Source organism: Urocitellus parryii, chromosome 4 (genome assembly GCF_045843805.1).
Source record: "Urocitellus parryii isolate mUroPar1 chromosome 4, mUroPar1.hap1, whole genome shotgun sequence".
Taxonomy (NCBI): domain Eukaryota; kingdom Metazoa; phylum Chordata; class Mammalia; order Rodentia; family Sciuridae; genus Urocitellus; species Urocitellus parryii.
Genome location: NC_135534.1, coordinates 192,843,876 through 192,915,964, shown reverse-complemented (window position 1 = coordinate 192,915,964; position 72,089 = coordinate 192,843,876).

Here is a 72,089-nt window from a genome sequence, read left to right as displayed (position 1 = left end):
TTACTGAGGTACTTCCCACTGTTGTTTTTTGTTGTTATTTTTCATTTCCTCTTCGTGTAGTGTTTTGCCCAAAATGCTTTGCAGTGCTGGTTTTCTGACTGCGAATTCTTTTAACTTTTGTTTATCATGGAAGATTTTTATTTCATTGTCAAACCCAAAGCTTAGTTTTGCTGGATACAATATTCTTGGTTGGAACCCATTATCTTTCAGCATTTGAAGAACATTGTTCCAGGATCTTCTCGATTTCAGGGTCTGTGATGAGAAATCAGCCTTAGACCTAATTGGTTTACCCCTAAATGTAATCTGCCTCCTTTCTCTTGTAGCTTTTAATACTCTCTCCTTGTTCTGTATGTTGGATATCTTGATAACAATGTGTCTTGGAGATGGTGTATTGTGGTTCCGTATGTTCGGTGTCCTGTAGGCTTCTAGGATTTATAAATCCATTTCATTTTTCATGTCTAGAAAGTTTTCTAAAATTATTTCATTTAACAGATTGCTCATTCCTTTGGTTTGGACCTCTATACCTTCCTCTATCCCAATGACTCTTAAATTCATTTTTTTTTAATGATATCCCATATCTCTTGGATGTTTTGCTCGTGGTTTCTTACCAATCTTTCTAAGTTGACTAGACTATTTTTGAGATGATATATTTTGTCTTCGTTGTCTGATGTTCTGACTTCTACTTGGTCTACTCTACTGGTGATACTTTCATTTGATTTTTAAATTTGGTTTATACTTTCCTTCATTTCTAGGATTTCTTTTTTTTTTAATAAACTCTATATCCATGTATAGTTGTTCATTTGCTTTTTTAATTTGTTTGTGTAATTCATTGTTGAAGTGTTCTTTCATTGCTTGCATTTGCTGTCTAATGATCTCTATAAGATTCCATTCCATCTGAGTCAGGTATGTCTTGAGTTCTTTATTTGACCATTTTTTTCTGATGCATCTAGCATCTCCTGTAGATTTAAGCTGTCCTGCATTGTTTGTGTTCCTTTTCTTCCTTTTTTCATGGTGCTCATGTTTCTTTCCAGCTCTGTTTGACTACTGTATTATTATTTTCTCCTATAAATTTATTTTGGTTTTGTATAGCTCCAAGATCTCTCCTTTGTATTAGGAGACAATGTTTAGCAATGTTGGATTTAATTATGATTTAAAGTAGATTTATTTAGTTTCATTAAAGGCCTACAAATTTTGATGGCATAGAAAGAATTAAGGTTTGAACTTAGGATTTTATGTTAAGGTTAGGAGATGTGATGGTATGGAGGTTAGTATATCTTAGCTTCCTGGGGGGGGGGGTTGCTCAAATGCAGGCGGATATTAACAAGAGAATAGACAGGAGTACTTGGGGGTAGCTATGGGCTTAGGAGGACTATAGACCGTCTGGTAACATTCACCTATTTGCATTTAGTAAATTACATATAATTGGAGTGGTCATGCTTGGGAGGAAAGATAGGGAAAAGGTAAGGAAGAAAACCAAGAAAGAGAAAGGGAGAGAATAAAGAAAAAGAAAAGAAAAGAAAAAGAAGAAACGATAAAAAATAATAATAAAATAAAGTAAAATAAAAATTAAATTTAAAAAAAAAATGCACTGTTAGGCTTCTATTTTCTTCGCTTCCAGTAGGTGGAGCTGTGCTTTCCGGACCAAGATTTTACCCTCAGGCTGTAGGAAGCAATCCATGTGGGGTGGCTCCCCCCTCCCCCACCTGGTGTCTCTCCAATCCTGTTCACTTAGGGTTGTTCCTGGCCTCTAGCCTCCTCGCTTCTCCCACCAGCCTGGCCTTCCCCAGTGTGGTACCCCCCCCCCCAGCAGTTCAAGCTACACTCTAGGCCTGCAGTTTCCTGGATGAGAAGCGCCAGAGTTGGGAACTGGCCCCCTATTCTTTCAATTCCCTCCATAGCCACGCCCCCAAGAACTGGCAAGACAGGTTTCATTTCCCCCTGGTGGGAGGGGGTAGTTGGAGGTCAGGTGCCTTTACCTTTCCTCTCGCCTCTGATATTCACGCCCACGGAGAGCTGGGGAGAGATTTTATGCGATTTCCCCGCTGTATGGGAGAGGGGCTGAGTGTCACATACCTGTTCTATTGCTGAATTTGCATATATATATATATATATATATATATATATATATAGAGAGAGAGAGAGAGAGAGAGAGAGAGAGAGATGTATTCTTATGACATTTATGTTTTATTATTAACTACTGTCATTTTAGCATTATTTTTTAAAAGTACACACAAAGAGAATTGCTGCTTACATGTATTCTTTTAGCATCTGCCCTGTCATTTGTAACAATGTTGCTATTTGGTCAGTGGATGCATTCCTTTATATATTTGATAAATAGCATGGAATAACCCTCCAGAATTTAAACCCTCCCCATGCAGTGTAAGAATGTCTCAGGAATATTCTACTTGAGGCCAGGTGTGTGGCTGAGTGCAGGGCTTCTTCAAGCCCTGATGTCCTGAAGGTTCAGGGGTCCATTCCTTCCTGAGTGTTTGGGCTCAGCTAGAGACCTTGCCAGAATTGGCAGATGTTTAGCCAAGTCAGACTTTTTACCAGATACCTGACTGTAGACAATTTTCATTCTTAAAATTTTGGGTCTCAGTTCCTTTGCTTGTAAAATGGGGATAAAATACACAATGCGGTAAAGAAAAATTTAAAATGTGATATTATAAAGCATATTGTACCTGATTCATCCTAAGCACTTAGTAAATGCATATTTGACTCCTTCATCCTCTTGTAGAGAGCAAGTTTTTATGCCATGTGCCTTGTAAAAAGCAGATGCTTAAGATCTTATTTTAAATATTTTGATTCCTTTTTCCCTGAATATGTATTTGGGGGATAATGGACCAAAAGAGGTATCTATGGGGTTAGCTATCTTTAAAGAGAAGAAAAGAAGGAGAAGGAAATAGAATGAGGCTTCAGAGGGAAAGAAGGAGAAGAAAAAAGGAAAGGAAGAGAAAAAGGGATGGAGGAAGAGGAGGAATAGTGGAGGAGAAGCAGGTTGGGATGGATTTAAAAGACAGGCAGAGAGAGCGTCAAGTATTTTCTTTTACTAGCTGTGTGAATTGCAATTTTGACATAGCTCCCTTGGTCCTCAATCTCTCTTTTTCTTTTCATTATAAGGATTTATTTTAATAAAGTTATCAAAATACTTAAAATGTAGTATCTCCAATTAAAATAATGCAAAAACTCTTCTTAATTTTGTCCCATAAATTACAAATAGGTTTAACCATTCATAAAATAATAAAATCCATCAATAATCTTTATTCCTGTTAAAGAACACCTTTTGTCAGATTTTTCTATATCTCCTGGTACCAGAATCTCACCTCCTGGGAAGGAGTATTCCAAATGAGGTCCATCAAGAGGAAGAGGAGAGAGGGATTCCCAGGGGCACCCCCTGCAACAGTTTGAGCAAGCCTCTGTCTTCAGCTGCTTTGGGCCAATCTGATTTTACTATCCCCAAGGCACTAGCTTCCTTTCAGCCTCTAGAAGAGTCTGTTTTGGAAATTATGTGGGACTCTGCAGTTTGGCTTCTTAAAGACCTGAGAGAGATACCTGCTATACCTGCTAAAGCTCAGGAGGTCCCCACACATCTGCCAGGTAATTACACACCTGGCGGAAAGTTGAGAATTTCAGGGACTGGTTTCCTATCAGTCTGTATGTACACCAAACTGTCCCTGAGCCCACAGTCAGCAGAAATTTGAAACTCCTTGCAAGTGGCTAGATAGCAATCTCTTAGAATAACAATTTATCTCCATTTTTTTAACCTTAAAAATAGGCTAACTTATTTACAGTATACAGATTTAGGTCCAACCTAAATCAACAATTGATCAACAATTTGTAGCTAAAGTCTTCTGTCTCAATGTATGCTTGTGAGGAATTTTTGTGAGAGTGTATTTAAAATTCTTTCAGGCAAACATGTCCAGGAAAAGGTAGCTCCAATCTCTATTGCCATCATCATTTCAACTGTTGACACTTACTATTTTATCCCTATGCTTATCATCGGCAGCCTTCAACATTTACTTCTTGTGATTAACTTCCTCAGAGAGCCTCATGGCTGAGCACAGGGAATTGAGGATGGCTTCCCAGGAGGCACTAAGGCCTCTTTGTGTCTTCTGCATACTGTAGAAAATTTGCCCATCATTGCTTGCTAACAGTATAAGTCTCTATATATCTGCATCTCTAGCTATTATCTGTCTTTCTACATATGTCAGGGTGATACCATATGTATCAGTTTCTGAACCTTTTTTTTCCTCTTTCCTGGATTGTGGTTTTTTTTTTTTCCTTTGATCTTGACACCAGAAGAGACAGAGGCAGATTCACTCCACTGGCTGCAAGAATTGACTATGAAAAGGCATCCTATGGTGCCCACAAAGAGGAAGATGAAAAAAATGACTGTTGCATTTCCTCTAATGACAAATTCATCAGACTAGTTAGAAGAAAAGTGGGAAGTGTGCCAGAGAGACTGGACACGGGTTCACCAGGGGAAGGAACACAATTCTTACAGGATGTGGTCTTCCTGAGCTCCATGCTGTGCACACACCTTGCAAGGAATCCCAGTTAAAGGCTCAAAGAAAACTCACTAGTATCTTCCTATAATTAGAGGTCTTTCTTGGCCCATTTATTGATTGGGTTATTTGTTTTTGTTTTTTTGTTTTGTTTTGTTTTGTTTTGGTGTGAAGGTTTTTGAGTGCTGTATATATCCTAGAGATCAGTGCTCTATCTGATGTGCTTGTGGTAAAGATTTGCTCCCATTCTGTAGGCTCTCTATTCACCTCACTGAATGTTTCTTTTTCTGAGAAAAAAAAAAAAAAGCTTTTTAGTTTGAACTCATCCCATTTATTGTTTCTTGGTTTTAATTCTTGCACTGTAGGAGCCTTATTAAGGAAGTCTGGGATCTAATCTGACATGATGAAGATTTGGGCCTACTTTTTCTTCCATTAGGCACAAGGTCTCTGGTTTAATTCCTAGGTTCCTTGATCCATTTTGGAGTTGAGTTTTTGCATAGTGAGAGAGAGAGAGAGGTTTAATTTTATTTTGTTACATGTGGATTTCCAGTCTTCCCAGCACCATTTGTGGAAGAGACTGCACAGACCCTTCTCAGAAGGTGATACACAATCAGTCAACAAACATGAAAAAGTGTTCAACATCTCTAGCAATTAGAGAAATACAAATTAAAACTACTGTATGATTTCATCTCACTCCTGTCAGAATGGCAGCTATGAATAATGCAAACAACCATAAGTGTTGGTGAGGATGTGTTGGGGAAAAAGGCACACTCATACACTGCTGGTGGGACTGTAAATTGCTGCAGTCAATATGGAAAGCAGTATGGAGATTCCCTGGAAAACATGGAATGGAACTACCATTGGATCCAGTTATCCCACTCCCCAGTTTATACTCAAAGGAATTAAAAACAGCATACTACAGGGACACAGCCACATCAATGTTTATAGCACCACAATTCACAATAACTAAATTGTGGAACCAACCCAGATGTCCTCCCGTAGATGAATGGATAAGGAAACTTTGGTATATATACACAATGGAACATTTCTCAGCATTAGAAAAGAATAAAACCGTGGCATTTGCAGGTAAATGGATGGAGTTGGAGAATATAAAGCTAAGTGAAGTAAGCCAATCCCCAAAAAAACCAAAGGCCAAATGTTTTCTTTAATATGAGGATGCTGATTCATAATGGCGATTGGTGGGGGACCATGGGAGGAACGGAGAAACTTTAGATGGGAGCAAGTGGGTAGGAATGATGGTGGAATAAGTTAGACATTATTACCCTAAGTACACGTATGAAGACACGAATGTTGAGAAAATACTTTGTATACAATCAGTGACTTGAGAAATTGTGCTCTATATGTGTCATATGAATTGAATTGCATTCTGCCATCGTGGATAACAAATTAGAATAAATAAATAATTTAATAAAAAAGAGGTCTTTCTAATACATGACCCCCCCTCAAATCTCTCCCCTGCCCCCTCTCAAAGTGTCATAACTCTATATAAACTTATAGGTCAAAGTCCTCTGGAGCAGTCTGAGCCATAGTTGAGTCTGATGAGTTAAACAGAGGATCCTAAATTGATTTAGTTGAAGGCTCTTGTTGGTTCAACAACCCAGTGCTATATTGTGTGGGAAGTAAACTTTCTTTGTCTTCTTTGCCTTTATTTCTTTTCCTCTTCTATTCTCAAGCTGTCAAGTCTTCTATTGGTGTCTTCACTGTTCCTGACAACTGCTCTTCCTTTTCCAAGTCATTTATATTTAGTCTGCTGGCGGGTGAAAAAAAAAATAAAGGCAAGTAACCAAACTTGCTAAATAAAGTGTGTTTAATAAGATTTTATGAGACTCAGCAGGAGAGTTTGTGCCTTTGAATTCATTAAATTCTATCTGCAAGTACTCACTGAACTTCTTTGTGCAAGGCCTTCTGAAGATCCATGGGTGATGGCTTATCCTAGGCAATAAAGCACCATTTTTGTTTGGGGGCTAGAAACTTTGAAAAGTTTATTTCTATTTTCAGGTGCCTTTTAAACTGTCTGCATTTATGGCTAAGTTGTGGATGGCCAATGCAGTTAATTTCTGAACTATGGAGATTTATTTAATTACTGAACCACCCTGCTTATAAAAATGTGTGGATTTCTGTGTCTCCCGAATCGGTGACACGCATCATCTTTTATTTGGATCTTGCATTGTGGTAAGCAAGATTGGAATGTTTATTAACATGTTAGAACATATTTTTAAAAAGTCTCATGAACTGGCTATTTCAAATTCTTTAAAATCACCTTCTAAAATTGTCCTATTCTATATGATGGATATATGTCATAGCACATTTATCTAATCCACAGAGTATAGTATGAACTTTGAGCAATAATCGTGTGCCAATGTATCAGTGGAGGTTCATCAACTGTGACAAATGTACCACTCTGGTAAAGGATGCTGACATATGCAGGTGTGGGGAATGTGGAAATGCATGAGGGGGAGACATACATAGTGGGTGGTGACATTTGTATCATTCTCTGTTTTATCATTAGACTAAATTTTCTATTAAAAAAAACATGTCTTTTAAAAAATTTTCAAACTATCAGTAAACAAAATATATTTCCAAGCTGTTTGAAATTATAACCCTAACAACAGACAAAACAAGACCCTTCCCTCCCCATAGGAGTCTTGCCTGCTGGTTTACAGACCTACTTTCCTTTAGAAGACATCAGTGAAAGCCAGAAGATAATAGAGACACAAAGAAGCTACCGCCCCTGTAGGCTGCCTCCCTGACTCCAAGGCTCACCTCATTCCTTTCACAACAATGGGGGCTGGCCAGGAGGAATAATTCCGGGAAAGACTATAATCATTCAGAGGCTCCCTGGGAACCTCTGCGTGTATCTCTCTTGCTGGCCGCTGACTGGCCTAAGGTCAGGCACAGGGAAGAACACCAGCTCTGTCCAGACTCCCTGCAGGAATTTCAATGATGCATGCTGAAGACTAACAGATGTGAGCTTTCTCCTTCTGCAGTTTGAGACCAGACACAAACTCCCCTGGATGGGAGGCCTCTCTCAGGGGTTCTGATGCCATGCCCCCAACAGTACTCTCAGCAGGGAGGATGACAAGCTTTAGACATGGCTTTAAATTTGGAGATGTAACAGAGAGGTGGTTAAGCGACTAGCGAAGACAAATCTGAGCAGATGTGTTAGCTTTTAGCAACTGTGAACAAAATACTTGAAAAGAACAACTTAGAAGAGGAAGAGATTATTTTAGCTTATGGTTGCAGAGGTTCGGTTCATGGTCAGCTAACTCTATTGCTCTAGGCCCAAGTGAGGCAGAACTTCATGGCAGAAGGGCATGGGTAAGGAGAGCCACCTCACTTAACGGTAGCCAGCAAGTCACCATGATTAGGCTCCAGCTCTCATAATACAAATCATTTTACTTCTCAACACTCTTGCATCATTTCACATGAGTTTTGGGGGAACATGTCATATCCAAAGCATGACAGTCATTTTTCTAAATTTAGTTATTTTTTTCTCTCTAAAAAGGGGACAACCACCTTTTGAAAGATTTAAAGAAATAATGTATTAGATATTCATTAGTGCATGACACAAAATACCTGCTTAGAATTCATGAGTCCTTCTTTTTCCTACACAGAAGATCCAGTGGAAGCTATTTCATTCCCTGGAAGAGCTGGTGGCAAATGAAATTTTGGGGACGAATGCTTTCTAACAATTGCACCATGAAAAGCACGTAGAGGTGAGGTGAGTGTGGTTTTGTTGCAGTATCAATTTTTGTGCTGCCTATAATGGCAACTCATTGGGCCAGGTAGAATAGGGAACTTATCAATGTCAGTTATGGTCTCTGCTGCCCCCTGACACAGGCTCCTGATTCACACATGCCTGTCTTACCATCTACCCCTCCTTATTTATGGTTAGAGGGGTCCAAGGATGTACCATCTGGACAAGAATGCTGATCTCTCACTCAGAGGATTCCCACTTATGAGAAAGGAGAGAAGCAAGTAGGGTGGCCCCCCTAATCTTCAGAAACCAACCCCATCTTCTCATTCAAGCCTGTGACGAAGCCTCTTGACCTGACTCAGTTCTGACCTTCAGGAAGAAGGCTTCTTGAGAACATTTAGCAGATGCTCAGGTTGTAGGTAAGTGTGATACTCTACAGATCCATCAATGGACCAAATGATGTTCTGAGGATGTGGCTTTCTGAATCAGGAGACTTCTGGGTGGCACCAGAATCATCACAGCGGTGATAAGTTAAGTACTCACTAAGCCAGAGTATTGTGCTAAGTGTGTTATGGAGATTACTGATAGCTAAGGACACCGAGAGTGAGAAAGATTAAATAACACTGTCAAGGACCACATTCATAAAGTGACAGGTACATGATCCACAGCAGTACTGGTTGGTTTCCTAAACCACTTTGCTATTGTGCTTATCTTGAATGGCCTGGGTCAATTTTTCAGTTTTCTCCGCCTCTGGCCTCTCTGGGATAAGAAAGTACTAGCCCCTGCAGCAATGTGGATATTCTTGGTGATGCCTTCTGCCCCACATACCCAGAGACTCCCTTATTATAGTGCAGCAAAGTGACACTCATGCCACCTCTTTGAGTTAACTCACCCATTTGTAGGAGGAAGAAAACTCTGGCTTCCTCCACCTTAGTCACCAATTGGCTGATAATTATGGTAAAGGGATTAATGATATGTTTGAATGGATGTTCCCAGTGTCACATCACAAATAAGAATCCATCTTCCTTTCCCCTTTTCTATGTCCAAGGGGCTGTCTGGGGACAGTTCTATAAGTTTCTTTGTGAAAAGTTTACCTCGTATCTTTAGGCCAATTAGGTTTCTGTCTTTGGGAATTTTGTAATAACAAATATTTGATAGAACATCACAGCAATGATGAAAGATAAAAGGACATGTTCCTTCTTTGAAGTTCAAGTAATTTTCAGAGATTGGTGTAACAAATGAGGACTACTTAAAAAGAATTCCAACAAAAAGTAATAATGCTAAAACCTTCAAGAAAACCTTGCCAAAAGTTCAATATCATTTTTGAAAGAAAGGAAAAATAAAAAAGAAATTTGCTTTCATTTTAATTATCGCTGTTGTTAGGGTGTTTTCTTGTTTTCCACATCAAGTACAGGAATGACTTAGAGGTGCTGCATAATAAATATCTTAGGCCATGCATGCTGTCACGTTCAAAAGCACAGTAGTGTACAAGTGTGATTTTGAGTAGACGCTAGGGTTACGGGGAGAATACGTTTGTTTGATTTGTGCATTGTTCTTGTTTTGGAAAATAAAAATAGGAAGTCAATCTCAACAATGCTGTCTAACAAGTCTGGAAGAATAGGGTAGGGAATTTTAAAAAATGTTTTTTGTTCTTTTCCGTGTTTCCAAATCTACTCAAGTCACCATCTAAAGTGATTGGCATGGAGGAAGAGGCCGTGCTCCTTGTCCTTGAGAATGTAGGTTCTTCCAACTCACAACATTTCCATGGAAGGGCCAGAGTGTATGAGGTCACAGATAAGTGTCAAGTGGCAGTGTCACTTCTAGGCAAAGCTCAGTCACATCATGCTTACCTCTTTTGTTGTTGTTGTTGTTATTCTAATTAGGACATCATGCTTACCTCTTTTGTTGTTGCTGTTATTGTTGTTCTAATTAGGACATTATGCTTACTTCTTTGCATAAAGAGAATAGGAAAGGTCTTGAATACCCAGGACAAACTCAAAGAGCTTTATGAGTGTATTTCATGGTCACCTCTACATCATCTTTGGAATTTTTGCTTCTACCCTTGAACCCTAATTTCAATCCAGGCAATGAAATGTTTGGAAAAAAAATTAGATTCTACCATTTTTGTGCTTAAAACTCAGCAGTGGCTCTATGATTTTTATAAAGTAAAAGCTAAAATCAATCTCAATGACCTCCTGGAACCCTTTACCTTACCAATTTCAACTTCTACCACACTCTTGCCTTGAGTTGTCCTCTGTTTGGAAAGTTCTTAGCCAATGGTTCTCCTGCACCTCCTTCAAATCCAAGTTCACCTTGTCGATGAGTTCAACCATTGTCATTGCATTTAAAATATTGTTTTTCTACCCAACAAGTCCAAGCCCTGCTACCGTATTGTCTTTCTTCCAGATCATTTAGCACCTTTTACCTGGTACTTAAATTGATATTATGATGATTATCTATTGTCCATGTTCCCATTCCAGACAGTAAGCTTCCGCATGAGATGGTGGTGGTAGGCTGTAAGGAGGACATGTCCCACATTTTGTTCTATCTTGGCTACAGGAGCAGAGATTTATGTTTATTTTGTGACAATGGCCTAGATTAATGCTTGCAACATGGCAGACACTCAACTCATATTTATTGCAGGAATGAATGAATTAGAAAAGAAATTATGATGAAAATTATAAAAATAATGTGACTGAATGAAGCCACCAGGACTACCCAAAGGTCCTGAGACATAGATTCACTTCACACTTAACAGTAGTGGAGCTTGGTACACTCACTGCCTTTCAAATGCTCCATTTCCTCTTCTGCAAAATGAGGATTTTTCTCTCTATATATTATATCTACCTCTCAATGTCATCATAATTGTTTAAATATTGAAGAAGATCTCATTTGAAGGGAAATGATTTAATCAACGTTATTTATCTAGGGATATTGGATGCTTATTCTTTTTCATGCTCTGAGAATGTGTGCTTGTCAGATCTGATTTCTGTTTGAAGATTCATAGCAGTACCTGCGACAATCCCCTAAGGGCCTACTGTTCACCCACAGATTGCGTGGTGGCCCTTGATAAAGTCATATTACACCAGTTGATTCCATAGAGAAAGTCGAATAAGGAGGATTCAGAATTTTTTCTGAGACAGCCCAGGCAACCAGAGATGTGCTAGGCCACAGTTATTGTCAATGCACCTGCTGAGATCTTCTGTTGAAAGAGCTATCTCCCCTGTAGTCAGAAACAAAGAATTCTCAGGCTGCATGACATATCCATGCAACCACCTTGAACTGCCAGTCCAAACCCTGTCTGGAATGATAAAAAGAAATGGCAACCCTTAATGTCTTGTTTTGGCTAAGAATCCTCTGCTTTCTTCTCTGTTGGGTTTCAGGTGGGCTCTAGGGGTTGGCATTAGAGATTGAAACTTCTTTGTGCTTAATCTGTATTCTGTGCATCTCTGTCCCCAGAGTAAAACAAACCTACACAAACTCCACCCTGGAACTTGGATGGGACCCTTTCCTTGGTGGATTAAAGGAAAGGATATTATAACAAAGATAGAGCTATTTGCCAGCAATCCATCAGGATGGTTTGCAACTGAACAGATGATCCATGGATGTCCTCCAGAGGTCCCCGTGTGAAAGGCCTGTTGTCCCCTGTGGTGCTGCTGGGAAGTGGTGCATCCTTGAGGAGGTGGAGTCTTGTGGCAGGTCTTTAGAATATTAAAAGCATGACCTCAAAGGAGATTGTGGGACTTTGGTTTCTTCCTCTTTCCCTCTTTTCTGCTTCCTATTGATGAAGTGAGCAGTTTTGCTCTCTCAGGTGCTTCTTGCCATGATGTGCTGCCTTGCTGTGGGCCCAAACAACAGGACCAATTGACCACGGGCTAAAACCTCCGAAACTAGGAACCAAAATAAACCTTATTTTTGTATTTGAGAGAGAGAGAGAGAGAGAGAGAGAGAGAGAGAGACTGAATGAGTGCCTAAAAATGCTTGAAACATGCATTCTTTCAAAGAAGATGAGTTTCTCTAGATAATTCTATGGGTACTACTTATGTTCTGATGTGGAAAGGCACTACCATTATAAGGAGCCAATCTAAACCGCATCCTGTCTGAATGGTCCCTTTCCTTGATGATGAGTAGACCAACCATCTCCAAATGTCCACTTCTATTATAATTATTATCCATCCTTTGTTCCCCTTTCCCAATCCCATTCATAAGAAGCTTTTCTCTTGCACTCTGTCCTTATCAAGGAGCATTCAGAAGTCCTAAGTAAAGGCTGATCAAGGGATTTCCAGAGGCTATTTACAAATCTTAGCTTCTGAACTGTTGATTGAGTAGAAAAAATTGGCATCATGCTCCACACTGGAAGTAAGATAAACATGGGCAAGGTGGAAACTGCCCTGCATGACCATGTTCTAGCCTGAAGATCTCTGAGAACATTCCAAAAGGAAGACTCCCAAAGCAGTAAGTGTTCCCATCTGTGACCGCTTCATTCCTGGCTCCTCTTTGCAAGCCCTGAGCTTGCCATTGACAGCCCTGGGGAAATCTCTTTTGAGCAGTGGACAAACTGATTCAGGGGCTTTCCTTGTTACCACAGTGACATTTGGGCAACAAGATGTAATTTGCTGAAGAACGTGCCCCCTTTTCCTGTTATCTTCACCCCTCTGTTTGGCCAAGCTGAACCGTTGTGTGGGAACTGACAGGCCTGGGTCCCTCCCAAGCTGCTCCCAGCTCTGTCCCACCTCACCCACTCCTCTTCCTGTGCCTGTGCATATGACCCGATGAGACCTTACTACAGCTCCGTGGCTAAGTTCCTACTGTGGACCAGGCCCTGTGTTTGAATCCCTGTGGATAGCATCATTTAATCCTCATATACTCTATGGAATAGATTCTATTATTACCATTTTGCAAAGGAGGAAGTTGAGAGAGTTTAACAGGCTTATCAGAGGCTGTACAGTGAGAAAACGACAGAGATGGCTTCCTAAGACTAAATCTTTCCTTTTTTCTTTATCTCTTCTCTAAGAATTTGCTATATCAGCTCTTTGATTAGTTCTTAGAACACATGACAGACATGCCATATCAAAGATGTGTGACCTTGAGCAACTCCTTCTTCCTCCCTGAAACTCAATCTCCCCTTCTATAAAACAATACAATGGGATTAAACTGTGCACTTCCCCCAACATCCTTAGATGCTGAGGATGTAAATGATGGCAAGTGATGTGGAAAGAACTTAACTTTTAAATCCTGAAGCCACTAAGCCCCCTGAGAAAATACCAGCTGGCCTTGGTACATGGCTCAGAAAGAGAAGTTTGGGGACACAGTATAGAACAGGTATCAGGAGGAATAAGGGAAGATGCAGGACTCGGACACTAGTCTAACTTCTGACAAAATAAAAAGATCATTGGCTGCTCACACTACTCTGGTACAGACTGGAATTCGGGAAATTTTAGTTCACCTTCTGTCTCTATTGCTAGCTTAAGATGTGATCTTGGGAAGTTAACCAAAACACTTGAGAATATGTTTTTTTTTTTTTTTCCATCACTAAAGGGAAAAGGTTAACAACCACACTTCCCTCTCATGGTTGTTCAGAGGAACACCCTGGTTCCACTGATGTGGCTTACCTCTGACCAGCCCATCACATCCTGTGCGTGCAAAAATTCATCACTTGACATCCAACATGCTCCTTTCTTTTCAACCATGGAGAGATGACCTCTTCTGGATGTAACTCAAGATGGCAAAAATAGTCTGAAAAGGTTGGGAGGTGATTAACATTTTCCCCAGCAGCCTGACCATTCATGGAATTAAAGAAGATTGGAATCTCTGATCTCTTGCGCTTACTCTTCTCAGCCAGCAAAACCCAGGAAGCGCCCATTAAAAGCACTAATTTTGTTTTTTTGATGAGGGATTTTAAACAATTATTTTGCTCTTGAGCATCCCTGTTTTGGACTGAACATTGTTTGAAAGCCCTAATTAAATTTACTACTTTCTCCTCTCTTGAAGCAGATTCATCATGTCTTTGGATAACCTTGAATAAGAATGACAAACAAAGACTTATTCAAAAGCCCTGTTTTACTTTCCAAAGCAATGGCCCCTGATGGAGCAGTAGCCTTGACTTTTATTTGAATCCATGTCTCTAGGCACAGAGGGAACATGCACCCAGAAATGTGTTTTCCCAGCATGCTTTGCTCCAAGGTCATACCCTCTCTGGTATTAGTCATTCTTAACTCATAAGATCAAAACTAAAGCGACATAAAAACTAAAAATAGATGATTTGTCACCCAGCAAGCACCAATAAAATGTAACCATGTGGAAACACAAGTTAAACCAAGGGTGTCTTTCTGTGAGAGATAATATCCTGTGATGTCTCACAAGTTACCATGTTTGTTATCCTACAAATTCTTCCTGACCCTGAGAGACAAACTCTGCTCTTCATTCCTTCTTTATGAACCCAAGGGCTCACTCTTCATAGTAAATTGTAGCTGTGGATTCTTTGTGAAAAATTAGCCTGGCTTCCTCCGGGGTTGGGCAGGTGCCATGATTCTGAGGGGACTGAGATTGGCCTCCCCCACCTGCATCTGCCCTTACCCCAGCCAGCTCATTTGCTGGACCCATTTCTAGGCCTCAGCATCTAACAAGGAAGACCACTGTCACTGAATTCTGGGACAACAGCAGACTGAAATCTAGTTTCCTAAAGACTGACCTTCTGGAGAAGAAGGTCATTCTGTTCCATCTTTCCCAAAGACTCTCTCAGCTTGTCCAGAGGTTAGTTTCACCACAGGAACCACAGCATATCAACTGGTATTGGTACTTTTATCTTCTGTGATTAGTCAAAAATGTAAACACAAATGATTAGAACACAAATACAAACACTCAAAACAAAAATAATTTTAACACTAACAACAAATTCACAATCCTATCAATAATAACTCTCATTTACATGCTAATAATAACAATAACTATCATCTACCACATTGAAAATTTACTCTGCATCAAACACTTTGCCATGCATTTTTATTGCACCTTCTCTACATAGCTGTGTGTGATTACATAACCTTCATTTTTCACATAAAGAAATTAAGGTTCCAAGGCCTTAGTTTTGGACCTTGCCTATGTCACGTGGTTAACAAAGGTTGGAGTCTGATGGATGTCCATGTCTGAAAGGGAAACTCACTGTTTCACTTTACTGTTTTTTCCTCCTTTCACTCATGTGGTCAGGGTAATCTTCAATGTGAACAGTGTGGAGATGAGTTCTCTGTCTTGAGGGGAGAATCAGCATAAGGAAAGTTTGGGGTAAGGTCCACAGCCTTTATTTTTACTGAGTCTGACTATCTACCCTCCACCTTCAGCAACACACAACTGTATTATCCTGTTGTGGATAGACCTTGCTGATTAAACCAACATATAGATACTATTTGAACCAAATAGATGATGTGCCATTATTACACATATCAAGACAATGCAAGGCTTTGGGCTGCATGATTTTTCAATTGCATTCTTGTCTGTTAAATTAAGTGTCTATGAATGGAAGGAAGGAAAGAAGGAAAGGAGGAAGGAAGGAAGGAAGGAAGGAAGGAAGGAAGGAAGGAAGGAAGGAAACATTTCTGGGTACATGTTCTGGGAGAGAGGTAGGGGAACAAGGAAGAAAGCATTTATTTGTAATTGTAGTTAATAATTAAACTTTTTAAGTGCAAACACTGCTTTAAGAGCTCCACATATACCATCTAATCCCTAATATAAATGAGCCCTAATGTAATGTAATGTAGCCCTAATGTAAATGAGAAAGAAGACCTCTCCCATAAGGTTAAGAAATTTCTCTGGTTCACAAGGCTAGTAAGTGGCAGAGATGGGATTCAAGACCTAGATCTAGTAATCTGCAAAGCCTGCACATTTACCACAATGCTATGATGTCTTATATGCTTCAGATAATACGCATTGTACTTTACACTGTACTATGTGCATTCCAGCAGCACTTAGTACAGTATGTATTGGATGTTTTCCCACCTCAAACCATTCTTCCCCTTTACCCTTGGGTCCTACCGCCTACTGCTCCCATTCTATAATCTAGCCATGCTGGACTCCGTAGATGCTCTCTCTTCTTAGAGCACTTGTCCCTGCCCATTTCATTGGATAATTCTTTCTGTGCTTTCAAGTTGGACTTGGGAGTCGTCCCATTCAGGAGTATGTCCCTGGGTTGCTCCCCCCTCTTGGTTTTGTTGCTTCTTCTGGATAGTGTCTTCACACCCTGAGCATCTCTCCAGCCTGCTACGCTACACTGCACCTGTGGGTGGATGTCTGTCTTCTCCTTCCCAGGGAAGCCCTTGAGAACAGAAACATATTCTTGTGATGCACCGGCATTCAACACAGCCTCTGAGAAACAGCACACTTCCTCAGGATATTTTTGAAACGCATAAATGAGGGTTGGATTCACTGGAGGAATGGTTGATACAGTGGGTAGAGGAACAACCTTTGAGAATTATTGCAGGTGCTAAGGCTGAGACAGCGTACTAAGCCACAACCCCAGAGAGCCCTACAGACTTCACAGAAGAAAACACAATACTTGGCAAGATCAGTTAGGAAGCAAGAGAAGCATATCCTAGAGGCTCATGAAAGAAACATCGACCCCACAGCTCATCAAGTTCAATCTCTTTTATTACAAATTGGGAAATCAGAGCACAAAGAAGGGAAAGGATCAGACAATGAGCTAAAGCCAAATAGAGAACAGAACCAGGACTCCTGGCTCCCGGCCCATCATTCTCTATCTTTTTCTCATGTATGAAATGGGATGCTGCCCACATAAAATACTTGTTCTAATGAGGAGACTGTGGTTGGAAGAGACTTCTCTTAATGAAAGGAAGTGTACGGAGTGCCAAAGCCAGCAGAGTTGGCCAATAACAGGCAGTAATGAGAGATGCAGCCAGCGTCAGGTTGGGGTAATGGGAAGTGCGTCCAATTCCCTAGGGAAGGGATAAGATGCAGAAGTTCCCCCAAAACATGATAGAACGCTGGGTGACCTCTCTCATGTTTGGGGTGACCTTTGTCATAATTCTTGGTTGTAATACATGCACAATCAGCCCTCCATATCCACAAGTTGTGCAACCACCAATTCAAGCAACTACAGATATAAAAATATATATATATATATATAAAATCACGTTTGTGCTGAACACGTACACTCTTTCTCTTGTCATTATTTACAGTACAGTATGACTCTTTTGGGGACATTTACATTATATTGGCTATTATAAGTAATGCAGAGATGATTTAAAGTGTCAAGAGGATATCTGCAGGTTATTCAAATATGGCAACATTAACATAGGGGACCTGAGCGTCTGTGGATTTGAGTAGCCACAACAAGTCTTAGAAATGGTCTTCTCCAGGGAAGATTGTATAGAATTTCAGATGTACATAACAATATTCGTGGAACTAATAAGGTACCTTTGAGGTCAGAAAGCTTAAAGTTAGGTTTCAAAACAGGAAATCACTGATGCAATGTCTGACAACACTGAGGGTCTTTATAATCCAGACCTGACTCTTACCCAAGGGACTTCACAATCAAAATATTTATTCAGAGCCTTAAATGCTTTGGTTCTCCAATACATTTGCAACAAATAATTCAAAATGACCTCATTAATTCATAAATCATTTCTATAACACTTTGACCTCTAAGATCCTTCATTCATTTCTCTTAGAACAAAATGTGCACTCCTCACATGGTCTGCAAGACCCTTAGTGACCTGACCCTGTCCACCTCCCTATCCTTCTCCTCTCCTCTTTCCTCATTAGTTTCCAGTCACAGTGGTGTGATGCCCCCACCTCCCCCCTCCCTACACCAACCCCATATCTAATTCTTTCTTACCTTGAGGTCTTTGTATTTGCTGTTCCCTCTACAGTCTAGGACTGTTCTTGTACCTAACTATTCATGAGACTCTTTTTCATCTTTCATGTCTAAGATCAAGTGTTGTATCCTCAAAGGGGCTGCCTTGCCAAAGTAGTTCCCCGCTGTCCACCCCCGAAAAGTCACCCTCTGTGTTATTCCTTCATAATATTCTGCGTGATATGAATTCACTGTGACCTTTTGTTCTCTTTTCATTGATTGTCTCCTCTGAGCCGGCGTGAAATCCCTTTCGGCAGAAATTTCGCCTGTCTTGTTCTCCACTGAATACCTTAGTGCTCAGAACAACACTGATCACCTGAAAGTCACATATTTGGTTAATGAATCAATTAACAAATTAACGTAGCAGAGGCCTATTAGGTTGCCACCACTGTCAAACATTGAGATGAGTCCTCTGAGGGATGAAGAAATGAATTGGTCACAGCATCTACCAGGAGGGATTTGATAAACCCGAAGAGAAGGTTCTCTGCTCTAACTGCAGTGCAAGTTGCACACAACTAGTGTTGTATGAGAGAGGTAAGTGTCATGGTTTGGATGTGAGTTGTCCCTCAGAAGCCCATGTGTGAGGCAATACAAAAAGTTTTACAGGAGAAGTGATTGGGTTATCAGAGTCTTAACTCCTGATGGGATTAACTGAGTGGCAATCGAAGGACAGTAGGGTGTGCCTAGAGGAGGTGGGCATTGGGGAGGTGGCTTTGGGATCTATATTTTGTGTCTGGAAAATTGAATCTCTTTCTCTCTCCCTCTCTCTCTCTCTCTCTCTCTCTCTCTCTCTCTCTCTCTCTCTCTCTCTCTCTCTCTCTCCCCTTCCTGCTCCTCATGTGAGCTGCTTCCCTCCACCACACTCTTCTGCCATGAATACTGCCTCATCTCCAGCCCTGAGGATTGGAGCCTGCTGTCTTTGGACTGAGACCTCTGAAAACCTGGGCCCCCAAATAAACTTTCTTCCTTTACGGTTGTTCTGGTTGGGTCATTTAGTCACAGAAACAAAACAGCTGACTAAAACAGTGAGTAAAATGATGTGGGGCAGTAAGGACAGGTTCTCCTTAAGGAAAGTTTGGGGAATAGATAACAATTCACAAAGATGGAAAGAAGAGGTAAGTTTAAGTTCTGGGCTCGGAGTTATAGGAGAAAAGTGTCGATGACTATGTTGTTCATTGTTTTATTTCCAGAGTTGAGAAAGGTACCTGGCACATAACAAGGATTTGATAGATGTATGTTGAATGAATAAACAAATACATAGATGAAATTATTGCAAAATAGAAATATTTCTCAGATACATTAAAATGTGACTGTCCTTCCTTCATGGAAAAACCAGCTCCCTATTCCTGTGATACACCACTTGTCTTAGAAGTCTCTTTTCATTTCTATTAAAGCAATGAAGCATCTTCTTCTTCCACTTGCACCCATTCAAATTCCAGGACTATTGCTTTGGCAATGGATTAGCACTGAGGAATAAGTTAACACTCATTTGTCCATGTTCTATTACCAAAGAAGGAATGGGAGATAAAATCCCTGGGAGAGAAGTGACCTTTGCATGCTCAGATCTGACTGTAACTGTAAAGAGAAATCAGGATGCCCACATGAGGGGAGTAGCTACGAGGATGGATCAAAGGCCTTTCAGTGTCTGCTTGGTGTGCTGAGTCCTTAACAGCATTATTAAGACTTGATCTACATATCATAAAATTCATTTCTCTCAAGTACAAAATGATCAATAATGTTTAGGAAACTTAAAATGGTGTAACCATCATCACAATCCAATTTTAGACCATTCCCAGCAGCCCAAGAACATTCCTCATGGCCCCTGTAGCCCTTCCCACCCCTGGACTCAGGCAACAACTGATCTGGTTTCTATTTCCATAGATGTACCATCTCTGGATAGTTCATCTAAGTGGAATTATGTAAGTCAATGCCATTGATTTTTATGTCAAAATTTTTGATATTTGAAGTAAGAATCTGAGCATGGTTAAATCTTCTTCCTTGGAATCATGATCCTGGTTTGCCTTACTTATCCTCTCTGTGCCATAGTTTTTCCATCTTTAAAATGGGGTTCATAACTTTCCCACACATGACTAAGTCCTTGAGCATCATCCGTGCACGGTTGATAATTCCTAACTGTTCCTGATATTACTCCAGCACAGTTCAGCAAGGCCAGAAAAAGAACTTCATGAAAATCTCCACAACTGACACATTAGAAGGAGAGAAAGATTTCCATTTAGATTGGAGCAGAAGGACACTTGTGCCCCATCCAAGGTTTTCTGTTCCCAGGATTTCCTTGGGGATAGGATGTGGACAGATGTGAGCAGCCACCTCTTTCACTTTAGATTTACTGCCAAAGAAATGATTTTGGAATCTGAGTAGATGTGAGTGGAAGCAGAGGGTTTTTTTCCTGTTTTACAAGGAATGAAAGGAGACTTTTCATGTGAGGGTCCAAATGACAAGGACAAGGGGCTGGTATTGCCATTAAGCAGACACAGCAGCATTTTTACATCTGACTATGGCATATCCATTAAAAGAAAGGTTTAAAAAATACATTTCGACACAAAAATCCTGGTAGGAATAAAGGTGATTTTTTTTTCTGAAGGAAATCATTTCTTCCATCTTTTGAGCAAATAAGAGAAAATGCATAGCCCCTGATTTGGACTCTGAACAGCAAGATTCCAGGGTTGGCTCAGTCCCTGGGGCCAAGGACTTTAAATAAGTCAGCTCTCCTCCCTGGGCTGTGTTTTCCCTTAGTGGTTGGAAGGAGTGATTGGCCTCTTGAGACTTTTCCAAGGTCAGCTCTGGTTCTAAGGTTGAAGGGTTCTTTTTTTGGTACCGGGGATTGAACTCAGGGGCACCCAACCACTGAGCCACATCCCCAGCCCTATTTTGTATTTTATTTAGAGACAGGGTCTCACTGAGTTTCTTAATGCCTCACTTTTGCTGGGGCTGGCTTTGAACTTGCAGTCCTCCTGCCTCAGTCTCCTGAGCTGCTGGGATTACAGGTATGCACCACCATGCCTGGCTATTTGAGGGGTTCTTGAGCTGAAGATAGGACTTACAGCAAGGACTCCGAGCCACCTATACTCCTCTGTACTATATTGAATCTATGGCCCATAGGTTTGTGCTGGGTGAAGCTTTCTCATAAACCACAAGATATTTACAGATTCTTTAGTTTTAAAATAGGACTGAGCAAACTATGTCCTGTGGGCCAAGTCTCAGCTCATCTCTCATTTTCTTTTTGTAAATAAGATTTTATTAGACCACAGTTATACCCATTTGTTTGCATATTATCTATGACAAACCCTAAAATATTTACTGTCTGGCCCTTTGCAGAAATAAATTTGTTGACCTCTGTAGAATTTTGATTGTTTTCAGGAACCTCTCTGTTTTCTTTTAATAGGCACAGTCATGAGCCACATAGCAAGGGTTTAGACAATATGGCCCACATAGAGGATGATGGTCTCATAAGATGACAATGAAAAATTCCTGTTGCCTATTGATGTTGTTGTTATCAGAATATAACAGCACAGTCTTTGTGGTGGTGCTGGAATAAACAAATCTACTGTGCTGCAGTTGTGTGCAAGTGTAACCTGTATGATTATACAGAGTACAGAATAACTGATAAAAAGCCAGTATGCTACTGGTTTATGCATTATCTGTATTTAAGTATTTGTTCTTATTTTAGAATATATTCCTTCAACTTATAAAAAAAATGTAATGGTTAAATAGCATCAGGGAGTTCCTTTGGAAAGTTCCAGAAAGACACAGGCATTGTCATAAGTAAAGACAGCTCCACGTGTATTTCTGCCCTGAAGACCTTTGAGAGGAACAAGATGTGGAGGTGGAAGACAGCAAAACTGACAACTCTAAGTCTAAGGTCTAAGCTGAGGTATGTGTTTGTGTCTTAGTTTTTGACAAAAATTGAAAAAGTAAACAATACAAAAAGTCAGAAAAAGCTTATAAAGAACATAAAGAAATAAAATATTTTTGTACAGTTAGGCAACACGTTTGCATTTTAAGATAAGTGTTTTAAAAGTTTTTGAAACAGGAAACTTACAAAAAAAGTCACTAAGCTAATCTATTTTTAAAGAAAGAAAAAAAATTTTACAAATATAGTACAGCCTGAGTGCACAGTGTTTATAAGTCTACATTGGCACATGGTAATGTCCTAGGCCTTCACATTCACTCACCACTCAGCCATTGACTCACCTAGAGTCACTTCCAGGTCTGCATCTCCATTCATGGTCAGTGCCCATACAGGCTTGACATCTTTTATCTTTGGAACCACATTTCACTGTACCTTTTCTTTGGATATGTTTAGATACTCTGATTGCCTACCCTATTCCGTGCAGCAAAATGTGATGTATAGGTGTGGAGCCCAGGTATGTAGTAGGCAGCACCAACTTGGTTTGTATTAGTGCCCTCTATGATGGTCACACAATGACAAAATCTCCCAACACTGCATTTCCAGAACATAATCTCCAAAGTTATGCAACCTGTGAGTACATAGCGTATATATAGTTGAACTCTTTTAGGAAGTCCCCAGTGCTGGCTAATATGAGTTGGCTAAGATCACAGAAAGTATTGGTGGGTTTAATTTGTTGAAAGAACCATAAGCAAATTCTTGATCTTGGATTCTGATAGAGTATAGATTACCCTTCAATATGTTTTTTTTTAATTATTTCATTTGTACAGGAGGGAGCTTAGATATGGGAAAGAAAGGGCGAATCTGAAAGCAACCCAGGCGTTAGAATGATAATCTCCTGGTCTAGGTCCACATTTCCACAGGCGATAGATGAATATGCTCTACATCATTGCAAAACAAACACGATGTGATGATGCCGGCCATCTTGGAGAAATGAGTACTATTGTCAGCCTTGAGCAATCCCAGGAGCAGAGTGGCTACTGCTGCTAGTGGAACTGGATCCAAGTTCACGATGACAAGTCAAGGTGAAACAAACTGAGTAGGATCTGCTGTTATCTGAGAGGTCCCTCATAGAGGAATGGGGTGCCACTCTACAAGTGTCCCAAGCCATATTGCAGCTCCCATCACTTACCAGCTGGGTTAAGATCCAAGACTCAAATGGACACATTTAACTCACGGTCATCCAAGCCATGACAAAGCTTTTCAAGCTATGGTTTTGCCTCTTTATGATTTATTTTTTCCCTATTTTTATGCTGCATACCATGGAATTTTACCCTCAATGCTTAAGGCATCATCTCACATTTGAACTTAACCTGGTTTGAGGACTCCTATTTGCCTAGAAGTATGATATTTGTATGACTTGGAAGGGAGCAAATAACTATGAGAGAGACATCCAATTCTGGTTTATAGACTGTCTGGGTTGAGAATCACTGAGTAAGCATCTTTAAATGCTAATTTCTGGACCCTTGACCTACTAGGTTCTTGACCTATTAGACTATTTAGGAATGGAGTCTGGAGATTCATAAGCTCACAGAGTTTTGCTGTCTTTGTGATTATAAGAAAGCCACTAGAAGATTAATTTTATGAACAGTTCAGTGTAATGAAGGAAAAATAACCTTCATTAAGATCCAGTTAGTGGTAGTTTCCTCATCTATCTTCATCTGAGGAATTATAGACAGCACAGACCATAAAAGGACATGGCTTCAACAGAAAGCAATGAGTGGTCTTTGCCACATTCCATTTGAAGTGACAGTAAGATGCTTCTTTGAATTTCCATCTCCCCAAGTTGATGAGGTTTCTTTGGCCTAAGGAAGAGAAATGATCCCGGCTAAAAAGCTTACATTGATTATTTGATGAAAATTTTGATTAAAAATCTGAAAACATGGTAACCAAGCATGAAACAATCCTACCATCTTGAATGACTTAGACTCTGCCATCTCTGAAGATATCTAGAAGGTCAGACACATTTTCCAGGGCAAAAGTGGCTGTTACCTTAAGTCCGTAATTTTGAAATTCATGTTAATGGAATTGGAAAAAGCTAGATTTGGGGAAATAGTAACTCACAAGTTACTGAACAGATGGCAATTTCCTCTCTGCCTCCTGCCTAAAACACACACACTGAGTGCGTCACAAGCAAAGCCCAGGCCCAGTTGTAGCTCTATTACTCACTCCTGAAGCATTCGCTTCTGTATTGATCATGCAGCTGAGAGCAAAAAATATAGATCTTAGACATTTTTAGTGAGGTGATTTTAGCATCTTCAGGGGCAGCAAAATCAGTACAGCATCTGGAGAAAGAGCGTTTGTTTTGGAACAGGTCTGATTTATAGGAATGGACACTTTGATCCTTTCCATTAGAGCACCATTTTTGTCTGAACAATTTGTCTCTTGCACTGCCCAGAAAAAAAAAAAAAGTCATTCATTCATTTCTTTTCTTATGCAATCAACAGACAGGAGAACACACTGATTTAGAACAGAGCTTCTCAAATTTTAATGTGCACACAAATCACCTGAGGCCCTTGAAGCAAGGCAAATCACGCATCAGCTGGGCTGAAAGTCTACATTTTTCACAGACTCTCAGCTGCTGGCTTGGCTGCTGGTCTGAGTCTTTGAGCATGGTCAACTGCCCAATCTCACATCTAGGCATTACTAGTCTCTGGCTATGAGTAACAGAAACAATTTCTGAATTTCAGAATCTCTAATTCCTCATTTTAAACATTTGAATATAATACAACTCATGAGATTGCCAAACACAGAGGGCTGTTTCAATGACAGAGTGTACTCATTCATTCAAAGTCAAAAATAATATCTTGTGACATCACATGGTCTTGGTAAAAATTTGCCTTCCTAATAGCCAGGCATTGTCACATGCCTGCTGTATACTAGGGCTCTAGGAAAGAAAATAAATGATGGAGTTCTTGTTTTCTTACATTTAAAAGCTGAGGAGTGGTCCGTAAAGAAAATATAGGTCATAGATAGGTAATGTGTAGCTACCTGAATCTCCCATGACTTAACCCATAGATGAATGTTGTTGCAATGAGGGATACTGCTCATGGAGTCAGCAAGCTGGTTCCTCTGTCCCCTTTGTTCTAAGGGATTTTGTGCAAGCCCCCCCCTTTTTGTTCCTGGATTGTTGTCTTTTCATTTATAACAGATGATTTGTACCAGCCCATAGAGTTCTATATCCTCAGTTGTGACTTATTAGTTGGTGACCTTGATCAACTTTTTAAACTCCAAGCCCTTGTCTTCTTCATGTGTAAAATTAAGGTAATAAGATGACATTTGTGACAAATACCTTTGCATAGACATTTAGTCATCATGCGCCTTCCTTAAGCATTCAGTAAGTGTTCTCATTGTCACCAAGACATAAATAAACATTGTCACCATCACCACCAACACCCTCACTGTTTCCTGGCTTTTTCTGATACTTTCTTAGTAACTCTGAGAACTTAGCCAACTCATATTAGCCAGTACTTGGGACTTTCTAAAAGAGTTCAGCTATATTCCATGTACTCACATGTTGCATAACTTTGGGGATATGTTCTCAAAATGCAGTGTTGGGAGATTTGGGCATAGTGTGAACATGTTAGGAGCCACAGCAAAAATATTGATACAGGCACCTTTGGATTTAGTGATTGCCAGCCAGCAATTCACATTCATATGGTAATTGGACTCCTGCTGTTTATCTGGGCCCGTTTCGGGACTCAGGTTACTCATGTCACTCTTGTAATGGGAGAGTTCCCATTGGTTGGGAAAGGATGGTAGGAGGGTGTTCCGGGGGAAGTGGAGCCCCCCCCCCTCCGCTCAGGTAGAACACACACGTGGTGGACCCACTTGTTAGGGGACGCACACGGCCTCTCACAAAATAAAACTTTGTCTCAGTTTGACTGGCTTGTTTTTTTGTGCCCAACCGGGTTGCAAGATTGCAAGCCCGCGTGCACTGACAGCCCAGCAGGGAAGCGCTCAGCAGGGGTGCGGCAGGCAGGAATGGGGCTCAGCCAGCCCGCTCGACCCGCGGCCAGCGAGCCGCCTGCGGCATGAACATCCTATACAAATAAGCTCCCTCCTGTACAAATGAAATAGAAAACATATTGAAGGGTAATTTATGCTCTATCTGTATCAGGATCTAAGATGAAGAGCTTGATTATAGTTATTTCAACAATTTAAATCCACCAATATATTCTGTGTACTAGATTTCAGATCCTGTCATAATAAGTAAATTTCAATTTTATTAATAATACTCATAGAGTCAATTTTTGAATATCAATAATTATGTTATATAGATTTTACATTATAGAAGTGAATTAGAAAACAGTTTTAGTGAGTAATATGTTATTAATCCCATTCAGAATTAGATCAATTAATTATATTAAGGTCCATCCAAGACCAAGATCGAGTATATCTCAATGGTCTCTCCCACCAACTCAAAGGGGAAGAATGTGATGTCAGAACTTGATGGGACAGTCAACCTCCAGGTGGAATTAGCAGCAGAATGGACTACTAAATCAATGGGTGTTTCCTTTCATTACATGCACTGTTCTTAAAGCCAATAACCCAATGGTTTCAAAACAAACATGAAGATAACAAAACTCTATAAGTTTATCACCCTTAGGCCCCATTCCCAATAGTCTGATTCAGTACATCTAGGTTAAGACCCAGAATCAGATTGTAAAGATAAATATGCTTCGGGATCATCTACTCTACCCGGGATCTGGTTTATTCTGGTTGAGCACCCAACCCCTCAGAGCTGAGTCTAGGGCCACTCCGATGCAAAGAGTATGTAGTTTCAGGTCTTTTAGAAAAGAATCAAGTTCTGTTATGATTAAGAAGCCCATGTATTTTCCCAATTGAGGAAATTTTGAAAACTATTAATGATTGTATCTGAGTATTAGTCAAAAGCCTAATACATTCCTAAAATACAGTCCTAAAATGTATTATAAGCCATGATTCCTAAAATGTATTATAAGCCATAATTATTATTATAATTCCTAAAATGCATTATAAGCCATGATTCCTAAAATGTATTATAGCTACGAAGATCACACACACTAAGAAGTGTGTGTGATCTTTGTAGCTATAATACATTTTTCTCTCTAAATTCAGAACCACTAACAGAATATGTTCAACAACATCAAAAATGAGTCTCTAGAGAAAAGACAGGAATGAAAACAGGGAAAGAGACTATTGGTTGAGACAAAGATACCATTACTGCCTGGCCAAGTGGTAGAGGTGTGTATGAGGAGAGATCCAGGTAGGGGAGTAGAAGAAAATAAACTACCAAATTCCCCGTTGGGTATTAAGGTTGACTCTGAATTGTTAGCCTCTATTCATTATAGTGACACATACTCAGAAGAAGATTTTTCTTTTTGTTATTTATTTATTTATTTTAAGAGTCAGTGAGGCTAACAAATGTATCAGCTGTAAGCAGGTTATATCTTATCTCAGAAATAGAAGGTGACAGCTGACTGTATTCCAAGTCCCTCACATCATGAGGCCATAGAAAACATGCCTCTACCAGATTTGGCAGCTGGTCTTCCATGAGCTTGATCACTTATGAATCTCTACCCCAACCTTCCATATTCAAGGGGATAGTTAAATTTTGTTTTTCTGTTGTTGTCATTGTTGAGAAAATGTGAATTCTTGGGAGAAAGTCTTTATGGATGCCCTGGGCATCTCCTCTGTCTCATCCATCCTTTGGAAGATTAAGCAAACACACAAAGAGGAGAAAGCAAGTCAAGCCCAGTGTTAGGCTGTAGGAATCCCTTGATGAATTAGACACAGTTCTTGCTTTTGAAGAAATTCATCCTTATTTGAAGAAATCAATCCATGTGCTGGAATTTGAATGGACCATTATCATTTTACAGAAATTGATTTCATGCCAGATATGATAAATCTATCTCTGTTAATCTTCCTACCAATCAAATAGAGTTTATTGTTCCAATTCAAAGATGAACAAAAGTTTTGAAACCAAGATCTCAATGAAAGCCTGTTTCTTTTTTCACTCATTCTTCTCTCCACACTGTCTCATGACCTAAACAGCCTATGGTTGTTGGTCAAATTTGCATTTCCCCAAATCACGACATGTGATAAGACTACATTCCTAATTCTTTATTTTACATCAATTCAAGTCATCAGTGCAGTCCAATGAGTTATGCATAGAAACCATGTATCATTTTCAGGATGAGTGTGCATTGCCAAGGGGAGACACAGCAAGATCTTTCCTTATGTTGAGGTCACCAGCAAAATGGTAGACATGGGTTGCTCCACTGTCTGGGACCCGGTAGGAGAAAGATAGTGAAAATGTGGGAGCAGAGCCACTCTGCTATAGTTTAGATATGAGGTTAGACAATGCAAGAAAGTTTAGAGGTGAAGTAATTGGGTTACGAGAGCCAAAACATCAATACATTAATCCAATTGAATGGATTGACTGGGTGGAACTGGAGGCAAGACGGGTGTGACTGGAGAAGGTGCATCCTTGGGGAAATGCCTTTGGGGTATATATTTTGTCTTTGTTGAGGGGAGCGCTCTCTCTCTCTCTCTCTCTCTCTCTCTCTCTCTCTTTCTCTCTACCCTTCCTGGCGGCCATGTCCTGAGCTACTTTCCTCCACCATGCTCTTCTGCCGTCACGTTCCACCACCTCAGGCACAGAGCAATGAAGCTGGCCTTCTATGGACCTCTGAAACCGTGAGACCCAAGTAAACTTTTCATTCTCTAAAATTATTCTTCTCAAGTCTTTTGGCCACCACTACAAAAAAAAAAAAAAAAGTTGACTAAAACTAAAGGCTTCCTGACCTTCAGGGAACACCAGGCTTGTGGAAGAGGTTAAGATTTTGAGTTGTTATTTATTATCCATTGCTTCCTTAGCTCCTCCTGACTGATACAGCTGTGTTATTTATTTTTCCTTTAACCTATTCCTACCCATTGTCACATAGACTTTGCTGATTTATCATAGTAACTTCTATCACCCACACTAAAATGTTCATTTCATGAGGACAAAGAGTTTCCTATGTTTTTTTTTTTTTCATGAATATATTCTCCATGTGAACAGCAGTGCCTGGCTCATTGTAAGCACAGTTACGTCCTCGGAGATGAATGCAGAACAACCTCTCTCATTACCCTTATGAGTGATGGGGCAGAGACACACCAGGGTGCTAAGAGAACACCAAGAAGATTGTTTTTTAACAAATTGAGGCTTGTGCCTTCCCCCTCGGTGACCCTAGGGAATGTTTGCAGCATTGTATATGATTGTGGAGCTGTTTCAACAGAGAGCTTTGACTGTGGTTTTCATAAGCAAGGGGCTCACCCTGGACACAGGCATAAATAATTCCTCCATGTCCTGGTGCCGAGACCTCCATCCATCACCCCAGCGTCTTAGTCATGGCTTCGTCATGCCCTGTGACTCAGCTCCACTGAGTCTTTCCCTCGTGATGTTCCTTGCCTTTTTTAAAAAATATCTATTTATTCTCCTCCTTTCTCTTCAAATTTATGCCCCACTCAGATATGTCTTGGACGTTTAGCCCCAGATGATTCCTGGTTCCCTTTAGAACAAAGCAGCTCTTTTTGCTTCCTATCAGTATAGACATTCCTCCAGACTGCAGCCTCAGGAAACCACTGCAGGCAGACAGGTGCGCTGTCAAACTGTTCCCCAAAACACCCTCTCTCCAAAATGCCTTTGCACCTGGAAACAATGATGACTTCTATTTAACTCTGAGTGAGTGTGCTTCTAATCAACGTCCATTTGGTTGTCCTGCTGACATCCAAAGCGTAAAATTCCACAGGCAAACATTTTCTCCTCCTGAGTTCCTCCCCATTCTGGTCTCCATGCTACCTACGGAGACTTAAGCTTTATGTTTACCCATATTTTTTGCCATCTTCATCTTAAAATAAAGAAGTCAAATGCTGTCATGCTGCTACTACCCCTTGTAATCAGCCTAGGATCTCCAGAGACACAGAACCTACACACACACACATCTTTATAAGAATTTTTTTTTACTAGATTTTGAGGTCTCATGAGTCTAAAATTCCACAGTGCAGAGCAGCAGTGTAGAAATTGATAAGAACTGATGTCACAATCTGAAATCCAAAATCTCTTAAGACCAAACAGCAGACTAGAAACTCAAGTAGATTTTTGTTGCTACTCTCTTTAAGCAGAATTATTTGTTCTTGTAAGCCTCAATTTTGCTCTTCAGAACTTCAACTGGTTGAGATAAGGAAAAGAGAGCCTTTACCAGACAACAACTCTCCTGGCACCTTGATCTTGGACTCCCTAGCTCTCAGAACCTTGAGAAATAAGTATTGTTTAAGCCACCTGAACCATGAAGCTTTGTTATAGCAGCCAGCACCGGGAAACACACCCTTCTTTTCCTATTAGTGACTCCTCATTGCCTAAGATTTTTTATGCAAAGCATGTTTCGCAAGCACTCTTCATATGTGATGTTATATAAAAAAGATACCATGATGTTTAAAAAAAAGGTTTATTAGAATGGATATTTTATGCCTCCCTCCATAAATCTTGAAAATTCCTGTCAAAACCATTAGAATTTGATAACCTATCTTTCCAAAATCTGTTTTTCCACTCACATCATTCTTAACATTCTACTTATTGACATTCAGGAGAATATATTTTTGGAAATGATTGTCATTCAACACTTTTTCATATTGGGTACCAACTATCTAATCAAAGCAATAGCCTTTAAATCAAAGCACCCCTTGAGAGTCCCTCATATGCCTTGCTTCTCCTTCAACTGGTTGAATTAAGTATATATTATTTCAAAATACATTCTATTGCATTTACATCTAAAAATAACTTTTGTATATTTTTTAAAAAACTATTTCATGTAAACAAATAAAATAAACCATTCTGCAAATAAAATAAACCCAAAACAATATGCCTGGTGGCAGAAACAATGCCCTGTGCTCTAGAAGACTCTTTTCCCTTCCTAGGCATAGAGGACAAAGACCTTTCTCAGACTCTTTTGCAGTTATGTTGGGACCATGTTACTGTCCACTGTGATGTAAGTCACTTTCAGGCCTGATCCTCCATCTTGCACCAATTCTCCTGCCTCTCTCTCTTCTGTGTTCTCATGGCTAGAAACATAGGATTCTCATCATAGTGTACAGTCACAGCCTGGGAGAAAGAACTGCCTAGATTCCAGTGAGTGAGGAAGAAGTTCTTGTTATATTAAGCCACTGATATTTGGGGGCTACATGTCACAGTAGCTAATGTTTATCATTGACTATCATACTCTTGTACAAAGCATAATTTTATGCCTTAGCTGGAACAGATTTAATACTTACCACTTTCTACCTCTTGTTAGAATGATTTATGTTGCTACCATGACTCTCTGCCTAGACTTTCCACTTCTTGAGAATAAGAGTTACACATATTTCATCTCTGAATCCCTCCACTTCACTATGGAGAGTGAATGTTACCTGGTAATAATTGCTGAATAAAATAGGGCATTGAAAGCATTCATATTCTAATAGAAAATCCCAACATGGTAAGACAAGGCTATGAGTCTTAGGGGATTTAGGATTCACAGGCAGCAGGAAGGGACTCTATTGCCAGCTTTGATTTGCTGTTTCAATTGAATCATGCTCATTCCTCTATCCTTTTTTGTTACTCCATGTAAAAAGTGAGACTAAAAAGTAGAAAACCCTCAGATTTGAGGATGGGAGAGTAAAATGGCTACAACCCAATTTTCTCACTTGCTCATCTTTGACTTTGGAAAAATGACTTTATACTTTGAAGCCTCAGTTTCCTTGTCTTTACATCAGAGGTTAATTCACATCTCATAGGACCACTAGGTGGTTTAAATAAACCAGAGCGAGACTGGCACATGAGTAAGTACTCCAGAAGTGGCAGCTCCAGCAGCCTGCGCTGGAAAAGCTGTGGCTGCAGACATGTCAGCAGGGGCCATCCTGCCCAGGGAAGCAAGCCAGAGCCCTAAAGGAAATTGGATGGCTTTTAAAGCAGACTTGATTAAATATGATTTTGCAGCTCCTGCTGAGAGACGAGCTGCAAGGGAACAGCTGTGTTGTTTTATTGGGGAACCCAGGATGGAGTGTCACTTGAAGTCCTCTTAAGAAGAAGCTAAAACTAGTTATTGATGCTACTGAGCAGTTTGTTAGGTAAGTGAAGTCCTCTCTCAAAGAGCCACAGTCCAATAGTGAGGCCTGAGCAAAATGTAGATGACAGCTTTCTTCCTCCATTGGTCTTGTGAAACACATGTGTGTCCACGGGCCTGCCTGAGTCAGGCTGAGCTTATGCAACTCTGAGGCCACGCTCATTCTCACTGGAAACTGGCCAATTTGAGCAAAGAGGTTCCTAATAGTTTACACAAATGGGAGCCCCAGAATGGCCATTGAAAATGGAAAGTCATGATGGATTGCTGTAATGACTGTCAATCTTCACTGGGAAGTGGTAGTGGAGAATGGAAGGTTGATTAAATGTGGACATGATGGTTTGGGGCCTGCTTTTTTCTCTCTGAGTTTCTGTGAAATGTGGCAGGAAGTGTGTTAATGAGAGCTGGGTTCAAGTTTTGGCTTTTCTGCTGTATCATAGGAGAAAACCTGCTTCCTCCCTCCAGGTCCCAGTGTCCCGGACACAGCAAAGCACCACTTTGACTTCTAAACCTTCTTCGCATCCCCACCAAGTTTAACATTTTAGGATCCCCTTCAAAACTCTCCTTGGGCTCATGGGACAATGTAAAATAGTTACATATGAGATAGAACTGAGATATTTAGTCTTAAGGAGGAGCATTTAGTCTAGAAGGAAAATAATGAGAACATTTGGCCAATCCTCCATTAAAAGATAATTTTCAAATCTGAAGTAATCAAATGGGACAGAGATGATGGTTTTATGGAATGTGCTCATCATATTATTCATCATTTCCTTTAGGAGCACAAACATAGCAGCAAGGATTTGGAACCCACACATAGCAGTCCTCCGATCAGTAAGAGCCAACAGTTATTGTGTCTTTATGAGGTGCAGGCATGATGACTAGGGATTTATAAACTATTTCACTTTTCCACAACATATTTTTAAGGAAGTGGATATTATGATTTCCATTTTACTATTTACAGACAATGTGTTGACTGGCTTTTGATCACTAAAACAAAATACCTGACATAATCAGTTTATAAAAACAAAAAGTGTATTTTGACTCAGAATTCTGAATTTCCAGTCAATGATGCATTAGCCTCATTGCTTTGGGGCTTATGGTGAGGTAGTACTTCATGGCAGGTATGGATCATGGAAAGAAACTGCTCACTTTATGGCCAGGAAGCAAGGAAGAATGAGGAGTGGACTGGGGTCTCATAATCCCTTTCAAGAGCATACCCTAATGACCTACAGATCTCCCGTTAGTCTCCAGCTTCCAGTACCACCACTTTGGATCAAGCCTTTAATTATAGTACCGTTGAAGGATACTCACAATCCAAACTACAGCAGACAGAAGTTTGTTGCATAGTGGTGAGACTGGGTGAGCACTGGAATGTAAAGATAGTTCCATTGCTCTCAAAGAATAATTATTCTGTTCTGTGCTGCCTCCTTGTGACCTTTATTTATTCCTTCAAAAATTGTTTGCCACTAGGGAAGAATAATGTTCCTTAGATTAGGTAGAAAGAAGTGATGGGAGGGAAGGTGAGGGGGTGTGGGGACAGAAAAGATAATAGAATGAAACAGACATTATCACTATATGTATATATGTGACTACCTGACCAATATAATTCTGCAACATGTACATTCAGAAAAATGAGATATTGTATTCCATCTATGTATGATATATGAAAGTGGGTGAATGCATTCTACTGTCATATATAACTAATTAAAACAAATTTAAGTTTTTTAAATTGTTTGCCAAATGTCTGGAATGTGGTAGGTACTAAAAGTTTTTTTGTGTGAGACACACACAGTGAACTCATATTCTCTCTGAGAGAAAAACTCAAAGAGGGAGATGTGGCTGATTTATACTGAATGATTCGAGAAGGTATCTATCACTAAAGATGTGACATTTAAGCTGAGACCTTGGGAAAAATGTCTGATGTCTCCAAGCTTCAGGTTTTCTATCTATATTAAGATGTACCCAGACAACAGATTTTGGAAAGAAAAAAAATGAGATTTTAAAGATAAAGACCTTGTTATACAGCAAGAATCTTGTAAATAGAAGGACTTAAAACAATGTGCTCAGTTCTTACATGAGACAATTTTACACTTGAAGATTTAGGATTCTTCAACATATGGCTGAGCCAGGGCAATAATAATCATAGCTTAAGTTTAGTGAGGGCTTTACTCTCTGTCAGATAGTATTCTCCATGTTTTTCATGAACTAAATGATTTCATCTTCTCAACATCCCTCTGAAGCAAATATTAGTCTCATTTTATAGATACGAAAACTGAGGCATATGAAGGTGAAGTTAGTTGATTATCTTCAACTAGGTACTCCGAATCTTAAGGCCATGTCACCATCTATTATTCTTTGCTATTTCACATATAGTTCTCTTTGAATGCACATTTCCAGAACCATCTGTCATCCTATCAGGAGTGTAAAAATGCTTAGAAAACCCAGATCACCTTTGCATTGTCTGTTTCTGCACCAGACATTGTGGCCTTAGCATGAAAAATAATGAGTCTATAAGGGAAATACACAGCGCAGTATTTTATCCCAATGATTTGAAGTCTTTCTAGCTCTTAATGGATTCTTTTTTTTTTTATTGGTCGTTCATAACATTACATAGTTCTTAATACATCATATTACACGGTTTGATTCACGTGGGTTATGAACTCCCACTTTTTCCCCGTATACAGATTGCTGTATCACATCAGTTACCCTTCCATTGATTGACATATTGCCTTTCTAGTGTCTGATGTATTCTGATGTCTGTCCTATTCTCTACTATCCCCCCTCCCCTCCCCTCCCCTCCCCTCCTCTCCCCTTTTCTCTCTCTATCCCTTCTACTGTAAATCATTTCTTCCATTTGTATTATCTTGTCTTACCCCTCCTTTCCTCTTGTATGACATTTTGTATATCCCTGAGGATCGCCTTCCATTTCCATGCAATTTCCCTTCTCACTCCCTTTCCCTCCCACCTCTCATCCCTGTTTAATGTAAATCTTCTTCTCAAGCTCTTCGTCCCTACCCTGTCCTTGTTTACTCCCCTTATATCAAAGGAGTCATTTGGTATTTGTTTTTTAAAGATTGACTAGCTTCACTTAGCATAATCTGCTCTAATGCCATCCATTTCCCTCCAAATTCTATGATTTTGTCATTTTTTAATGCAGAATAATACTCCATAGTATATAAATGCCACATTTTTTTTATCCATTCATCTATTGAAGGGCATCTAGGCTGGTTCCACAGTCTTGCTATCGTGAATTGAGCTGCTATGAACATCGATGTAGCAGTGTCCCTGTAGCATGCTCTTGTTAGGGCTTTAGGGAATAGACCGAGAAGGGGAATAGCTGGGTCGAATGGTGGTTCCATTCCCAGCTTTCCGAGAAATCTCCATACTGCTTTCCAAATTGGCTGCACCAATTTGCAGTCCCACCAGCAATGAACAAGAGTGCCCTTTTCCCCGCATCCTCTCCAGCACTTATTGTTGTTTGACTTCCTAATGGCTGCCAGTCTTACTGGAGTGAGATGCTATCTTAGGGTAGTTTTGATTTGCATTTCTCTGACTGCTAGCGATGGTGAGCATTTTTTCATGTACGTGTTGATTGATTGTATGTCCTCCTCTGAGAAGTGTCTGTTCAGGTCCTTGGCCCATTTATTGATTGGGTTATTTGTTATCTTATTGTCTAATTTTTTGAGTTCTTTGTATATTCTGGTTATTAGGGCTCTATCTGAAGTGTGTGGAGTAAAGATTTGTTCCCAGGATGTAGGCTCCCTGTTTATCTCTCTTATTGTTTCTTTTGCTGAGAAAAAACTTTTTAGTTTGAGTAAGTCCCATTTGTTGATTCTATTTGTTAACTCTAGCGCTATGGGTGTCCTATTGAGGAATTTGGAGCCCGATCCCACAGCGTGTAGATCATAACCAACTTTTTCTTCTATCAGATGCCATGTCTCTGATTTAATATCAAGCTCCTTGATCCATTTTGAGTTAACTTTTGTGCACGGCGAGAGATAGGGATTCAGATTCATTTTGGTGCAAATGGATTTCCAGTTTTCCCAGCACCATTTGTTGAAGATGCTATCCTTCCTCCATTGCATGCTTTTAGCCCCTTTATCAAAAATAAGATAGTTGTAGTTTTGTGGATTGGTTACTGTGTCCTCTATTCTGTACCATTGGTCCACCCACCTGTTTTGGTACCAGTACCATGCTGTTTTTGTTACTATTGCTCTGTAGTATAGTTTGAAGTCTGGTATCGCTATACCGCCTGATTCACACTTCCTGCTTAGTATTGTTTTTGCTATTCTGGGTCTTTTATTATTCCATATGAATTTCATGATTCTTTTATCGATTTCTATAAGATATGCTGTTGGGATTTTGATTGGCATTGCATTGAACTTATATAGGACTTTTGGTAATATCGCCATTTTGATGATGTTAGTTCTGCCTATCCATGAGCAGGGTATATTTTTCCATCTTCTAAGGTCTTCTTCTATGTCTTTCTTTAGGGTTCTGTAATTTTCATTGTATAAATCTTTCACCTCTTTTGTTAGGTTGATTCCCAAGTATTTTATTTTTTGGGGGGATATTGTGAATGGAGTAGTTGTCCTCATTTCCGTTTCAGAGGATTTGTCGCTCATACACAGGAATGCCTTTGATTTATGCGTGTTGATCTTATATCCTGCCACTTTGCTGAATTCATTTATTAGCTCTAATAGCTTCTTTGTGGACCCTTTTGGGTCTGCTAGGTATAGAATCATATCATCTGCAAATAGTGATAATTTAAGTTCTTCTTTTCCTATTTTTATGCCTTTAATTTCTTTCGTCTGCCTAATTGCTCTGGCCAGTGTTTCGAGGACTATGTTGAACAGAAGTGGCAAGAGAGGGCATCCCTGTCTTGTACCAGATCTTAGAGGGAATGCCTTCAATTTTTCTCCATTCAGAATGATGCTGGCCTGTGGCTTATCATAGATTGCTTTTACAATGTTGAGTATGATCCAGTTATCCCTAATTTTTCGAGAGTTTTGAACATAAAGGGATGCTGTACTTTGTCGAAAGCTTTTTCTGCATCTATCGAGATGATCATATGGTTCTTGTTTTTAAGTCTATTGATGTGGTGGATAACATTTATTGATTTCCGTATATTGAACCAACCTTGCATACCAGGGATGAATCCTACTTGATCATGGTGTATAATTTTTTTGATATGTATTTGAATCCGATTCGCCAGAATTTTATTGAGGATTTTTGCATCAAGGTTCATTAGAGATATTGGTCTGTAGTTTTCTTTCTTTGAAGTGTCTTTGTCTGGTTTCGGAATCAGGGTGATGTTGGCCTCGTAGAATGAATTTGGAAGTTCTCCCTCTTTTTCTATTTCCTGAAATAGCTTGAAAAGTATTGGTGTTAGTTCCTCTTTAAAGGTTTTGTAAAACTCTGGTGTATACCCATCCGGTCCTGGGCTTTTCTTAGTTGGTAGTCTTTTGATGGTTTCTTCTATTTCCTCTATTGTTATTGGTCTGTTTAGGTTGTCTATATCCTCCTGGCTCAATCTGGGCAGATCATAAGACTCAAGGAATTTATCTATGCCTTCACTATCTTCTATTTTATTGGAGTATAAGGATTCAAAGTACTTTCTTATTATCTTCTGTATTTCTGAAGTGTCTGTTGTGATATTGCCTTTTTCATCCCGTATGCTAGTAATTTGGGTTCTCTCTCTTCTTCTCTTCGTTAGCATGGCTAAGGGTCTGTCAATTTTATTTATTTTTTCAAAGAACCAGCTTTTAGTTTTGTCAATTTTTTCAATTGTTTCTTTTGTTTCAATTTCATTAATTTCAGCTCTGATTTTAATTATTTCTTGCCTTCTACTTCTTTTGCTGTTGTTTTGCTCTTCTTTTTCTAGGATTTTGAGATGAAGTATGAGATCATTTATTTGTTGGTTTTTTCTTTTTTTGAGGAATGAACTCCAAGCAATGAATTTTCCTCTTAGAACTGCTTTCAATGTGTCCCATAGATTCCGATATGTTGTGTCTGTGTTTTCATTTAACTCTAGGAATTTTTTAATTTCCTCCTTGATGTCTTCTAAAACCCATTGATCACTCAGCAACCTATTGTTCATTCTCCAGGTGATGCTTGATTTTTCCTTTCTTCTTTTATCATTGATTTTCAGTTTCATTCCATTATGATCAGACAAGATGCATGGTATTATCTCTACCTCTTTGTATTGTCTAAGAGTTTCCCTGTGACATAGTATATGGTCTATTTTTGAGAAGGTTCCATGTGCTGCTGAGAAAAAAGTGTAGCAACTTGATGTTGGGTGGTATAGTCTATATATGTCAATTAAGTCTAGGTTGTTAATTGTGTTATTGAGTTCTATAGTTTCCTTATTTAACTTTTGTTTGGAAGATCTGTCCAGTGGTGAGAGAGGTGTGTTGAAGTCTCCCATGATTATTGTATGGTGGTCTATTAGACTCTTGAACTTGAGAAGAGTTTGCTTGATGAACACGGCTGCACCATTGTTTGGGGCATATATATTTATGATTGTTATGTCTTGTTGGTGTATGGTTCCCTTGAGCAGTATGAAGTGTCCTTCTTTATCCCTTTTGATTAGCTTTGGCTTGAAATCTATTTTATTAGATATGAGTATGGACACTCCTGCTTGTTTCCGTGGTCCATATGAGTGATATGATTTTTCCCAACCTTTCACCTTCAGTCTATGTACATCTTTTCCTATCAAATGCGTCTCCTGTAGACAGCATATTGTTGGGTCTTGTTTTGTGATCCATTCTACTAGCCTGTGTCTCTTAATTGGTGAGTTTAAGCCATTAACATTTAGGGTTATTATTGAGATATGGTTTGTTCTTCTATCCATATTTGTTTATTGATGTTACTAAACCTGATTTGTTATCCTCTTTGACTACTTTCCCCCCTTTACTGTCCTACCTCCCATTGTTGGTTATCAATGTTATTTTCCATTTCCTCTTCCTGTAATGTTTTGCCAAGGATTTTTTGAAGAGATGGTTTTCTAGCTGCGAATTCTTTTAACTTTTGTTTATCGTGGAAGGTTTTAATTTCATCTTCTAATCTGAAGCTTAATTTCGCCGGATACACGATTCTTGGTTGGAATCCATTTTCTTTAAGCGTTTGAAATATGTTATTCCAGGATCTTCTAGCTTTTAGAGTCTGTGTTGAGAGATCAGCTGTTATCCTGATTGGTTTACCCCTAAATGTAATCTGCTTCCTTTCCCTTGTAGCTTTTAAAATTCTCTCCTTATTCTGTATGTTGGACATCTTCATTATAATGTGTCTAGGTGTGGATCTCTTATGATTTTGCACATTCGGCGTCCTGTAGGCTTCTAGGATTTGGGATTCTGTCTCATTCTTCAAGTCTGGGAAGTTTTCTTGTATTATTTCACTGAATAGATTGCTTAATCCTTTGGTTTGGAGCTCTGTGCCTTCCTGTATCCCAATGACTCTTAAGTTTGGTCTTTTGATATTATCCCATAGCTCTTGAATGTTCTGCTCATGGTTTCTTAGTAGACTTGCTGAGCTATCTATGTTCTTTTCAAGTTGAAATATTCTGTCTTCATTGTCTGATGTTCTATCTTCTAAGTGATCAACTCTGCTGGTAGTATTCTCAATTGAGTTTTTAAGTTGGTTTATTGTTTCCTGCATCTCTAGTATTTCTATTTGTTTGTTTTTTATTACCTCTATCTCCCTGTGAAATTGATCTTTTACTTCCTGGATTTGTTTGTCAATGTGATCTTTCATTGTCTGATTTTGCTGTCTCATGTCTTCCTTGAGACTCCAGATCATCTGAAGCATGTATGTCCTGAGCTCTCTATCTGACATTCCATCTGTTGCAGCTATTACCTCTTCTAAAGTTGAGTTGACCTGCATTGCCTGTGGTCCTTTCTTTCCTTGTCGTTTCATACTGCTGGCGTTTCTTTCTGCTTGGTGAAATTGTTGTGTCTTTGATATTTTCCCCCTCTATTTAATTATATTGCTCTTGTATAGTTGAAAAATCACCCTTTCAGGGCAGGTAGTGGCTGTGATCCTCCTCCAATTAGTGTGATACTGGGGAGGGGAGATATTAGAAGGGGAGGGAAGAAGTCACTAAAGAGAATGAGTGTAGGCAGATAGAATTCAAGGAAGGTGGAATAGGAAAATTGAAAGAAGTGAGAAGACAAAAAAAAAGTGAAAAGAAAGAAAGAAGAAACGAAAAAAAATAAAAATTTAAAACCAAAAAAAAAAAAAGAAAAAATTTTATAATGATAGTAAAAAAATGGAAATTAAAGTTTAAAAAATAATAGTAATACTAATAAAATAAAAAGAATTTAAAAAAATTGAAACCATTAATAGGAACGTTAAAGAACAACAACTACATCAACAGCAAAAAGTGAAAATAAAAAAAAAATACTAATAATAATCATTAAAAAAATAATAATAATAATAAATGCAGTCATATAGCTCGATTAACTTCTCATCCAGTTGGTGGAGCTATGCCCACTGGGCCAGGCTTTTCTTCTTGATAGGTGGGAACCAATCACTGTGCCTCAGCTCTTCTTCCCAGACTGTGTGGGTCTCTAATCCTGAGTGCCTAGGGCCTTCTCTTGTGGTTCCTCAAGCCAGGCCCCGCTCACCTGTGACACTCACCACAATACTGACTACACGCCAGGTCTGCTGCTCCTGGGAGCCCTGTTTTCATGGGTGCCTGGGCACACCCTTTCTGTTTGCCTCCCTCAGACCCTAAGTTTGTAGGGCTTGGTGCTGAGGGCCCCCAGCGAATTTGTTTGCCCTCAGGTAGCAGCAACTCCCCTGATAGCTGGTGCAAGGGACCTGTTGTCAGCACTGGTGATAGCAATAGCTGGGATTTCTGCGCAGCTAGTCCTGAGTCACTCCTGATTCCCTGGGTCTGGCTGTGGTGCTCAGTTGGCTTTTACCTCTTTGAGTTCAGGCGGGCCGACTAGTTATTTCAGCGGGATCATTAGTGCTGAGGCACATGAAGCAGGCGAACCTGAGCTAGAATGCAGCCAATTCGGGCTCGGTGTGTTCTGAGAAGGCTAGACCGTTCGCCCGGGGTCCACTTCAGCTCAACCGTGCCTAGTGGTCCTGAGCGAACAGTATTTTGACAGTTTACTTCTCCCTATGCCCGTGCAGCTGAAGGGGTTAGAGACTTGATCTCTCCGCGTCCGCCGCCATGTTGGATCATTTAGATTTTAAATTGTCACTCATCTTATCAGCTGTTCCATTTTACTCGGCAGCTCACTCTCGCGGTTAAGAGTCTGTTCTAAGGTGCTCCGCGGAAAGCGGTGGCGGCAGCGGCGGTGGCTGCAGCGGCGGCGGCGGCGGCGGCAAAGCTGTGGCCTTCGGGACCCCCGTGGAGGGGGTGCGGGCTGGGGGAGGGGAGGCAGCGCCTCGGGGCCCGCGCGGGCCGGGTACTGGGCACGCGAGAGAGCGGGTGGGGTGGGGGAAAGAGATTGAGATCTAGATTTAGGGAGTGAGCGTGGGAGGAGAGATGGCGGGGGAGAAGCGAATCGGAGAGGCGGAGAGGGGAGTGAGAAGGGGCCCACGGAGCCCGGCAGCTCAGGGGCTGCAGCCTTACTGCTCGCGCTTAAGTCGTGGCGGATTCACTCCATCTAGGCCCTTTTCTTGACACGGTGCTGAATCCTTGTCGACAGATCTCCTTTAATGATCTTTACTTCTTCTTTTAAGAAGCAGCAACATACGCTGCGGCGGCGGTGGCGCGGAGCACAGAGCGGCTCACTCATTCCCCGCCGCCATCTTCCTTCTCTTAATGGATTCTATGAAAGTGCTGGATGATCAGAAGCACAAGATAAATACAGCAAGCCTCCGAAAGTAATGAGCTCTACAACCAGAGGTATTCAAACAGAGACCTATTGGTCCTTTGACAGGAGTACTGTATGGTGATCACTCCTTCCTTGACCAAAATGTCACATGCCCTTTTCTGGCTGAACTGTAAATTTTTAAAAACTCTTTAACTCTGTTTTCTTGATTTACAAGTTCAACCTGGCTAAAAGCTGCCAGCAATATCCATGCCACTGATTGAATACTATGCTGTCTTGAAATTTCCTCCACCAGATTAATTAGCCCATCATTTTAAAATTCACACAAAGTCTTGAGACATGGGCAAAATATAGATAAGTTTTGCCAAAATATAACAAGAGTTATAGTCCAATTCCCATTTGAAAGCTCATGAGTACAGTGTACATTCCTATTGACATTATTATCTTTTGAACTCCCATAAGAATTACCTGGTAAGCTCATCTTATAATATTCTAAAGCTTTTCTATCCTGTGTTTCCCAATTTTTCTAAACTCTTCCCAGAAACCATCTCCTAGAGCTTCTGAACTACATGGTTAGGTTAGCCACAGATACAACCCCACTCCTGGTACCAGTTCCTCCTTTAGTCAAGTTTGTGTCACCTTCGACCAAAACACCTGATAAGAACAATTTAAAGGAGGGAAAGTTTATTTTGGACTTATGTTTCCAGATGTTCAGTCCATACATGGTTGTCTCTATGGTTCTGGGTGCTGGATAATGCAGAATATCAGTGCAGCAAGGACCCACAGGAGGAAAGCTGCTCAGCTCATAGTGAGGTCAGGAAACAGAGAGGTCAAAGAAGGGGCCACAGGGCAAATGCACCCTTCCAGGACATACCCCCAATGACCAACTTCCCCAGATCCATCCCACCCACCTACGGTTTTATCACATAGTTCATTCAAACTAAGATGGACTCATTAGGTTACAGCTCTCACAATCCAATCAATTTACATCAGTGCAGGAGCTTCTGGGGGGATATCTCATTTGCAAACCATAGCATGGGCATTGCACATTATCTAAAGCATTTGTCCAGGATCTCTGCAGTATGAAATTTACCTCCTGTAGAGATATGCTGTGAAGTTTTCCTTACCTTTCTGTATCCATAGATAAGCCAACATGCTCCATATAAACCAACATTGGAGTACCACTGTTTATCCTCTTTCCAAATGTAGAATTCATGAGTATTGTTATGTTCAACCTCAAAATGGCTACTTTTCTGATTTAAAATATGAATGAGTACTCTTCAGTCATAATGAATTTGTGATTTCTGGAAGGTGGTGAGCAATAGCAGAGCTACCACCTTCTGTATCAGATATTTACGAACAGAATTAAATAAGAAACAAAATATTTCCTGGGATGCTAAAAGGGGCAAGTCTGAAAAGTGAGGTCCAGATTGGAAGCTAAGGGAAAACAAATTTATAAGTTGTAAAATAAAAAATAAAAAGCCCAGAGTACTTCAAGTTTTGCCCAAGGCCACCCTCATACTTTCAAAAGTATTTCTAAATCATAGAAAATGTTTTCTGATATAAATCATACTCTAGAAAAAAAAAGTAGAGTCTGGAAGAAAATGAGAAAACTCCTTGTTGGTAACCCTGCCCATTCTAAAGAAGGACCCTTGTATTCAGTTCAAAAGGGAGGAAAATAAAAACAGAACTATTATCATCTCCACACATCCAGGAAGGGATCTGGTTTATAGGCTTGGATGTGTGGTTCAGAACCAGATTTTCATTTTCTTTTATCTGTATTAATTCATAAATGTCAGTCTGTAAGGTCATCAAAATGAAAAATAATGGTCCAGAAATCAGTACCAGGAGACCCGGGAGAAAAGTGGTGTATTCAGCATCTTGAGGCTGAACAGAGAGGCTCCTTTCTTCCTGAAATAAGGGCCAGAACCTAGGCCGTCCCTTAGCAGGCTGGGATCAAGAGGAGGCAAGGATGACTCACAGAGTCCCAGAGAAGAAAGTGAGAACCCCAGGATTCAAAGTTGCCATTCTATACTGAGAGTGTTTCTGGAGGGAAGCTCAGGGTGATGGGGAACAGATCTGTCACAGCAGCAGCAGGACAGCAGGAATGGCATTCACATTTGAGATGGGAGAGACAGCATGGGACAGCAGCAAAACCCAGCAAACCAGACTGGAGTTCTAATTCCTCCTCGACTTTGTGGTTCAGGTTGATTCTACTTTCCAAACCACTGCTTTCATTTGCAAATGTGAAACAATTGTCCAAACTTAATTATTTTTTTTTTTGGCATTTGACTAGGATGAAGTAAATAAAGAACAATGCCTAATACCATATGAACTGTCAGTAAAATTATCCTTATTAGCATAATGTTTATAACCTATGTCATCTAAATTTATTATTGGGAGAGATTGCCCTGGAGAATAGCTGCTCTTTTATTTTTGTATCTTCAAATCAGAATCTTAGCAGTAGTCTCGCTGAATGTGTTAACTTAATCAGAACACATCACGTTGAGGTCCTCAGTCAGTGGCCATCAGGAATCTGGTAGCCCATTCAGAGGCAAAAGAGCCTGAAGAGGCTTCTCTGACATCAAGACTCTGGACATGACAGCTTCCGTAGAGAAGCTCTTAGACTGGTTTGTTCAGCTCATCATCTAAACCCACCACCAGTATCTAAAGCTCTTAGAAACTCCAGGCATGTCAGAACCCTCCACATACATAGAGAGTTAATCAGCAGCCCAAAACCAAGGGGAAAAATAAATAAATATTGGTCATCACTAGATCAATTTGATAAAATTGCATCAGTCTGTTCTGTCCTGCCCTTTTATCTTCACGGGGGAAATAACTTCCCTTAGGAAGAGCTTAAGGGAAGTTATACAACCATCTCTTCTTGAGGTATCCAAATCCCTTTCCCAGGCCTTCTCCCTCCAGGTAGTGAGTTTCCAGGCCTTGCATGGACCTAGAGTCCATTTCCTGTCCATTGTGGTCCCATTATTTTCAGTATCCACATTGTTCCTTTGGAACTTGATCATATTCACTTAACTTTCCTGATGCAGAGAAGTATTCTTGAGCACTGTGCACCCCAGACTGTCTCTGCAGAGATGAACAACACATTGAGCCTATTTGCAAGGATCTCACAATCTAGATCAGTGCTGTCCAAAGGATATGGCTTATGAGTCACAAAAGTAATTATCAATTTTTACACAAAAGTGAACTAAGCCAATCCCCAAAAACAAAGGCCAGATTTTTTTTTTCTGATATGTGTATGTTAATCTACAATAAGAAGTGAGGGAGGGAAGAGTAGAAGTTCGTTGGATTAGACAAAGGGGAAAGATGGGAAGGGAGGAGAAATAGGAATAGGAAAGTCAGTAGAATGAATTGGACATAACATTCTGATGTTCATCGATGAAAAAACATGTAACTTCACATCATGTTCAGCTATAAGAATAGGTTCCTAACTAGAATATGTTTTAATCCATGTATATATAATACGTCAAAATACATTCAACTGTCATGTATATCTAAAACAAAGAAAAGAAGAAAACCTAAATTGTCAAGCAAACCCATTTACAAAAAGTTAAAAAGAAAACAATTAATTTAAATCATAATTTGATTTAACCCAATCTATATTTAATTTCAATGTGCAATAATTCTACATTGTTTTTTACACCAAGGCTTTGAAATCCACTGTGTGATTTTTACATTTCTAGCACATCTCAGTTTGAATGAGTCATATTTCAGGTGCTCAACAGCCACATATTGATAATGGCTACCATATTGGAGATCCCAAGTATATATGGAAAATAAATAAGTAAATCCATAAATACAGTAGATATGGAAGGTACATTGGGTGTTTGGAGAGGGCAGATCATGGGTCCCTAATTTAGCATTGAGTATCCGTACACATGTGCACATGTGTTAATATCTTCTTTCAGGCACTTGCCTATGTACAGTAGAATGAGTTGAAAGGAGTTCATTAGAAAAGAGTTCCCAGAATTTTGTTGTTATTAATTTTAACAGCATCTTTACTGAGCTATAATTCATAAACCCTACAATTCAGGCTTCCCAAAGGTTTTCATATTTAAACTCATTCATGGATTGTGACTTCATTTTTTGGACAAGTATTTTCAGAAGCACAGGTATCCAATTAAGTATTACATGTGACAGAAAACTAGTTTTTTATGGTGATAAAATGAGGGCATAAAGCACATCAAGAGATGGGGCTAGGAAAAGCTTGGAACATCTTCTAAATCTTTTGAAGTTTATTGTTAAGACAATAAAAATCTATCAAAGTTGCTTCATTGTAATGTGGCCAGAGTAAATCAAAAACCTTGTGTTGGAACTAGAGGAGTAAAGCTTACAGGCACGAGGGCTTGTCGACTGACAGCTTGATTTATTTTGAGGAAGGGGTTGATATTTAGTCTGTCTTGTATTTTAACATATGGTAGATTTTGGTGTTGTATCAAACAGCATGAGGGCTTCCCAAGGGCAGTGATGGTTTGTTATGATATTTTTGTTCAGTGTTCTTGGTCATTCTAATTCCTTCAGATGTTTTTCAGCTGTAATCCGCACTGTGACCAGAACAGGAGAAACTTAATTCATACCATCTTCTGATGACAAAAGACAAGCAAGTTTGTAATTTAACAAATGCGGTCAAACCTGACCTTTTGCGATGAACAACAAACATCCTGTAGACTGAAATTTAGCTCTAAGGACTTGCCAGGGATATTGGATAGTATGATACGTTGATTCTGCCCCTGAAGTACTGGACATGCCATTTCAAAATGGGTACCCCAAACCTTCCATAAAAGATAATTATGGAGTTCTTCCTTCAGAGATGGTAAGGTAATTAAAATGACATCTCACAAGGAGTCGCGGCTTGTCAAGCTGGGATCTAGCTTCATAAAATGATGAATTATAGGAAGAGTTACTCAGGACCCGCCAGATGGAAGCTGTCATCTGATGCTTTTACCATTGTGGAAGAGCTGCCTAACGGAAGAAATGCAGGGAGCACATGGTGGAAAATGTAAGCCGGGATCCAACTCAAGCCCCAGTCTCTGAGAAATGGCAATACAAGTCCCTGGGATACTAAGCCACGTAAACAAACCATCGCATTAACATGCTACCACGCACACGCAGGCCTGATGCCCGTGTGTGCCTGTGACTATGCTCTCCTCTTGTCTCACTTGTGAGTTACTGTTTAAAATAATCAGGAGAATCAGTTGTTTGGGTAATCTCTTGAACAGTCTGATACTTGTCATGACTAGTTGAAACCTCTTCTGTTTATCTCTGCGTACATAGGGGAGGCAGCAAGCAAGAGTGGGTTTGCTTGCCGGCTTTGTGTTTACCAGCTCGGGGAACATGGGAAAGGCCCGGTTTTCTCCCAGACCATCAGTTTCCCCATTGGGAAAACAGAGCATTCACATCTGAATATTCCTCTAAGACCTCATAATGACCTCCTGAGATTTATGGGGCAGATATCCAGTCATGCCAAGTGACCCCAGAGGATCTGATCCAAGAGATAAGACATTTATTCTTAATGTAAATGTTGATTGGATCTGTGTGATGTGGTTTTAGATAACCCCTAAGGTTTATCTCCCTTTCTAGAAAGCCATTTCGGTGTGTACCATTTCCCTTAATGAAGGGTAACTGTTCAAAGAAATTCTCTCTTCAGGAAACTGACCTTCGACATTTCTGAGGTACGCATTTTAGGTAAGATTGATTCAACCCCAACTTCAGTGGTAAATTTTGATATCCATGCTAATCAGGGAGGCCCAATTACCTGGCCACATGGCTGATTTAGAAATGGACATACAACCAAGTATGTCCCGATGAGATGCAAATGGGCATGCATTGGGGACATTCGGGACAAAAGTGAGAAGCTTTTTTTTTTAATATTTATTTTTTAGGTGTAGAATGACACAACACAATGCCTTTATTTTTATGTGGTGCTGAGGACAGAACCCAGGTCCCCCCATGCTAGGCGAGTGCTCTACCATTGAGTCACAATCCCAGCCCCCAAAGCTTCTCACTCTTTAAAGGGAGCTAGTTACAGTGAAATTCTTTGTATCACTGTTTATGGAAAAAAAAAAAAAAACATGCAGACCTAGAAATCTGGTCATTCTATCCTTTTTTATATTCTAAAATGGTAACAAAAAGATAGAAACAAAGACAAAATGAGACTTCAATAATAATATGGAGCTACTAGAATGAGCTAATCAAAGTTTGTCCTACTTTTGAACTTTTTAATATAGCAATCAATAAATTTGCCTTCATTATGTAAACCGGTCTGATTTATTTCTGATTTACTTACATCCAAATTGTCCAACAAGTCTGGCGATGACCACATAATACCTGAGTATCCTTTTGTGCTTTCCAAACCCCATGGCCCCACCTATCTTCTATGTTAGGAAATCAGTTCTGCGGACAGATTCCAGACACTTGGGCAAGTCTCTTCAAGTTAAACAGAACCCTATTTTTCTTTGTGTGGAAAAGGCAAACTTAGGTAGATAAAATGTTTACACAATATCACAACTTATTTCCAGACAACTCAATCTGTGTGACTCAAATTAGCATCTTAGGCAAGACTGAAGCTTGGTTATTGGTAATTGTCTAACAATGTACACAAAGTGGGATTATTCCTGATCTGAGTAATAAGGAACTTTAAATCAGATGATTTAAAGTCGTTCCAAAAGACGACTTCCCTGAGAGACCAGTTTATGACCGACCACATGAAGCATTACATCAGAGTAGCCAGATCCAGAGATTTCACATGTGACATCGTGGTATTTTATTTATTAATGGCTGACTGTCTTAAAAAATATAGAAATAAGAAATAAGAAAGCATTCCAATCCCATGTTCTGCAGCTCACAGCCTGAGTTTGAATTCCAGCTTTTCCACGGCTGGCCATGCATCCTCAAGTGAACTCATACCGAATCCCACAATGCTGATTCCTTTTTCTCTCTTGCAAGATGAGGATAACAGAATTCCCTCTCTCACAGGGTCTTAGGGAAAATTAAATGAATCATCAATTCAAATCCTTAGAATGCTGCAGCACAATATGAGTTTTCAGTCAATGTAGTTATTCTTAGTGGTATTTTAGAAAATATTTAAATTATATATGGTGACTTCTTGCCATAAATGATCTGAGACACTGTCATGGGAATTTTGAAGAATAAAGGCATGGTATATACCCACAACAACTCTGAGCAGGGATGTGCTGAATCCCATCTTCCATAAGAAAATACTGAGTCTCAACCAGGTTACCATCCGTAAGTGGTGGAGACCAAGGCAGGATTGGAACTCTTAATCATCTACGGCTTAAACTATACACAGTCTTTTTATTTGCCTATTCTCATTGGAGAACTTTTCAGTCTCCATGTTCCTTTGGGCTGGCCAAAGACCTGCCTTGTTTTATCTGCTCTCCAGGATTAGTTCTCTTCTACCTGTTTCCTGCTCCAGGCTTACCATATTCCGATTTTGATACTATGGTGATCACAACATACAGAAGACAATCATTCTCACTGTTGGAGAACCCACACGAGGCACGGCATGAATCATTTGTTTATGTAGATTATACAATCAGCCAACAGAAGTCAAACCTTAATTTAAAATTAATTAATGACTCCTCCCTGCCCTCAGAATACAGTTCATTAGCTCATTCAGTCTTTCAGCAAAGATGTACCAACATTCCAAATACCGTGCTCATTCAGATTTCTTGGACAACCTACAAGATTGTCAAGATTTACCCTTTGTTTGCTTTCCCACCCTCAATTCTTTTTTTTTCTTTTTTTTAACCATTTTTATTATTATTTTTACATGACAGTAGAGTATATTTTGAAATATTATACATGCATAGAATAACTTGCTCCAATTAGGATCCCATTGTTGTGGTCATACATGATATGGAGTTACAAATCGGTCATGTTTTTCTGTAGGAGGACTGAAAATATATGCACAATTCATTCCACTGTCTTTCCTATTATGCCCCCTGCCCTTCATTCTCCTTTGCCTAGTACAATGAAATTCTATTCTTCCCTCCCTACCCTTCCCTGTTATTGGTTAGCATCTACATATCCGAGAGAACATCTGGCCTTTGGATTTTCGGGACTGGATTATTTCACTTAGCATGCTTTTCTCCAGTTCCATCCATTTACTGGAAAATGCCATAATTTCATTCTTTTTTATGGTTAAGTAATACTCCACTATGTGTGTGTGTGTGTGTGTGTGTGTGTGTGTGTGTGTCATATTTTCTTTATCCATCCATCTGTTTTAGAGCACCCAGGTTGGTTCCATAGCTTGGCTATTGTGAATTGAGCTGCTATAAACATTGAAGTGGCTGCATCACTGTCATATGCTGATTTTAAATCCTTTGGATATAAAACCAGGCGTGAGATAACAGGGTCAAATTTTTCTAAGGAATCTCCATACTGCTTTCCAGAGTGGTTGCACCAATTTGCAGTCCCACCAGCAATGTATGAGTGTACCTTTTCTCCACATCCTTACCAACATTTATTGTTGCTTGTATTCTTGATAATTGCCATTCTGACTGGGGTGAAATGTAAACTCGGTGTAGTTTTGATTTGCATTTGTCTAATTACTAGATATTTTGAACACTTTTTCATATATTTTTTGATGATTTGTATTTCTTCTGTGAGGTGTCTATTCAGTTCCTTTACCAATTTATTGAGTGGGTTATTTTTTTTTAATGTTAAGTTTTTTTGAGTTCTTTGTTTATCCTGGAGATTAAAGCTGTATCTGAGGAGCTAATGGTAAAGATTTTCTCCCATGGTGTAGGCTCTCTGTTCATATTCTTGACTGTTTTCTTTGTTGTGAAAAAGCCATTTAGTTTGAATCCATCCCACTCATTGATTCTTGATTTTACTTCTTGTGCTTAAGGAGTCTTATTGGGGAATTCCATTCCTGGTGAAGAGTTGGGCCTACTCTTTCTTCTAGTAGGCACAGAGTCATCTCTGGTCTAATGCCTAAGTCCTTGATCCACTTCAAGTTTAGTTGTGTGCAAGGTGAGAAATAGAGGTTCAATTTCATTTCACTACATATGGATTTCCAATTTTCCAACCTCCATTTGTTGAAGATGCCATCTTTTCTCCAATGTATGTTTTGGGTGCCTTTTTCTAGTATGAGATAACTGTATTTATATGGGTTTAACTCTGTGTCTTCTAATCTGTTCTATTGGTCTTCATGTCTGTTTTGGTGTCAATACCATGTCAATACATTTTTTTTACTGTAGCTCTGTAGTATAACTTAATGTCTGATATTGGGATGTCTCCTGTGTTATTTTTCCCTCTAAGTATTGTTTTGGCTATTCTGGACCTCTTATTTTTCCAAATGAATTTCATGACTACTTTTTCTATTTCTATGAAGAATGTCATTGGGATTTTAATGGGAATTGCATTGAGTCTGTATAGCACTTTTGGTAGAATGGCTATGGTGACAATATTAATTCTGCCTAAGAGTATGGAAGACCTTTCTATCTTCTAAAGTCTTCTTCAATTTCTTTCTTTAGTGTTCTGTAGTTTTCATTGGAGAGTGTTTCACCTATATTGTTAGATTTATTCCCCAATTTTTTGAGGCTATTATGAATGGGATAGATTTCCTGATTTCTCTTTCAGCTGATTTGTCATTGGTGTAGAGGAACACAACTGATTTGTGGGTGTTAAAATTCCTGCTACTTTGAATTTGCTCAGGAATTCTAGAAGCTTTCTGGTGGAGTTTTTTGGTTCTTAGAAATATAGACTCATGTCATCAGTAAATAGGGATGGTTTGAGCTCTTCTTTTCCTATTTGTATCCCTTTATATTTCTTTCTTTTCTCTAATTGTTCTGGCCAGTATTCCCAGGACTATGTTGAACAGAAATCCACCCTCAGTTCTTGCTACAGCCAACTTCATGCGCCAGACTGAATGCATGAAACATTCTTGGCCTTTCCTGTGTGTGCCATCCTTCTGTTTTTCCCCAAGCTCATGAATGCTGTTATACATCTGGCAGAAATGCACCTGAAAACTCTGCCCTCTGTACTGGCTCTCATCTACTGTCCACACCTCCGTTTCGATAACACATTCCAAGACTTTCTTCACTGAAATATATTCTGGTCCCTAAGAGAAGGTCAAAACCTTGCTTGTATGTCCTGGCCCTGTTCCATGCCACCATTCTATTGGCTACAATCTGTCAAAATTTCCTGCCTTTTTATCTTATTCTCCACTGGAAGACAATACTCAAAATAGCAGAGATGGTGCTAATTCATATCCAAATCCTTAGCATTGAATGCAGTGCTTAGTATACTGTGTGAGCTCAATACACATCTGATTCATGAAAGAGTCAGCTGTGTGGTCTTCAGATCCATGAGGATGGAGACGGGAGGAAGGAGAGATGCTGCTGGAAGTCACCATATTCTTCTCATCACAGAGCCTGAAAGGTGTTGCAAAGTTAAAATGTTTCAAAATATACTAGAAATCAATTGACTTAAACCAAATCCTTGATCTTTGAGTGCTGGACTTGATAACACCATAATTCTTTAGTCTTAAACTTCCTAAGAAAGTATGTTCTCAGTTGTAAACTCTTGAAGAAGACTTGGGTTAGAGGAAAATAACCTGTCTCTCTGACCAACCCCTATCAACAAAGAACATGGAAACTTGAAAGGGGGAGGGAAAAAATCAGTGTTAAAGGAGATGAACTGGAAGAACAGCTGGAGTTTCCCAAAACTCTCATGAGCCAAATAATGCTTTTAAAAAGCTCTGTACTGGAAATACTTCCCAAATATAAATGTTTAGGGAAAGTCAAAAGTCTAACACTACAGTCAAGTCTGCCTGTGTCACCAAAATTTCAATTTCTTTTGGTTTCAGTGAATTAAGCCTACACCATTTAATCGAGTATCTACTATGTACCCAAGTATTTGCCTCATTGGACCTTAGGTTGAGCTAGATGCTTAGTGCATTTAATAATTTTTTAATTTTTTTCCTTACAGCAATATGTCATGTCATATTAGCATTTTTCTCCCTGGATGGAAGAGAAGCTTGAGCAGCTTCTCACATCTGGATTTGAACTCAGTCATCTGACTCCAGAGCCTGTCCTCCCAGCCAGCCTGCCACACGTTCCTATGTATTGCCCTGTTTAACTCTCACAACGGCTTTAGCGCACAAGGGCCTTGATAGTCTTTTTTATAAATGAAGAAATGGCTCTAATTTATAAATTCAGACAAAAATTTATAAAAAGATAGCTCCACAGAGGCAAGCGCTGTGTCTTTTTATTCCCCCTCGGCTATAAGTTTAGCTCCCAGGGCAGTGACTGCCACATCTCCGACATCCCACGTGCCTTCACTTCACTGTTACGCGCTCTCTGCTTTCGCCCCCATCTATGCTCCTCCTCACTCGCTGGTACCATAATACAGCGCCTCTTCATGGGCTTGATGGGTCAGGATTTCATTTAAGAGCAAGCAAACAACAGCCCAAACCTCATGGGAGTATTTAAATGTAATTTTTCAGAAGGAAATAAACAGAATAATAGATAATTTATACACACAAACACACACACACACACACACACACACACACACACACACAGTATTACATGATTCCAGAAAGTTCTAGGTTTGAAGACATCTAACAAATTATTGGAATCTTGCTCTTTTTCACTCAAAGTGAAAAATACAGCTGGTTGGTTTCTTTTTGTGTGCTTTGTTTTTGCTTTTGTTCTGTAAATGCAACAATTGTCATTTTTTTTTTCTTTAGAGAAATGAGGGAGAGGGCAAGAAAGTAAGAAAGTGGCGGGGCGGGGGGGGGGGAGGGTAGCATCAGGATGAATCCTATCTTCAAAATGTAGACTTCCATGAGGCCAAGGTTGTCATTGAGGAAATGTGTGCGTCAGGAATTCCCTCAACCAAGGCCAAGTCTGGAAATTCAGTTACTCCTCTCCTACAGGGACATACAAAGCCCCACTCTTTTAGAAAAGAGCCCTTCTGTGAAAAACCACAGCCCATTCCTGCTATTTCTAAGAAAAGCTCTCTTTTGAAAGAAGAGACTAAGTAGTCTCCACTGAGAATCCCCCCCCCCCATATCATAAAACTCACACCTCAGCCCTGACAAGGAAGGAAGTGGCTTCATGGTCAGGTGGACGATAGAGCTATCTTCCCAGAAGAGTGATTTCTCTACTCTGCCCGGAGGGCGGGGGAAGCCCTGCAGACATGGGGACCCTAGAGAGGTACTTCGAATCCCAGAAGTTTTATAGTCCTAAGAAGAGTGTACCCTGAAGGCACAGTCCCAGGTACCTCATGGGGGGAATAAAGGAGGCATAGAAAACACATCTTTTGAGGGTGTTACAACCTGGAGTATCCCAGGGCTACTAAAAGAAGCCCTTCCTCCCACCTCCCAGCAAGGAAGTTGGACAAGTAGAATGCATTAAGTGACGTTATACATTGGTCTTTGTGCTACACACTCTATGTGCCAATTTATTTAGTGCCCACTACAGATGCACAAGAGAAATGGTTTTGCTTCATTTGACAGGATACTGAAGCTCGGGGAAGAATTTGCTCACTGTTACGAAGACTGTCAATGGTAGAGCTTGGCCCAGATCCCACTGGCTTCAAAACCCACATCCTTTCCAATGTGCCTTATTTACTCCAAGGACAAAATAGAGTGAGAATCAAGAGTTGGCGGCGTCTGGCTTTCGACTCTATAGAATCTCACAAAGTGAAATACAGCTCAGAGTCTAACTACTGTTAAGTACTTGAAAGGCTGCAGGTGTGTTGAAAGAAGGAATCTGTCTTATTCTCTGCTGCCTACCCTCTTAAGTACATTAGCACAGGACCTGGCATGGCATTGGTACCCGGTGAATGTCTGTTCAAGGTTTTAGTCAGCTTTTTCTCCACTGTGTCTAAAAGGCCTGACAAGAACAATTTTAGGGTAAGTTTATTTGGCATTCACAGTTTCAGAGAGTCTCACTCAGTCCAGAGAAAACTGACTCTCGTGTTCTGTACTGGAAGAGAGACAGTTCATCATGGAGGAAAGGTACAGAGGAGAGCAGCTCATGGCAGGGCAATCAGGAAGCATAGAAAAGCTCTGCTCACCATGGACTGATCTCCTCCAGCCATACCCTACCTGCCTACAGTGGTCATCTAGTTAATCCATTCAGTAAATCCACTGATTAGGTAAAGGCTCTCATAACCTGATCATTTCACCTCTGAAAGTTCTTGCATTGTCTAACAAATGAGCTGTGGGGGACACCTCATGTCTAAACCATCACATTCAAATAATAGATGACAACTTCCAACCATCTTGGCAATTAGTACGGGTTTGCTATCATCTACAGAGGTAAGTAGGAAAACCACCTGATGCTATAGCTGCGTTTGTCTCTTCAATCGCATCTTGGCCATGCCGTAAGACCAATTCTGTGCTCCAGGCAAAACAAACCATTTGCCGGGCTATTTCTCACCTCCTTTGTTTTCCTTCTGCTCAGATGTCTCCCTCCAACTGCATTTCCTTCTCCCTAACCACATGTCTCCCTGGCCTACCTGAAAAACACCTGCTCACCTTTCAGAGTCCCGATTAAGCTTCCTCTCCTCTTTATAAATATTTTCTGAAACTCATTCTCTGGTAAAATTGACAATCCCATCCTCTGTCCACCAAGGTACCTACTACAAATAACACTTTAATTCTCTTATTTGTTTTTAATTAATATTAATTAATTTCTCTTGGGACAATGGGATTAAAAGCAGTATCCAGGTATGACTTCTTTCTGTCTACAGAAAGATAAGCCTAGGGCCCCAAATACAATATGTGTTCAAACAAATGGACCTAGTTCATCCATTTGTAAGTGCTAATTGGCAACCTGCCATATGCCAGGGATTGTACAGAGGCTGGGGAGACAAGGGAAAACCAGTCCAGGTAGGTGCATGCATTTAGATATTAGTCAATTAATCGCTCAGAGATACCCAATTAAGATTGACAGGTACCAAGAGATGGATGAAGAGAGGGTGTGACACCGTGAAGGAGCCAAGAAAGCCTCCCTGAGACAGCAACATGTGAAGTGAAATGGGAAATGCAAGTAAAAGCTGGCAGGCAGGGTGGTGCGGGACAGGGGATCAGTGAATAAATCCCTATCGCCCAGGATGCCGTGCTGTTCCCTAATATGCTCTGAGATTCTCTGTGTCTCCCCTTCCCCATCGGCACCACTGGAAATAATCTTTATCTTAATGTTTGTTTTGTGAGAATGAAATGAGAATCTGTATTCGACGTTCCTGAACCATCCTTGGCATACAGTCCTTGCCTGGTAAGTGCAGGGACCCTCTAATCACCCTTCTGATGCCTCTAGTCATTTTCCTGATAACAGCAGGAAAGAGAACATCTGGCTGCTGGATGGGATACCACGGGGAATTGGTTTGCATGGAGAAAAAACAAACTCAAATATTCCCTCCAAGTTATGAGCATGGTTGACCCCTCTTCGGAAGTTTCTAGATCCTCTGGACTTATATTGGATTAAGATTCAGGAGAACTGAAATTTAGACTTCAGTTCTGCTATAGACACAGATAAGTCCAGAGGCTGAACCTGATGATGAATGGTGCCTATAGAACATTGAGCTCTCTCCTTCTTTCTTCTTCTTTCTTTTTTCCTTTCTTCCTTCCTTTTTCCCTCCCTCCCTCCCTTCATCCATTGGTCTTTCCTTCTCTCCTTTTCTTCAGTTTTGCCTATTTAGTACTATATCAGCAGTACCTACTCTGGGCCAGGTGCTGGGCTAGGTACTGAGAACTCAGGGAAGATGAACTTAGCCGTGCCCTATCTCTTCAGGAGCTCACAGACTCACAGGGAGGATAGACAGGAAGCGTAGCTATAGAGTTACATTTGGGAACGCTGCAGCAATGAAGGGTTACTATGGAAACACATAACAGGGATCTGACCTTGGCTGGGAAGTCAGGGAAGTTATATTTCAAGTCTACCCTAAGGGTGAGTAGGAGTTAACCATGATAAGGATTGGGGAAAAACCTTTCCAGGATAAGGGAATAGCCTTTGAAAATAACTTTAAGGGAAGAAAATGCTCTTTTAGAGAAGCTAAAAATTTGATTGGAGGACAGGTGAGTCCAGGAGGAGGCTGGGGAGAGAGATGGGGACCTGCTTGTGTTAGACCTAATTGGACACATTAGACAATTTCATCTGGATCCTAGGAGCAAAGAGAGCAGCCTGATACTGAGGCTCCTCCACCTCCTCCTCTTGGACATGATTTTATTTCCCCCCCCCCCAAAAAAAAAACACAGCAATAATTCATGAAAACCATTTCCTTCTTTTTCCTCTTCTCACCCACTCAAGCCTGGACTGACCCACCCTGGATCCCCCCACCCCCGCCCCAGCCTCCATTAACAGGGCTCGATTGTAAGTTGTCCAAGCTCAAGATGTTTCCCTTGGAACCTGGAGCTGCTATGGACATTGCCCACCACATCCCTGACCCAGATGTGAATCAACCAGGAATTACTGGTGGAAGGCCATCCCTGGCTGTGCCCCCAGCTGTGCAGTCCCTGTGGGAGAACTGGTACCCTGAAAGCAACCAAGCCTGCCCATCCAGGAACATCTGAGTCAATGGTCACATTCATTAGCCTGCCCACGCCTCCAAGTCTCCTTCTCTCCAGAGATATATGACAGGATACCCATATATGAATCAGTGGGAAACTGTGGAATGGCTGAGGGTAGGTGGAAAATGTCTTTCTTTTTGCAAATTTATGGAAAGCAAATATTGCAGTTCTCCTTCCTTGAGATGCTAAATATAGCAGGAAACAGATCCTCCTTTCAAAACTTACAACGGACATTGATTTTTTTCATAAAGAAAGAATAGCAAAAACATAGGAGACAGGCAGATCTGTTACAATCATCGAGTATTGATTCAAAGACCAATTCTTTGTAGCTGGGTCCAAAACCACCCAGGCAAAGGCAGGCCGGCGTGTAGTCTGAACTCAGAACTTACAATTAGCAAGGACATGTTCGTGGTCGGCACATTCCTCCCTAGGTTCCAAACCCCATCCCGGAGTAGATTCCTTTTCCTCTTTTTTTCCTGCACAACAAATCCAGTTCCCTGGTGGATTTTTGGTCTCTAATCTTAATCCATCCAGAGACAATAGTGCTTTTGATATTAACATAAAATTTTCAATTTTTTTTTTACAAAGATGAGTAATATTAATTCATTCCAGGATTTCTCAATCTCAGCATTAATGATGATATCAGCCAAGCAAACCTTTGCTGAAGGGGCTGTTCTGTTGATGGTGGGACATTTGCAGCACCCCTGGCCTCTTCCCAGCAGATGTCAACAACACTTCCTCCTCCTGCTACCCAAAAGCTGTGGTGACCACAAGTGTCTCCAGACATTGCCAGTTATCTCCTAGGGCAAAACGTCTCCATGTTGTGGACCACTGGACTAGTCTAAGGCAAAAGTGTTCATATCACCTTCTAGCACCTCGTATAGCAAAGGTCACCCTCTGCTTCTCCCTGCTGGGGCGCTGATCCATATCAATATTGTTCCAGTTTCAGGCTTCTAGCTAAATCCAGCAGTGGTCACATTCTGTTCAGTCTTTTCCTCTTCATAGCCACCCCCCACCACCCCACCCCAGGCTTTTTATTGGCATCCTCTTTCACATTCCTTCTGACTTGCAAGGCCATATAGCACAGTGGTTAGAGACACCCTCGACTTTGAAGCAAAGTTGGAATCTCACCTCTTCACTTCAAAAGCTACATGACTGTAAAATGACTTTTTGCTACGGGCCGTGTAGCACACCTTTCAAGCCTCATATTTTACAGTAGCATGAGAGGGAAAAAAAAAAAAAAAGATGATATCTTAATGTTTTCTGGAGAGTGACATACAGGAAAACACCTTGTGGGTCTGGAATGTAGTGGTTGTTTAGTGACTCCAAGTTTTCATTCACTGGAATGTTTAATACTGTTATTTGTTTAGCTGCCCATCCCCATTTCTAAGTTTAGTCTTTTTTTTTTTCCTGGCCTTCTTTCTTTCTTTTATTCTTTTATTCATATATTCTCCCAAAGCTTATTCATGTCTATATTGGAAATGTGCAATTATCATTAATTTATCATTAACATTCCCCCTGAAGACTATTTCTCTGTTTCCAAATGTCTAAGAAACGGCTGTCGTTGAATGTCATGGGATATATCAAAACTAGAATATCAAAAAGCAAACAAACCCCAAATTTATCAGGGATGACGAAGAGAAAAATCACAGAGGGAAAGGCATAGACATGAATTGTTTAAACATCTCCAACAGGGCCTGGTTCTTAGAAAAACAAGACAGATATCAAATCTCCTGAGGGGCACATTTGGAATTGAATGTGATCATAGCAGTTTTAGAGATCTGCTAACTAATGTTGAAGTATCTTGAGTCAGGAATCCAGAATGGGAAAGGATCCGATGAGGAATCATCAATGCAGCCAACCAGCATTCACTACTACAATCTAGTTGCATGTAGCTGTGATTTGGCTATAATTTGAGGGAGATGGACTCAAAGGAGAGGAGACAGCAATCTCCAACTCATAGTGGAAAGAGAGTCAGGGAAACTACATTCCAATGGTATCATTAAGGACAGGGTAAGTGGTGACAAATGTGAGAAATTACTGAGATGGTTCAACTGGGAAAAATGGAATTTAAAGGCAGGATGAGCCTAATATCAGTGAGTAGGAATTTCAGAGAGCTCATTTCTGCTCTTTCAAAGGATGCCATCATATTAGTGGACCGATTAAGTTAAAACTTGCTATTCTCCAGGAATATCAGAGCCCTGGTTGCCAACACCTCCTCCACATGGCCTCAGGAGATGTGAAGTGAGGTTGCAGTCAGAAGATAAAATTTCAAGTGGATTTGATTTTCACCCAAACCCAGACTCTGCCACTCAACTGTTGTGTGGTGTTGGTTTAGGCTCTACCTGTCTTGGAGGTAGACCTGGCTTCCTAATCTGTTTTAAAACACTATACTGTCTGCTGCCTTGAGATGTCATGGACAAGGCAGTCTAAATTACTTAATCTCAAAGAGCACTTAGCATGGCATGTGGAATGAAGAAGTTACTCTATACTTGGTAGAAGTGATTTTCACTATATTAGAAGGTCTTCCTGCATAGGGTAGACCTGGACCAGGAAAAGGAGTGAAATCAAATCTTCATTAGTGATCTACTTCTTTTAGTCAGCTTTTTGTCATTTTCTTCTGAAATATCTAACCAGAACAATTTTAGGAGGAAAAGTTTATTTGGGGGCTCACAGTTTCAAAGGTTTCAATCCCCAGACAGCAGGCTCCATTCCTCAGGAATCAAGGAGAGGCAGAACATCATGGTGGAAGAGTGTCATGGAGGGAAGCAGCTCACATGGTGTTCAGGAAGCAGGGAGAGAAGCACTCCACTCACCAGATACAAATATGTATCTAAAAGCCATGCCCTCAATGCCCCACTTCTTCCAGTTACCACTCAGTTATTCCCATTAGGTGATTAATTCACTGATTGGGTCAAGGATCTCACAACCCAATCACTTTCCCCTCTGAACCTTCTTGCATTGTCTCACACATGAGCTTATGGGAGACACCTCACATCCAAACCATAGCAGCACCCTCTAGTCTAAAAACAAAGAAGGTGTAACAAAGACATTGAAAACACAGGACACAGACAGAAATCACTCTGTTCTGTTTCCCCATTGCCCATTCTGACACATTCTAAATGTAAGTTATTCCCTGTAAATAAATGTGGTGTTGAGATCGTCCTTTAGTTGCTCTAGTTGCTTTCCAACAACAATTATCCTATAAACCTCTTTGGGATGACTTCCAACCAACATTTATTTGTGTGTGTATGATCATCATCTGGACTATTACAAGAATATATCATTTGCTCCCAGGAATTCTGGGAGAGTGGTGTTTGCATTCAATGCTTCCTCTTCACCTAGCACCAGAATAGAAACCAAGAACATTTTTTCCCATTAGGTTTTAATAAGCCATAGTCTAGTGTCCATGACTTTAGGTTTTTGTCTCCTTAAAGCTTGGGTCCCTCAGCCTGAAATGTGGTAGACTGAACTTTTGTCTCTTCCCCTGATGTGCAAGAGATCACATTCTAACACCTGTTTTCCCATTGACCTGTTCCTCACTTTTAACATCTTCTCTTCATTCACATTTATATTCTCCAGATGAATATTGGGCTAATGGTCATAAAATTTTTGAATTCATCCATTACAATTTCTGTACAAGCCATCTAATACTTTATTCTGGAATATAGGTGGAATTGACACCTTACATTCAATAGGCCACAGATGGTCCCATTTTATCACCTCATTGCAAAAAGCAATCTTGCAAAATGCTATGGTAACGACTGCATTGATCTTGTGTATTTACTTTCTCTTCTGGTTTATGTGCCTTATATGACCATAGTTTCTTTTGATTTTTTTCTTTTCTTTTTCAGTAATGATAGTTCTCCCCCTTTCATTTCTAGAGTTGGACTCTTTTGAGTATTTCTGGAACAGCCAGTCTGGTGGTGATGATTCCCTCAGTTTTTGCTTATCTTAGAAAACCTATTTCTTTTACATTTCTAAAAGATAGCTTTGTGGGGCTGGGGATGTGGCTCAAGCGGTAGCGTGCTCCCCTGGCATGTGTGCAGCCCGGGTTCAATCCTCAGCACCACATACAAATAAAGATGTTGTGTCCACCGAAAGCTAAAAAATAAATATTAAAATTCTCTCTCTCTCTCTCTCTCTCTCTCTCTCTCTCTCTCTCTCTCTCTCTCTCTCTCTCTCTCTCTCTCTCTCTCTCTCTCTCTCTCTCTCTTACAAAAAAAAGAGCTTTGCTGAGTGCAATATTCTTGGTAGGGTTTTTCTTCTTCTTTTTTTTCCCAGGATTTTGAGTAATCATATCATTTTCTCCTGAACTATAACATGGAAAAATTTGCTGTTGGGCTAATGAACTTTCCCTTATATATGATGAAAGGTTTCTCTTGCTATTTTTAGAATTTCCTCTTTATCTTGGACTTTTAACAATAGATTCTATTTGTGACCCATTGACAATTGTGAAAATTCATGGAAATTGAATATGCCCTTGAATGACTTCAATGTTAATGAAGGAATCAAAGTTAATTAAAAAAAAAACTCTTGAAAAAAGGAAAATGGAACACTATATGCCTATTCTAGAGAATACATCAAAAGCATTATTAAGAGGAAAAGATATAGCAATAACATCTACATCAAAAAAGAAAAAAAAGAGAGAAAGATTGCAAGTAAAAACCTAATGACACAGAAAACCGTAACAGTACAATAAGGTGTAAAAGATATTCGTAGTAAGATGTCTCCTATCAAATAAAATTCTAGGACTGGATGGCTTCACTGCTAAATTTGATCAAACTTTTAATAGAAACCACCAATTATTTTTCAAATGGTTCTAAAATATTTAAAAGGAGAAAAACCAACCAAACTCATTTGATGATACCACAATTGTTTTGCAACCCAAACCAGACAATGATGCAATGATAAAACATAATACAAACCAATATCCCTGATAAACATAAACACAAAAACTATCAACAAAATACTAGCAAACCCAAGCCAGCAGCTTATCCAAAAATTATATACACCAGGATCAAATGGGATCTCTCCCATGGGATGCAAGGATGTTCGTCATATGCAAATTAATGAAGGTAATACATCACATCAACAGAATGAAGGAAAAAGCAAAACACTGTGATCTTCTCAAATAATGGAGAAAATGTGTTCAATAAAATTCAGCATACCTCATAATTTAAAATAAATAAAAATAATTAGGAATAAAACACAATAAAGGCTATATACAAAAAGCCCATAGCCAACGCCATCCTGAATTTGAAAAAGCTGAAGGTGTTTCTTCTAAGATCTGAAACACCTCTTTCACACTTCTCACTCAATGTATAACTGGAAGCCTTGGCCAGTACAATAAGACTATAGAAACAAAAATATCCAAGTAGGAAAGGAAAAAGCCAAGTTATCCTCATTTTTTGAAGATGTCCTGGTTTTATTATAAAAAAGACAGATGATTTAGGTTTATTTACTTGATTATGTTAAATAGTCCTTCCATCCTTAGGATGAAGTCAACTTTACCATGATGCAAAATATTAATGTGTTTTTGAGTGTGAATTGCTAATACTTTATTAAGGATTTTTGTATTCATGTTCCTCAGGGATTATGATCTCTAGTTTTCCTTTCTCAAATTACCATTATCCAGATTTGGTATCAGAGTGATACTGGTTTCATAGAATCAATCTGGGAATGTCCTCCCCTTTTCTATTTTGGAAAATAATTTGAGGAACATTGGCATTAGTTCTTCTTTAAAGTAGTATTCAGCTGAGAATTCATCTTGTTTGGGGTTTTTCTTTGCTGCAAATTTTCTCTCTATTTCTGTTTCAATCTCACTGATTGTTATTGGCCCATTTAGGTTTTCTGCATCCTCTTGGTTCAATTTTACTAGGTTGTATGGTTTTAGTAATTTGTCCCTTTCTCCTAGACTTTCTATTTATGGAAATACAAGTTCTCAAAGTAGCTCCTAATGATACTCTGGATTTCAGAAATGTCTGTGTTAAACTCTCCTTTTCCATCTTGAATTTATTTTGGTCTTTTCTCCTTTTATTTTGGTTACTTTGGCTATGGGTTTATCAATCATCATTTTATTGATCCTTTGCAGTTTTTAAATTATCTATTTCATTAATTTCATCTCTAATCCTAATTTTTTCATTCCTTTTACTGGTTTTAGAATTGGCTTATTCTTGTTTCTCATTGATCTTAAGATTCATCCTTAGGTTGTTTATTTGGGGTCTTTCTGATAAGGATGAAACCGCTATATGATCCACTATACCTACCCTCAATATTATTCGAAAGAACTAAAATCAGTATATTACAGTGATACATGCATAATGTTGTTTACATCAGCACATTTCATAATAGCCAAGTAATGGAATCAACCTAGGATAAAGAAAATGTTGTTTGTATTCATGACAGTTTTACTCAGGCATAAAGAATGAAATAATGTCATGTGCAGGAAAATGGATGGCATATTATGTTTCATGAATAAATCAAACTCAGAAAGATAATGGCTCTATGTTCTTTCATATGCAGAAATTAAGGAGGGAAAAAAATGAGGGTTTTTGTAAAAATAGTAGGGAGACCAGTAGAACAGAGGATGTGGATCAGGGAGGAGAAAGGAAGAGAAGAAGGGGTATCAGGAAATAAAATCAACCAAATTATATTATGTGCCTGTATGAACATAGCAAGATGAATAACCCACGATTACGTAGAATGATAATGTACCAATTAAAATTAATTTAAAAGAATTGTTAGGAATTACAAAAAAATCAATACAGTTGCATGATACAAAATTAGCACAAAAAAAATCAGTAGCATTTGCATATACCAATAGTGAGCTTATTGAAAAAGACTTCAAGAAAGCAATCCTATTCACAATAGCCACTTTAACAAGACTAAATACCTAGGAATAAATTTAGCCAAGGAAGTAAATGCTTGCTATAATTAAAAATTATAAGATACTGAAGGAAGAATTTAAAGAGGACAGAAAAACATAATAGGACATCTCTCATCCATGAATTAGAACAATTAATCTTGCTAAAATATCAGTACTACCCAAAGCAATTTACAGATTCAATGCAATCCACATCAAAATATCAATGACATTCTTTATAGAAACAGGAAAGAATATCTTAAAGTTCACATGGGGCCCTAAAAGATTCAAATAGCCAAAACAATCTTAAGCAAAAAGAAAACAACTGAAGAAAAATGCAGCACAGAGTGATTCAAAAGTCTGATGCAGGAGGATCACAAGTTCAAGGTCAATCTTGCAACCTTGTGAGACCCTGCCTCAAAATGAAAGTTTAAAAGTTGTGGGCTGAGGTTGTGGCTCAGTGGTAGAGCACCTGCTTCCCATGTGTGAGGTGCTGGGTTCTATCCTCAGCACCACATAAAAATACTCTTCCCTGGGAAGAGTAATTCCCAGAAGCTAGGAAAGATACAAGTGCCAGGAACAGAGGGAGTTTGGATAATGGGCACCAAAATAGATAGGAGGAAAGAGTTGAAGTATCCTATAGCACAGAAGGGTGACTACGGTGTACAACAAATTACTCTGCATTTTACTGAGGAGTGGAAGAGAGAACAGCATCCCTCCAAGAAACAAAGAAGTAATAAACCTATAAAGATGGAAAAGCAAACTATCCTTATTTGGTCACTACATATTGTATATGTGAATTGAGTTATCACATTGTACCCCATTTATTATGTGTCAAATAAATAATAAAATTACTTTATGATGATATTTATATTATCATCATCACTCTTCAAATATGTTAGGTTTTCTAGGATCTGTGTTCATCATTCTAAATACATTTTTTTTTGGCAGAGGATACAGTAACATTGCTGTTCAGTCATCTTTGTTTCATAAAGCATTTTTAAATTTTTTTTCCTATCAAGCACAGACTTGCCCTTGACTATGTTTCAGTTGAGGTGACTCAACCTTGGGGACTTTTTCTGTGCATAACTTCAAAATTTTTCTTTGATTATTTTCTTGAGCTCTTCTCACCTCCTGTTACCATGTTGTTTTTTTTTACCAGAACTCTTGCTTTCCAGATTAGAACTCATTATTTTTTATGCAAAAGAAATATCAAGGTGACTAAAGTCCTCAGGACGATCAGGAACAGGAAAATTATTTTTTTGAACTCTTCCTCTAGTGATGTGCATTGCTTTTGTTTGCATTTTATCCCTTGGTTTATTCAGTGTCTAAGCATCATTTTGTACTTACTTCTTACTGACGTTTTTAGTGTGGTGAAGTATTGACTGAGCCACCTTGGGCCTGTCAAGTCTTGCAGAAGTCAAACATGGAAGTTCTTTGAAGTTGGTATTCATCTTTATTTGAAGTATGTTTTCCAGAACACACTCGATCAAATTTAACGTTTCTATTTCTGCAGCTGTATGTCCATTTCTCTCTGTTTTGGGTATTGGGAAAATCAACTCTCATACAAATTGTGCAGGTCAAAAACCTTCTGACTTAGGACCCCAGGGGACATCATCTTCATTCCATCCTTCAACTTTCTCTTTCCCCTAGACTGAGAGAACAGAGGAGGTGTGGAAACATGGACCTGGTGAGATCATTCAAAAACAAGCACAAAGATCCTGGCTCTAGACCACTGGTTTCCCATAGCATTCTGGGACTGCTTGCGTTCTTAGATTGTATTACTTTGATCAATGGATCACTGAATAGTCTTTTCAGAATTGTGATACTCCTCAGAAAGTCTGCACCCAATTCCAGGTGCAAAAGGTCATACTATGTTTTGGGCATCCACCCACCCTCCACATTGCCCAGTACTAGGTAGAAATAGATCAAAATTTGTTGTGTGAGGCTGGAACTACTTCTACCTTAGCTGAAGATAGAGAAAAATTTATTTCTCCTTGTTTTGTTTTTCTTTTGCATTTTATTGTTTTTGGAATAGTGCTAGAAAGAATCTCTGTCTTTAAATCAATCTTCAAACCAAATTTTCTTCTTTGGGTGCTCATAAGTCCATATATTGAGAATCAGTCACAATACCCAAGTAATTTACATTGTTTTGCTTCCAACTAGACTAAAGTCAGAGTGAGCTTGTAGGAAGGGGTGGAGGCTGCACCTGTTGCAATAGAAGAGAAGATGGAAGTTTGAACTTGCCAACACAGTTCTTAGGGAACAGGCGCCCCAGCTCAGCCTTCTGCTTCACTAGAAATCACTGTATTTATTCTACCTCCTTCAGTGAAAGATGATCATTTTGAAAGACATCCCCCGATCCCCTGTATTTAAAGCAAGACTTGGGAGAGGAGGAAAATGATCTGCGATTAGTTCATTCTGCTAATTCTCTTCCTTGCACACACCCCACTCTTCTATCATTTTGAGACTATAAAGTTTCCAGGAGCACAGAAGCCCGACAGCACCCAGCACAAGCCCAGCACACAGCACTGCTCAAACATCAGGAGATCAAGTGACAGAATTCCAGGAACTTTGTGTGAAGCAAGCCTCAGCTCTGCAAGCTGACACTTGACTTTCTCCAAAACTGGCCTCTCACTCCCAATAGTTTCTCACTGTAGGTTCCATCTTACCAACCAGGCAAAAGGTGGCAGAATCCGGTTTACAATGTTATGCAGGCAGCATCATGTCACACAGGCAAAGTGAGACGGTTTCCTTAGCTAAGAGCTAACAGCTTTTCTTTTCCTTTTCTTTTTTAACATTTTTTCCATTTCTGTTCAAGACTCACTAGTCCAGCCTCACCCAGGCCCGAAGCAAAAATGAAAAATTATGTGAAACTTTAAAATCATTAGGGTCACAATCTCCATCCCATTTCTGAAGGCATCCGGTGGAAAATGTGTGTCATCTTTTGGGGGTAAATTCACTTCTTTTTTTTTCCCCTCCAAGGTTCTGAAAGAAGCTTTGGGTGGGGCTCCTCCACACCCCAAGTGACACAGTCTGCTATTTTGGAGGCTTTATGCTTAGGGTCTAATTCCAATCAGCTTGCATGCTAACGGAAACTTTGCTACATGGAGTGGCTCAAGGTCAACAAGGAAGGACAGCCTGCCCTTGGCTGGTACGAAGAGCAGGCTGTGCCCTGCACGAGTTACACCATGAGGTATAGAACAACAGTTTTCAGCTACACCTGAACCAAAGTCACTCTATTGTGTAAAGCAGGAGTTTGCCATCAGCTACTCCCTTTTTACTTTACTGCTGAGGCAGAATGATTCTACACCTTCTTTGTACAAGTAGACAACCACTGACTGCTTGGCAAAGCCATAAAGGACAAGGGCCACTCTAAGCCGTCTTCCCAAGCTGACACTCTGAAGCTGCCATCATCAGGACCTCAGCCTGGAGGCGGTTCCTGCACTTTGACAGCTCTATGCCCTGAGCGAGTGTTCGGTGTGTTCTTCATCTCATCTGACCGCCTATAGTGACCCTGCTTTCATATCTCTGCCTCTGCTCTTGGTTCAGCCTTCTGAACCCCTGTGGTGGCCTTAATCCTTTCTTAACCTTCTCTGTGTGTGTGTGTGTGTGTGTGTGTGTGTGTGTGCAAAGTGTGGGGTGTGACTTGAGCATTAAAGATATTAGAAATTAAGACTGGAATAACAGAACTTGTGTTCACCCAGTTTAAGACTATCAGGTGATCCACAAGTATTCAGCCAACTGCTACCAATAAAAGTGGAGTAGCCTGAGAATTTATTGTTATTCAACAAATTAGAAAGACACAAACAGGCTTAGTCTGTGTTAATGACATGCTATTTCACAATAGTATTAAAAGATGACCAATATTTCCAGCTTGGGCATTAAAAATACTGATCCAATCTCCGATCCTGGATTTATCACTTTCTAGCCTATTGCCTAAGATAAATTCCTTATCTCTAAGAGCTTAACTTCTTAGAGTCAGTGTGACTTTTCCGTGCCACAAAGGCTTATCCTCTGAGCCTTTATTTTCTCATCTGTAAAATGGGCTTAATAGAGCCCACATCACATTTACCAGACATGCATGTTATTAGCAGTTTCTACCACTACAGAAAATACCAAATATGCTAACTGGCATGTGCAAACTCACTCTCTCTTCTCTCTCTCTCTCTCTCTCTCTCTCTCTCTCTCTCTCTCTCTCACACACACACACACACACACACACACACACACAGACCCACCATTATTACTCATGATGCTGGCTGAACCCTCCAGCAAACTTCATGGTATTTAGAATCATAATTTTGCTGTAAATAATAAAAATGGGACACAGGGATGCACGTGACCTGCTTAAGGAGGCACAGTCTGGAAGTAAAGCTGAGGAGCTCATGTAAGAGCTCCAATTCTAACTCTAAAACCAGCTCTTAAATGCTGCTCTGATTCATTTCACGTCACCCTCCCAAGATATTCCAAGGTTTCCTTCCAAGCCAAACCAAAGTCCCCCAAATGCTCTTACAATAAAGGGACATTGCAAGATGAATTCCATATTAACCAAGTCACTGGATGTCTCCATGGCCTTGGATGTCATTAGCACGGAATCTCGACTCATTTCTCCCTCTGTGAAGGATTTCTGACTCCCTGTGTTCCCAAGTTCAGAAAGTTGGTCCCATTCTCTTTTTTGTTTTGTTTGTTTGTTTGTTTGTTTGTTTTTGAGTGTGTGTGTGTGTGTGTGTGTGTGTGTGTTTGCCAGTTTTTATCTTGATTAGGACTTCTAACTTGTAGCATACTGTTTTTATGCCTCTGTCTCTACTCTTTAAGCCTGTTCCTGAGAGCAAGGCACATCTTTCCCTCCTCTCTTCCTTTACAGGAGCATCCCTGTAAGTACTCACTGTCTCTTTAATTAAAACTAGGAGGATGAATGATGAAGCCTGAGTTAGGTGTCCAGGAAGAGAAGGTGCCAGGAAAGTGAGGGGAATTGGAAGGAAGGCAGGAGGCCATGGAAGGACTGAGGATCCAGGACAGTTCCCGCCATCCCCTGCTGCTGGTGGGCAATGCCAGGAGCGAGGGCTGTCATCAGCTAAGCAAGCAAGGCCAGGGCCCTCCCTGTCTGTCTCTGAGATCATTCTGCAAGCACTCACTGCCCTGGCATGCTAGGGATTAGGCCTGTCTCTCAGGAGGGCACTGCCCTTGCCTGGCTCTGAGTGTTCTGGTGCCAGACACTGCAACAATTCTGGAGATGACTCAGTTTCCCCTTCTTGGATTTCCTTTCACACTGGGCATGTTCCCTGTCTGTCTACTGGTCTATCTGCCCCACTGCAGAGAATTCTCTCCAGAGCTCCGGCCCTTAGCTCAAGGCCTGGCACAGAGTTGGCGCTTGCTAAATGCCTATTTGTTTGAGAAACATGTAGGTATGAGGAAGAAAGCACAGGCTTCCAGGTGGATTTGAGAACTTCAGCCCTGGGACACTTTGGGCAGTTACATCATCTGCATTCATTTTATCATTTGCAATGGGAAGGAATAATTCTTCCCATCCAATAATTCTGGGTCAATCATATGAGATAATCTGGGTAAAAGAATCTTGCAAACTGTAAAGAGATGGCTAATATATAATCCCCATTGTGATTAAGCTGTCCAGTAGTCCACTGTTGGAATTGCCATTCTGACTAAAGAACTGTTTTAGAGGGTTTGGGTACAAATGCCTCCCAAATATTTGCCTTGAGCTTTCTGAGTGTTTGGAGGTGGTTCTTCACATCATATTGTATTGTAATCTCCTGCATTATTCATTACTCACTCATTGATTTATGCTATTTCATTCAGAAAATATTTATACCTTGCTTTCCAGGTTCCATTATAAGTTCAAGAGGAACCACAGTGGATAAAGCAGGCATGGTTTTTTGTCCCTCGGTGCTTACAGATTAGTGGCAGAGAAGGGCATGATGCAAATCAGTACTCAAGTATTTTATTATAACTAGGACAGTGCTTAAAATGGAAAGTACAGGAAACCAGGGGAGTATATAACAGAATGAGTGTGTGTGTGTGTGTGTGTGTCCATGGTGATGGGGTGGGGAATCGATGCTTAAAAAGAGTGGAGACTTTCCTGTGGACGTGTCGATTAAAAGCAGAATGTTTAGGACTAAAGCAAGTCAAATGTCCATGTGTGCAGGAAGTGGGGGAAGACATGAGTGTATAACTGGTGAGGAGACATACGGAGACAAAAGCCTTCCAAAAAGACACGTCAGATTGACAGGAAAATGACTCTCAGGTAGGAAGGAACTTGGCACCTTGAAAGCTGTTTGTGGGACAGACGAGAAAAAGACACTTTCCATAAAGTCTGAAATCTGCTTCACTTTTTCCTATTGGCTTATACCAATTCTTCCAGCTCCACGAAAAGAAAGAGAAGGAGGAAAATGAGAGGCTGAGAAGCTGTAGAGGGAAGGGGAGGAGAAGGACAATGACAAGGTGGAAGGGGAGGAGAGGGACAGAAGGAGGAGGAGGAAGGGAACAGGGAGGAGGTGGGGGAGGACTTCTGCATTCCTTCCGGCAAAGAGCATGGTTTTGATAAAATGTGTTGCCACTCTCTGCCCCTCTCCGTCTGGGCTCCTCAGTCACTAGGAGCTCCTTGGCATGCCACCATTCAGGCTAACGACAGACTTATCTTGACATCTCTCTCCACCACATTCAGCCTCCAGTGATCTCTGCTTCTGCCATGAAATATGAAGCCAGGTTCTGCTCCCTTCTTACGACCGTCTTTTCTGCCTTAAGCCAGGACCTCAGTATCCCCTCCAACTTCCACCGTTACAAAGGCTTTTCCACAGGCTTCCACCCATCAGTCTCCCAGCAACAACTTGTGGCTGACTTTTCTTCAACCCAACTCTGACTGCCTTCTCCTTAATGTCCTTTAATAGGAAGCTCTCATTCTTAAGAAAAAAGCTAAACTCCTTTTTTTGCCACCAGAACTGACCTTAAAATTACTGAAGCTCAGTGTCAAATGAAAAAGCAGGACTTCTTATTAACAAGTATATATGTATTAAGAATTTCAAGGTGGTGGTAAAAGAACATTGATCCAAGCACAAGGCCTCTTTCTAGGTACAGAGTGTGTGAATGGGATAGCCCACAAGCCTGGGAAGCTGGGATCGGTGGGCCCCCATGGAGTGGCCCTGGTATCCCTCAGGCACTTCATGACTATGTGTGACTTCCTAAGAAGCCCCCAATGCTGTCATTCACTTTCTTTGGAAATGTCGTCCCCCCTGGACTCTTTCCCTCTGAGTTAACAATGCTGATCCATCATGACTCATCCCAGATACCATTTCTTTCCTACCCTGTAAGACAAAGGCCCGACTCTGGATTCCCACAAACCTGACCTTCTCCTACTAGTAGAAATTTCTTAGCTTGAAATGTGCATTTCACACATTCTCAACCAGATCTTGAGTTGTCTATTGGCAGAAACCAAAGTCTTTCAACTCTAGACCATATAGAGATCTCATGTTTTCTGATATCTATTGAGTACTTATACCATGAAAGAAATGACTTCAATAATTTATATCTATAAACCCACATGACACATAGTTGAAAGTGGTTTGTCCCTCAGGTAACACCCCAATGTGGCCATGTTAAAAGAGATGGCAAAAGCTTAAGGGAAGGCTTCTGCAAAGTAACAAGGTTATTAAGGGTGTTACCCTTGGAAATAATCAATGTGGTTCTCGTGGGACCCTGATTAGTTCTCATGAGAGT